Source organism: Agelaius tricolor, unplaced genomic scaffold, assembly GCF_023055355.1.
Source record: "Agelaius tricolor isolate 1412-34295 unplaced genomic scaffold, bAgeTri1.0.p SCAF_49, whole genome shotgun sequence".
NCBI lineage: Eukaryota > Metazoa > Chordata > Aves > Passeriformes > Icteridae > Agelaius > Agelaius tricolor.
In genome coordinates, this window is record NW_027269309.1 from 886116 (window position 1) to 955745 (window position 69630).

The 69630-nt window shown below is 54.8% G+C and overlaps 1 protein-coding gene across 1 annotated transcript; it reads right to left on the reverse strand.

Moving 5' to 3' along the window:
• Positions 1 to 11827: 11827 nt before the first annotated feature.
• LOC139604305 (centrosome-associated protein CEP250-like) lies at positions 11828 to 38954 on the reverse strand. Its single transcript, XM_071455430.1, has 21 exons — positions 38940 to 38954; positions 37962 to 38009; positions 37582 to 37814; positions 36965 to 37118; positions 36224 to 36414; positions 34700 to 34919; positions 33957 to 34237; positions 32604 to 32763; positions 31732 to 32035; positions 31209 to 31306; positions 24782 to 25723; positions 20952 to 20999; positions 20572 to 20804; positions 19955 to 20108; positions 19214 to 19404; positions 17690 to 17909; positions 16947 to 17227; positions 15602 to 15761; positions 14731 to 15034; positions 14151 to 14305; positions 11828 to 11980 (listed from the first exon to the last, which is right to left on the reverse strand). Exons 1-21 carry the CDS (start codon positions 38952 to 38954, stop codon positions 11828 to 11830), a joined length of 4545 nt encoding a protein of 1514 aa, XP_071311531.1.
• Positions 38955 to 69630: the final 30676 nt, after the last annotated feature.

Below are 69630 nucleotides of genomic sequence, written 5' to 3' on the forward strand. Positions count from 1 at the left end.
AACCTTCCAGTGGTGGCTTCTACCATTGGGAGCATGTAGCACTTGCCTTGGCAGGCTTGAGGCAGCGTGATGTAGTCAATCTGCCAGGCCTCGCCATATTCTGTTTGAACCATGGCCCCCATACCAGAGGGGCTTCATCTGCTTAGCTTGCTTGATGGCAGCTTACGTCTCACAATCGTGGATAACCCGGGAGATGCTGCCCATGGTTACATCCAGCCCTGGCTCTCGTGCCCACCTAGAGGTGGCATCTCAGCCCCGATGGCCTGAGGCACCATGGGCCCATCGAGCTGGGAACAACTGTCCCTTGTGTTGCCAATCCAAACCTATCTGTAACACCTCGATTTTTGCAGCCTGATGCACCTCTTCATTCTTTCAGTGCTCCTCATTAGCTCAACTCTGGGGCACGTGGGCACCCACATGACAGACTTTCACAGGCAGCTTCTCTACCCGCCTGGCAATGTCTTGCCATTCGTCTGCAGCCCAGATTGCTTTTCCCCTATGCTGCCAATTGGCCTTTTTCCACCTTTCCAGCCAGGAAAGGCCTCCACAGAGCAGTCTACCATCCATGAGTCAGTGTTTTCTTCTTGTTGGTCGGTGGAGACATTGCTGTGATCTTGTTGATTACCTCAGGGGTATCTGGCATTGTCTGTCCTGCCACTTTACTCCCAGGAACTGGACCTCTTGGACAGGTCTCTTGACTTTGCTCTTTTTGATGGAGAAGCTGGCTTCCAGCAGAATCTGGATGATTTTTTCTCCTTTCTCAAATACTTCCATTTCCCAGTTCCCCACACAATGATGTCACTGATGTACTGCAGATGTTCTGGAGCTTCACCCTTTTCCAGTGCAGCCTGGATCAGTCCATGGCAGACGGTGGGGCTCTGTTTCCACTCCTGGGGCAGTTGGTTCCAGGTGTACTGCATGATTCTCCAGGAGAAGGCAAACTGAGGCCTGCATTCAGCTGCCAGAGGAATGGACAAAAATGCATTGGCAATGTCAGTAGTGGCACACCACTTTGCTGCCTTGGACTCCAGCTCGTACTGGAGCTCCAGCATGTCTGGCCCAGCAGCGCCCAGCAGTGGAGTCACTTCATTCAAGGCACAATTGTCCACAGTCAATCTCCATTCTCCATCAGACTTGTGCACAGGCCAAATGGGGCTGTTGAAGGGTGAGTGGACCTTGCTGACCACCCCTTGGCTCTCCAGCTCTTGGATCATTTTGTGGATGTGGATCATGGCATCTCAATTTCTCTGATATTGCCAGTGATGCACCTCTGAGGTAGCAATTGGTACTTGTTGCTCTCCTGCCTTCAAGAGTCCAACAGCAGCAGGATTTTCGGACATCCCAGGCAAGAACTTTCCTTTGCCTAACGCCCTCTGCCTCCACAGCAGCTGTTCCAAAAGCCCACCTGAGTCCTTTTGCATCTTGGAAATAACCACTCTGGAGGAAATCTATGCCCAGAATAGACGGGGCCTCTGGGCCAGTCACAATAGGATGTTTCTTCCACTCTTTCCCAGTCTAACTCACCTCAGCTTCCAGCAGGGTCAACTGCTCTGATCCCCCGTCACCCCAGCAATAGAAACGGGTTCTGGCCCCACATGTCCTGATGGGATTGGAGTACACTGTGCACCAATGTCAACAAAAGCCTCGGATTTCTATGGCTCTGATGTGCCAGCGATCCACAAAGCCCAAAAGACACAATTTTCCCTGGCCTCTACCTGGCTAGAGACAGGGCCTATCTAGTCCTGGCTACCATTCCCTCCCTGGGCATATATTCTGGATGTTCCTTCAAGGGGATCTGACGTATCATCCTCCCTCCTGTTATACCTGGCAGCTTGGTCACAGGAAGCTGGGGCTGCATTCATGTGGGTGGAAATCCCTCTGTTAGTAGTTTCCTCCTTTAGCTTGCATACCCATGCTGCTAGGACAGACATGGGTTTTCCATTCCACCCTCTCATGTCTTCCCCATGTTCATACAGGAAGAGCCACAGGTCAATTTGTGGGGTGTACTCCCTCTCCCTAGCTGGGGGATGTTGGGCACTGACACTGGGGCCTCTGGTTTTGTTACAGATGGATAATGAGATGATTGGCTCTGGCAATTCAGGGATCACTATTGTGTGAATATTAAGAAAAGCTTTAATGATGTATAGTTATGTTATTGTAGTTTAGATGTCCTCTGCTCTCCCCATAGTTCCCTTTTCCCCCCCTGTATTGTTACCATCAGACAGCCGGGGTTGTCTAGGACAGGTACAAAGAAGGCTGCACATGTGCCCCTTGCATGGGGCAGTTGGGAATGGACAAGCTTGGTGCTTAAGGGGGGTGGCATGGCAACACCTGATCTCCAATCCAGTTACAAGAAAGCAGTCTCCAATGATAAATGGCAAAGAAGAGCTGGCTGACAGACCTTGGGAGGGGCCAGGGCTGGCTGATGCAACCCCCAGGGGTATAAAAGACTGAGCATCCATCTTGAAGATGAACCTGCCACCTGGTATGCATGAGGGGCAGTTCCCAGCACTGTGAATTTTTCTATATATAGTCCTTTTGTTGTATTTTTGTCAAGGTTTAATAAACCTTTTTTAAATTTTCAAAGCGAGCAGTTGTTTCTCACAGGTTTGCACCAGCGTCACATGGGAACTATTCTTGCTTAGCTCCTTTCTCATCTTCTCTCTGAATTTTTCCTGTTCATCCTTGAAACTCAACCACAGCAGAGACATGGGTGTGTATCAGGCCATGGACGATGATCTCATCATTCCTGAGCTTGCTTGCTGCAGAACTCAGTCTCTTGGTTGTCCACTAAATGCATTGTTCCCATGAAGCTGGAGTATTCCGATGGCCCATGCAGTGCAAGACTCCACCCCATTTGCACTGTGCATCCAACCTTGTCAGGGTCATTATGCTGTCCATCCCTTGCAAAAAGTTTCTCCATTACTGCCACTTGTCTCAGTGTTGGAGGTTAGGATTTTTCCTTTTTTCTTCTTTCTCTTAGGATATTTTCTCCCATTTGCTGCTAAGAGATTGATACTTAAGAGAACAAAAGATGTGGCTGAGAGGAGGAGGAGGCAGAAGTGGACTGTCTTACCTTAGGGGTTTTCTCTTGGGAAGGGCCAGGATAGCACAAGATTTTGGCCGGGGGGTGAGGGGCTAGGCTCTGCTCCTCTCACTCTCTCAGATCTGAGGAGGGACAGCCGGTCTGTGATCACTGCCTGGAGGATGTTATGAGTAAAAAAAGAGTTACTCATTCTTTAAAAAAAAAAGGTTGCAGAGTTACAAGTTGAGTTGGGAGCTGATTGCTGGCCAAGGAGAGTTCTTTGTTAGCTGCATTTTGTAACCACCTGTTAAGTGTCAGTCGTTAACCCTCTATTGTTGAGAATTCCCCTTTTTGTATCAGTACTGCCCTGTCTAAAGCCAGGGTGATGGCCCTTCTGGGACAGTGCAAGGAAGAGACATCAGAGTACATGCAGATAACCTCAGACCCAGAATTCAACAAGAGAGGATCCCCACCAAACTTACCAAAAGACCCCAAAACCAACAAGCCAACAGAGAATTAAGAGATCAAAGTGATGTCTGGACGTGAGGAACAAAGTACAGAGCCTGCAGAGACGCCGAGACCCTTTTTGCCCCTTGCCCTAGCTAAGGAAGGACCCCAGCTAGAGGCAAGACCCTGGGAGGCAAACCCAAAAGCTGTAACACGGGGTATATCCCCACTGCTCTCGTGAGGACACGACCCCCGAGCTCTGCCCCCTAGTGGACAAAGCTGCACATTCCTCCTCCTCCTCCGAGCCGCTCTTGGGAGCAACAACGGCAAAACCGTGCACCCATCAAGCCTCCCAACCTTGAGCTGATCACTTTTAATAAAGGCATTAAAAAGGAGAAAAGATCTCCTGCCCTGCCCTGTTTATTTCAGAGGATTCTTTGCCACTGTAGAGCTTTTGTCCTGCCACTGCTTCTCCTACCACAGCTTGCTGCTTCCAAGGTTCCTGCTGCAGTCCATTTCACCAGCCAGAGATGCAGCGGGACTGGCTGTCCCTGAGGATTCCAAAGGCTGCCCCTTCTGCATCCCTTCTGCCAGCCTGCCGCCATTGCCGTGCACAGAGAGGCGGCCGAGCTCGCGCCACAGCGCCCCCTGCAGACCCGGGAGAGTCATTGCCCTGCCCTGCCCGGCCGGGAGCCAGCAGCGCCCCTGCTGGCTGTGCCCGGAACTGCACTGCAGGGGAAGGTGCCTGCAGCCGGGACAAGGCTGGCCCTGGGGCTCTGCGTCTGCTCGTCGGTGCTGCCGGGCTTGGTGTTTGTTTGCCTTGTTATACACACACACGCTAGTAAGGACCTGCTATTCCTTTTCTCCTATCTTTGCCTGAAAGCCCCGTCATTTCAAAGTTAGAAGAATTTAGAGGGAAAGGGGTCATATTTTCCATTCTAAGGGAGCTTCCTGCCTTCCTTGGCAGACACCTGTCTTTCAGACTGACACACTCAGGCACTGGATCCTTTCCTTCCTCGTCTTCTGGGGCTTTTTATGATGGTGTTTCTACAGGCTGTCCCTGTAAACAAAAATCTCTCCTTCATTTGTTATAAGCCACTCCCAGAGAGAAAGGGGCCCTGCCTCCCTCACAAACACCTGCTCAATATCCACATCTTGGGCCAAGGAGCCCAGAACCCTTACTTTGGTATCTTCAAGTTGCAAGTCTGTACCCATAAGGTCCCACACTTGAATCAACCCGGTTGGAAAAGCCTCGTACCCCTGTTGTGCAATGTCTTTCCACAGACTGTGGAGACTGTCAAACAACAGGGACTCAGTGATGATCTTGGCCTCTGGCTCCTCTGCGGTTGTGAGGGCCTTCACATTACCTGGCTGCATCAATTTGGTTTAGACTTCCTCCTCTGCAGAGGGGCGACTGCTGCTGGCTGTAGCTGGCCTTGTGGTTGAGCAGGAACCCAGATGGTTGTAACATCCATGGCTTCTACTGCTGCACCATCATCTTTTCCCTCTGATTGCAGCTGGTGCTGCTGGACCATGTCCCTGACCTCTGTGTCAGGTTTTGAGGTAGCTACCCAAGGTAACCACACCCTGTCTCGGAATGGTGAATGGACCTTGCTGAATAAACACAGCAAAAACGTAAGTAGATGATCCCTTTAGCTTCTAGGTGAAATTAAATCACTTCAAAAGCTGTTTGGTGAGGCCCAAAGAAGTGAGTGAAGGGCTGGGAGAAAACTCCCCCCTGTGTTGCTTCATCATAACAGGTACCATGAGTAAGGAAACCCCAAAAACGTGAACTTAGCCCATGAGAGTTTATGTAGCCATGTGCCCACATTCCAGAAGAAGTTTAAAAGCACTGAATTTCTCACCTTGTTGACCCCTTCTACAACGTGGATAACAGCCACTATGCTCTTAGTCACAAGACCCATGTATTGATAAGAAGCTGCAAATTGGAAAAATGTAGCCACAATCATGTGCCAACCACAGGAGGGTAAGCCAGACCACATGGTGCCACTTAAGGAGGTTCTTTATCCTGTACACAATTGGGTTACCCAGGAGCTGTTATTCTCTTTTCACCCTTCTTCTCAATACTTTTGTGCCATACACTGGGCATCAATATTTGTCTTGGTTTAAAAGACAGATGTCTGCCAAGCAAAGGGAGAACCTTTCTGGGCAGGAAAAGATGACCCCTTCCTGCCACATTATTACAACTTCAAAATTACAGGGTTTCCAGGCAAAAAGAAAGGAAAAGGAATAACAGTTCTCTGCTATATATAAAAAGAACGAACAACAAACAACAAGAGAAAACAATAACAGGAGTTTTCCACCCGTCAAGCACCACTTTCCCCTTTGGTGTAGTTACAAGCACAGCCGGCAGAGGGCGCTGGCAGGCCCCAGGGAGGCCGGGCAGGTGCGATGATTCCCCCCAGCCAGCAGGGGGCGCTCCAACGGGAGCGCGGCACCATTCCCAGCTGTGATGGAGTCTCGGGTGAGGGGGAAGAGGGGAAATTGCTCCTTTGGGGAGCAATTGCTTCCACGGGCAGCAAGCAGTCTCAGCACCATCAGCAGCAGCAGGCAGAAAACAAAGAGGGCAGGCAGATCAGATCAAGCAGCAGTGGATCTCAGGATCAGCCAGCAGAAACCTTGAAGGCAGGCAGATCAGATTCTAGTGCCAAGTTAAAATGCAGCCATACCCCCGGCTAGATAAACATGAACACCCCAACACCCCCACAGCCACCCCTCCCATTCCTGCCCTGGAATGGAAGAGGCAGCCCGGGCCCCACCCTCGGCAGGATCCCAGGTGGGGCTTACACCTGTCCTGATGTCCCCCAAGCTGTGGAAGTCCCAGGGCGGGAAACAGGGACAGTTCCTGGCACAAATGACCATGAGATTTCCCCCCTCACCACAAGCCACCCTTCAAGACTATGTGAAAGTAACCCTCTGAAAGCCCAGAACAAAGGGTCTGTCACATGGAAATCTACTCCAACAATGACCCTGAATCCATCCTCGTATGGATAAGGCAGGGATGTCTGTGTTTCAGAACCCCCTGTGACAACTTAACAGTAGGTAACACACTCAGCTTGCCAAGCACTCAGAAGTCGGTATTTGTAACTTTACTAACAGAGCAGGATGTGATTTCAACTATTACCTACCAGAAGCTGTGTTACAGAGCCTACACGTCAACTTTTCTCCACCACCAATTGAAATGAACATTACCATGGTCAAAAAATTGTTGGAACACCGTGGCCTGCACAAACTGCTACAACAGCGGAAGAAGAAAAGTCAGAAGTCATTGATCAGCGGGCATCACAATATAGAAAAGGCACATCATGTCCTAGAACAAATGAAGAGGCATGGAGAGAATCACTGATGGGAAAACTCACTTGGATGGTCCCCAACTGCCACAGGCTTTTCCAGCCTAAGCTACATCCTGCAGTTGTGATACTGGCACTGACTGGGATGGGCTTTGTCTTCATCATTGCAGTGTATGTAAGAGTGTGTACCTAATCCAGCAATCAAGAAAACAAACCTGTCCACAAATACAAAGGTTGAAGGAAGGACAAGCAATGTGTTTGTTTTGCCACAACCAGATGCTGTGTTTTCGTTCATAGATACTACTTGGTTTTAACATTTTATAAAAAGAACTGATTGGCTCCAACACTGAGCTGAGAGCCACCAAAGAGACTGACTCAGTGAGGTGGGCATTTGCTTTATTTGGCACTGGCTACGTGGGGATTGCTCCTCTGTGAGAAATGGATTTGTAAAGGATTCTCAAAACCTGACTGAAAGCTCACAGGCTCTTGTACATCTGTATGCAAACTCTGAGATAAGGTGTGCTGTCTTAGGAAGGCCATGGAATAAAGATGACATTGTTGAGAGAGAGATTGAACTAGAAACAAGTTTCAAAAGACGGCCTTGCAAAAAGACCTGATATTTTGGACAACTAGAACTGTGAAAGATGCAAAGTAGCAAGACCATGTAGGGTAAAATAATAGGTGGTTGGTGTTAGAACTATTGGCAGCACTGTGTGGCAAAAGCTAGTAGGCTGATAAACATTTATAAGGAATTGTAACTGCGAAATAGGGTGGCTTCTGGTGGAATGGTGTTAGGTTTTCCATCTCCTATGTCTCACCCTTCTGTGAGACTGGTAATGGAATAAAATCTTTTAAAATGCCTCTCAGTGGCCCCATCTCTGTAAGGCTGGGATTTTCCAGCATTCCTCCTAACAGGCACACTCAGCACTTTGCACAGCACAATATATGGTTCCATTTCAAGCATGTTCATTCCATTCCTTGGTTAGGAGAGGTTATACAAATTACTTCCCAAAAGACATTAATATCATTAGCATACGTGACAGCAAGTTCAGTGTACTCTGGTGGTGCCACTGAGGAAGGCTCCGAGTCTTAAACTGGGGTCATTCCAATGAAGGCCAACAGTCTTATTCAGTCTGCACTTATCAGCTTTCTTTCTGAAGCATGCACAGTCCATCGTTGGCAGTTTCAGTGGTTTCAACACATTCTGTTCCTCTTAGCTTGGTGCATTCTCTTTCTCTTATCATAAAATGGCAAAAGCACATCTTGCTTCTTTGGCAGCTGCTTAATATTGCTGACCATTAATACTGAAATCATGTACACATGAGTTACCTCTTCATCAGCTCCTTTCACTGTGGGCTCTGCTCCAGGCTCCTGTGCCCTGAGCTGGGTGCCAATGGAGCCTGGCCCAGCTGGGCTGTGGGGAGGGTGGCATCGCAGCTCCCCGGGCAGCAGCCGCCCCGCTGCCCCCTCCAGAGCCCAGTGCCCGCGGCTGCTGACTGCCTGGCAGGGCTGTGAAGGGAGGGAAAGCCAGTGCTGACCACACGGAGCCCTTAGAAAAGGGGCTGAGCCTGCACCAAGCACACCCTCCTGGAGCTCTCTCCAGCTAGCAGGGGACAGGAGCTGAGCAGCCGTGCGACACCTGTGCCACAACCTGCTGTGGCTGGAAAGCCCACAGGTGTCTCTGTGACAGGTGGCAATAGGTTCATTGGTGAGCAACGGGCCTTGGCTTCCCTCCACAACCTTCCCCACCCGGCCCCTTCCCACCACACCCTGCTCCGCCCTGCCCCACCCACCCCTTCCCCACCTTGCCCTGCCCTGCCTGGTGAGGCCAGGGCACATACCCTGATTTCAGGCCCAGGTGGGGCAATAGTGTCCGCTAGCTTCAGGCTCATCCCTTGCTCCCTGCTCCCTCCTGGCCATGGCCAGAGCCGGCTGGCATGGCCCTGCCTCGAGGGTCTCCTCGGCTCCCCAAAGATCGGGGATCTGACCGTGCCTCTGTTCCTCTCTCCCACAGCCCTTGAAGACAAGGCAGAGGACATCAGCCCTGCCACCAGAAGCCTGGCTCTCAAAACAGTCTTTGTCCTCTGGGACAACTTCGCAGGGCCCGCAAGAAACGGCCTTGTCCCTGGGGCCACAGCTGGATGTGCTGCTGGAGCTCTGAGGAGAGCTGATTTGAGAGGCTCTCTGTCTGCTGAGGCCTTCTGAGCCGGGGGGATTTTTCTTTTCTTTAAGATTGTTTTATTCCTTCTTTTCTTTGTTTATTAGGATATAAATGTAGAATGTGTTCTAATAGCCAGACTCCCAGGAGCACTCTTTGGTGCCCAGGGTCCACAGGGCACGGGGGAAGAGGGGAAAAGGGGTCCTTGTGCCAAGCGAGCAGCCCTGGTTTGTGGAGTGGGGAAGGAGAAATGGCCAGAAGCCCCTTGGCCTTGGGTGGTTCTGCTGAAGCCTTTGTGCTGGCGACAGAGCGGCCGGGCAGGGGCCGGAGCTGCAGGGATCCCTGCTGGACCGGTGCCTGGAGATGGCCACAAGCCCTCCTGCCCAGCCAGGAAGGGCCATGTGTGTCCTCCTGCCCGTGTCTTGCTGGCTGCACAGCCGGGCAATGCGTAGATGCAATGATTTCTGTTGTACATCCTGGCCAGAGCAACATCCTGGCAGTATAAATATGGAATGTTAATCCCAATATTTCCGGGTGGGATGTGCCTGGCCTCGTCTGACCCTTGCTGCTGGGCCAAAGGTGGCAGCTGTGGTGTTTCACCTCAGAGACACCTTTGGCCGGCTGGATGCTGCAGCTAGGCACTTGGAACAAATCTAGGCATAGTAGAAACTCAGTTTACCTCTGGTGGAAAAGGTTCAGGGGACAGTGATGAGAAAAAGGAGAGGATTCTGCCGTAGAGTTTTAATCCAGAGTTTTATTCCAGGATGACAGACCCCTGAATCTTGTAACAGCTCCCAACAGAATCCAGACCGCATGGTCCTGTCTCCTTTTAAGCCTGGGGACAGGGGGAGGGGAAAGGAGAGGTTGGCACACCTGAGGGGTTGGGATAGGTGAAACAGGAAATGGCATCACACTGCAACAAGGAACTGTCCCTGTTTCCTGCTCTGTGTCTTCCACAGCTTGGGGGACATCAGGGCAGGTGTAAGCCCCACCTGGGATCCTGCCGAGGGTGGGGCCGAGGCTGCCTCTTCCCTTCTGGGGGGGAAAGGAAGGAGTGGCTGTGGAGGTGTTGGGGTGCTCCTGTTTATCTAGCCGGGGGTATGGCTGCGTTTTAACTTGGCACTAGAATCTGATCTCCCTGCCTTCAAGGTTTCTGCTGGCTGCCGGTGGGTGACCCTGAGATCCACTGCTGCTTGATCTGATCTGCCTGCCCTCTCAGTTTTCTGCCTGCTGCCCCTGATGGTGCTGAGAGTGCTTGCTGCCCGTGAATTTACCAAAGGAGAAATTTCCCCTTCTTCCCACAGTATGTCACACCAGTCTGGCACAGTTCCTGTGCTGGTGACATCCACTGCCACCAACAACAGGACCACTTTACCCACCACCACTGAAAGGGAGCGTCGATCATTCCATTTTTTCCCACATAAGATATGGAGCAGAAATCTCTGTTGTAAATCCTGCCAAATCTTTCTGAATAAGTACATACAAGCCAAGATGCCTTGTGCAGACTCTACCTTCTTGGATCCCTGGTGATCAGTGGCACAGAGTGGACCCTGGAAGGACAATGCTGAGCCCAGTCCTTCCTGAGTCCTTTGTCAGTAAACTGGGTGAGGGGGCCAGGCTGTGCCCTCCCACAAACCAGGAGCAGTGGCTGATCTGCCAGAGACAAGTGCTGCCATGCAGAGGGACAGTTCAGCAAGGGGGACGGTCCAATGACAAGTGCTGAGTCCTGTCCTTGGCAAGGAACAACCACAGGCAGCGGTGACTGCTGGGGGCCACCCAGTTGGAAAACTGAAGTTTGTCCGGGTTCTGCTGGACACCAGGATGCCCATGGGCCAGCAATGTGCTCCTGCAGCAATGCAGAACAGCGTCCTGGGCTGCACTGGGAGCTGTGTCACAGCTGGCAGAGGGAGCTTTCCCTCTGCTCCACACCAGTGAGGCCAGCCCTGGAGTGCTGGGCCCAGAGCTGGGCTGCCCAGGACGGGACACAGGGACAGACTGGACAGAGTCCAGCACAGGGCCATGAAGCTGATGGAGGGACTGGAGCGTCTCTGCCATGAGCAGAGGCTGAGAGAGCTGGCACTGCCCAGCCTGGAGCAGAGCAGGCTCAGGGCATCTCATCCCTGTGGATGAAAAGCCAGGGGAAGGCTGCAGAGGGGACAGGGCCAGGGACAGCCCCGGGGGCCTCGGGCACAAAGTGACCCACAGGAGGGGCCCTCCGAGCTCAGGAGACACTTCTGCACTGGGAGGGTGGCCGAGCACTGCCGCAGGTGCCCGGGGAGCTGGGGGAGTCTCCATCCCTGCAGAGACTCAAAAGCCACCTGGACACATCCTGGGCAGCCGGCTCTGGGTGGCCCTGATGGAGCAGGGCCTGGACAAGGTGACCTCCAGAGGTGCCTCCAGCCTCCCCCAGCCTGAGATTCTGTGACTCTGAGAACAAACAGGCTGCAGCTTCCTAAGGACAAATGAAAAAGCTCCACACATGGCAGGTTTCTCCTGCCCTCACCAAAGTGGTTCATGGCACATGTCTCCCTTCTGCAGATTCCTCCCTGGAGTCAGGATGCTCCTCAAGGTCACGCCTTGAGGCTGAGAGAAATGTTTGCCTATGGTCATTGGTTTGGGTGAGTAGCATCAATCTTTAATTAAGACTTGGTTTTTGCTGGCTGGACTGGGATTGCTTCAATGCTACTTCAGATATAATGCACTATACTGGAAGTTATCAGTCTCTGCACTGGGGAGTAAATAACCCTGATAAAGATCTTTTAGTTTAATCATGATCATAATAAACTCTTTATTTTCCTATAAATATATCCTTTATCCTATGGAACACAATTGTATAAAGTTTAATTACACCTATACTATCCTTTAAACATAAACTACTGACTAAGTCTAAGAGTGCATCCAGCTGGAGCCTGGCTCCTCTCTGAGACGTTCAGGAAGCAAGGAGGTCCCTTCTGCACCTTGTGTCTCCTGCCTGCTCCCTGCACAGCTCTCCAGGTGGTGCTGTCGCTCTTGGGCCAGCTGTGACTGCAGCAGGGCCACCTGAAAGAGGCACAAGGCCCGGCTCAGACAAGCCCACGCTGGCAGGAGCACCTGCAGCCCCACGGTACCGGCTCTCGGGGCAGACACAGCCTCCAACTCCAGCCCTCACCAACACTCTGCCCTTGGGCAAGGGCAAAGGAACAGGCTCCCAGACACAACAGAGCTCAGAGCACCAACAAGTCCACTTCAAGGCTGCCAATCCATTCCCACATACATCCCTCAGCCACCACAGGTCTATTACAAAGACTTCCAGAGGGATTTAGGAACCCAGCTCTGATTTCCAGAGCACACATTTGGGCCACTGACCCCTTTCTCCCCAGGCTGTGCCTCAGTATGAGGGCTGCTGCTCCTCTGAGATACTGGAGGACTTTTCTATTTCAAAAGTTGACAAATACTGATGGGCAGATATGGGGACAGGCAAGGTAAAGTAGTCTGGGGGGAACACTCTCCTAAAAGTTCTGATTCTTCTCCTTTCAGGATTTACCTGCACATTGGATGGGAGAGAGGGTCACAGAAACCTGTCAGCAAACATGGAGCAAAAGGACCTCTGGACATCAAGGCAAGGAGATCCCTGCTCTGAGACCCTGAAGTGCACCAGACTACACTGGGGGCAAAAAGCTCTCGCTGGAGGCTGTGCAAGAGAGGCCAGTGTGTGTGTGCAGGGACACGGGGCCAGGGAGGGAGGCAGCACAGTGAAGGTGCCCTTGTGAAAGCCATGGGCTGCCACAAGAGAGAGAACAAACAAAGGGGTGTGCTGCAGCAGGGACAGGGAGAGGCAAGGCAACAAGCAGAGGTCTCCAAAGCACTGCCTGAGCTAAGGTGCAGAGTTCCAGAGGAGCCTGAGGCTCTGCAGAGGCAGCCAAAGCCCAATTTACCTGCTCACCACTTCTCCGCGCACGGTGGATAATTCAGGCCTCTTTCTCTTCTCCTCCTGAAGATCAATGCCAGTGCCTGCCTGGATACATGTCTATTCCTTGAGGAAGTCCAAGCGTTTCTGCGGAGCCCCTGTGGCAATTTTACCCTTGGTCAGTGCAGCAATCAGAGTGCTTCCTCTTCCATCTTTCAAAGCAGCAGCCCCATGCTTCAACTCTTCCTGCTTGGTTTCCTTCTTACTGTCCAAGGGTTGCAATCATCCCTACTGACTTTGCATGTTGAGTGCATGCAATTCATTCTTCTTCTCCAAATGTATCATCTGCTGCTGGTAGAATTCCCGTTCATGCTGCCAAAACAGGGAGGAAAAGGCTCCCTGATTCTCTCCCTCACTTTGCTTTTCAAACCAGATCTGCACTCCTGCTGCAGGGGCAGGCACAGGCTGCCCCTCTCTGTAAGCCTCTCAGGATGCTGCAGAGCTTTGCTGGGCTCCCCTTGATGCTGCATCTTTCCCAGCTCACTCAGCCAGTCCCAGCTTCCCTTCTGCCCTTGCCTGACCTCCTGCAGCTCCACTCCAGGGCTCCTTTGGGGAGGAGCTGCCAGAACTGCAGCCAGGATTTCAAGTGCCCGCTAAGCAGGATTCAGGCAGTGCCACGAGGATGTGCTCTCCATCAGGGAGGAAGGAAAGAGCAAACAGCCACAGCCTTTCATTCCCTGGGGCTGGGCTGACAGCAGTGCTTTTCCACCTCTCCTGTGTAGAGTTCCCATGGCTCCATGCCCCAGAGCCCCACTGCCCTCTCTGGGAGCAGCAATGGCCAGATCAGTCTGTCATTCTCTGCTGCCACTCAGGACCAGTTCTCCCCTTGCAGGCACACGTCCTGCTGGGGATCAGCACTTGGCTTTCCTCTCCTCTCTCCCCACTGGCTGCTCTCCCATGGCCAAGGCCAAACACCTTTCTATTAACAGCAAACTTGGGACTCTCCCCTGTCCTTCCAGATCCAGATAGTTAGAAATCTGAACATGGGTTTGGACACCAGGAATTCCCCAAACCATGCAATGTCAGTAGGGACACTGAGGACCTTGAGAAGTAAAGACATTTCTAGGGCACAGAAGCCCAGCATGGAGGAAAATCAGCAGCCTCAGCATTAACTGGCTTTGCCATGACTACAACATCTTCTCCTCCTTATTCAGAAGATTGCAATTAGAAAAGTTAAACTGGGAAAAGCTGCTCCTTAGAACTATGAACACAAGGACGAAACATAGCTAGGAAATGGCCCTTTGTGGCATCTGCCAATCTCACCAGCACATCCTTCCTTTCCTTCTCCAGCTTTTCCAATTTTCTCCTCAGAGATGCCACCTCCTGTCGAAGAGCCACAGCCTCTTCCTGCCTTTCAGTGGCCTCTTTCTCCAGGGCAATTTGGAGACAGATGTGCTTGGCTTCTGCCTCCACACAATCTGCAGCAGGGGAGGGCAAAGGAAAGGGAAAACGGGAAGGGGAAAAGCAAAGCAAACTGATGTGCATCCTGCAGAGACAAGAGCACTGTCTTCTCTACCTGCCTGTGATTGCCAGGCCTAAGCCCACAAAGGCTCCAAAGCTGACAGAAATGAAGGAAACTTCCAGGCACAGAAAAAGGCAGGAATGAAAGGAGCAAGTGTTCAGAGGGATAGGAGAGTGTGTTTGTTCTTGGCCTTGTGCAGAGTGAGCAACTCAAGAGAGACAAAGCACAGGGGATGCCTGTGCAGCCCTGCTCCAGAGAGGCCAATAGCCTGGAGGCTCTGGCAGGGCCTGGAGTTTGGGGGAATGGAGCTGAGGCATCCAGCTACAGCTCCTCAGCTGGTGAGATAGCATGGGGCAGTGAGTGGGAGAGGAGAAGCTGTACCTTGCTCAATTTCCTCCCACTCCTTCTGCAGCTCCAGGTTGCGGGCTCTGAGGTTGTCTCTCTGAGTTTGTGTCTTCCTCAGCTCCAGCTCCACAGCCTCACACTGTATGGCCAAGGCAAGAGCTTTGTCATCAGAGCTCTGGAGCCTCACACGCAGCTCAGACACCTCAGCCTGCAGCACGTGCACAGAGTCCCTCAAAGAGCGTTCTCCTGCTCGAGACTCCTCCAGCTCCTTCAGCAGCTGCTTCTGTTGAGTTGCCTGGGAAGCCTCCATCTGCAGCACTGCGTCCTGCAGGGCCCGGATCTGGAAGATGGATGCACAGAGCCTCAGGGACAGGGCTGCTCCTGAGGCAGCAGAGTGGGCCGCAGGGAGTGCAACAAAGAAGAAATTATATCAAGCAAAACCAGAAGGCACAGAAGCAAGGATTGCAATGGAGGCAAATGGAGAGAAAACAGGGAAAGGGAGGCAATGGGCATCCTTGGGCTGCAGCTCTGAACAGCGGCTGAACTGGCTGTGCTGGAAGTGCCCTGCCCAGCCTGCCACAGCCACCTCTGTGTCCCCACATTGCTCAGTGCCTGGCACAGGCACCAACTCTGTCTGGGACAACACTGCCAACAGAGGGACAGAGAAGCTCCAGAGGAGTCTGCTGCTGCTTCTCCTCCCAAATTGCCTGCTGGGACCCGGGAGAGGATGGGGGGGGAAAACTTCTGCAGCAGAGACCAGATCCAGGCTCAGCCTCAGGGTGCAGCAGCAGCCCTGGGCAGAACACGGCAGCTGTGGATGCTGCTGGCAGGGGAAAGAGGCTGGGGCCTTCAAGGCAAAGGTGCTGTTGTGTGTCCCTGGAGAAGAGGATGCCACTGCACAGCTTACCTGTGTGTTGAGCTCCCGCAGTTGTCCAGCGCGGTTTGAGGAGATCTGTTTGGCCTGCTGAAGAGCAGATTGACACTGAGACACCTGATGGTTCAGTGCCAGGTTCTGTTCTTCCAGCATTCTGAGGCACACATCCTTTTCCTCCAGAGACAGAATCAGCCTAGAAGGGAAGCAACAAACTCATTACTAAAGGATAGCACATTTTAGCAACTCTCAGGACTTGCACCACCTCAGGGAAAAACTGCTCTGCCTGATGAGGTTTCTCTCAACAACTTGGCTGTTTGTTCCCCCTGCAGTCCCAGCCCAGCATGTGCCTGCTCTGCTTTTGTCCCAGAAGGAACAGCGAGTTCCTGCCTCCATGCCCTACCTTCTTTCTGAGATGGGAATGTGAATACAAACCTAACAAAGTCTTGCAATGAAGACATTAGGGGAGAGGAACAATTTTCTTCTGATTAACCAGGCTCCAAAGCAGGGAGGTTTGGTCAGCATGGAAGAGACATTTCCTTCCCCCATCTTACACATCCAGGTAGGAGGAGCAGCACCCTAGAGCCAGGGAATCTCTGGCAAGTTCCCAAAGATTTACCAGCACCCATCCTACTTTCAGCTGGAGAAACAAAGGCCAAAGGGGCAACTGAGACTTGGAGCACAACCTGATGGAAGATGCAGAAGGCTCCAGGAGAGCAGGAGTGCCCTGCCTTTGCTTTGTCTTCTTCTTGGAGGAATAATCCTGTGGCACTGAAGCCTGGCAGGACTTGATTGGCTGCAGGAGCCCCCCATAAGTTGTCCTGTTTCTTGCATTCTTTGCACAGTCAGAAATGCCTGTGACTGTGCAGGGTGGCAGGGACCCTGCTTGACCCCCTGCAGGCAGCGGGGGACATTTGATGAGGAACCATGCAACAGAGACATTCTTGTTTCTGGGCTGCCTCCAAGGCCAAGCTGGCCTAGAGCAGCACTCAGGGCCTTAAGATGGTTCTGCCCAGAAAAAGCATCAGATGCCAGGCTGATCCAGACCCCAAAGGCTTCAAGTTACAGGCCCCAAGGTGGAGCTGATGGATGTATGCAGCTCCTTACAGTGCACCTCGGGCAGTGTCAACACACCCACCTAACAACACAATGACCCCTAGAGGGAAAGGGCTACCCCCAAAGCCTTTATCTTCAGAAAAACTCTATCGGAAAGCTTTAAAGGAAAGAAAATGAAACTCAACATCCAGACAATGAGAAGTGTCTGCACGGAGAGTTCAGAATCTGCCACTTAGGAACTGCTGCCAGAGCCCCTGGCAGGTGCAATGATGGCAAAGAGGGAATCCATTCACCACAATGCAGAGTCTCACAGGCTTTCATTTACCTGGCCTTTTCCTTCTCTAGGGCATTGACAGAAGCCTGCAAGTCTGAATTTTGCTCTGCCATTTCTTCACATTGAATCCATCCCCTCTCCAGATAGTCCAGATGCATTTGAAGCTCCTTGTTCTGATGTTCTGCCTCCTCCAGCATCTTCTGGATCTGCTCAATCTCCAACAGCTTCTGCCTGGACTCTTCCTGGGCCTCCCTCCCCTCTTGCTGGGCTCTCTGCGCAGTCCTTTCCTGGCACTCTCGCGAGGCTGCCAGCTGAGATGTCAACTCTGCCACCTCCAGTCAAACAGAACAAAGCAGTCAGAGGCTACAGCCACAGCTTCTCACACTCAGCCACAGCACAGGCTGTGAGCAAAGGTAAAGGACAACTTTCCACTCCTCCCTGTCCTGAGAGCACCAGATTCACAAAGGATATGGGCAACTTGTTTCAGTCTCTAAGTGGCCCACCCGCAAGGGCACCTGAGGAAGCACCTGCCAAAGCAAGGCTAGCAAGAAGAGGCCAGCAGGAATCCATGCTGCTGCTTGCTGGCCAGCAGCACAGAGGACTAGCCCAGCTGTCCAGAGCAGCAGCTGACATTCAGCAGAGCACTGAGTGTCCTTCAGAGCAGCTGCCATGGAGCCCCCAGAGCACAAGACAGCCCCAGGGCTCACCCCAGCAGCTGCTGCTCTGCCATGGAAAAGCAAGAAGGCCACAGACCCCTCGCTGCATGACTGCAGAGCCACTGCTCTTTCACTCACCTGCTTTTGTAGAGCCTCCCTCTGCTCAAGGAGGAGATGCATTTCCTCTTTGAGGCCTTGTAGCTCTTCCTTGTGCCTCCTCTGCGCTGCCTGGGCTTCTCTGCGAGCTCCCTGCAGCTCCCCTTGCAGCTCTGCCTCCACACGCTTCCAGGTCATCTGCAGCTGAGCCATCTGCTGCTGAGCAGCAAACAGCCTGGATTGCAGGCTCTCCTTTGCTGACCTACAAGTTGCAAAGATGGACAGACATGAGTTGCTTGCTCCAGACACCCACAGCCGGTTATTCCAGGACGACGTGGCTCAAGATCCCCATGCCTGAGGATGGAAAATGGGTCAGCCGGAAACTCGTCCAGAGAAGGCACATCTGGGCCATTTCCAGAGCAGAGCAGGGCCTCTGAGGGACTGCCCAGGCCTTCCTTATGGCCTGCCCTAGCACAGGCAGCCCAGCCCAACTTGGCCTCAACAGCCAAACCTTCACTTGCTGCTCCTGACCTATGACTCTGGGTAGCTGTTCCCAAACAGGCTGGAGCAACAAGCAAAAGCCCAGCCCCTGCTCACAGCCCTTCTCTCATCAGCACTTCCAAGCTGCTCTGCAGGGGGACAGAACAGACTCTTGTCCTGGCTGACTCCTGACGTTTTAATGCTCTTGATAATGGACATAAAGGTACATCATCTTCCAGACACCCGGTATTTAACGAGGCTTCAGAACTACTTTGCAGATACAGTAAAATCTCATGGTCATGGCAGCACTTGTAAATAATCAGAACAGCCTTTGGTCCAAATTGCAACTACCTGAATGCAGAGACTGCAGTTTCAACTCTTGCAAGGTCCAGGAGTAGACTTGCTGCCTTTATTTGAGTGTTGCTGAACAAGCAGGCAGTAGCCCAAGGGACTTGTCCTTCCTTGCACAGTGAGAGGGACCATCCAAAGGGACCTTGGCAGGTTTGGCAGCTGGGTGCCCATCAACCATCAGCAAGAATGTCCAGAGGCTGTTGAGAATTCCAGAGAGCTTTCCCTGCTGCTCTCTAACCAGCTCTACATCCTGTCCCACACTTCTCAAGGGTGTGCTTGGAAGCAGAAATGCCTCAAGATGGTCAGCAGGAGTCTCTGGCTTCACCCTGAATGGCAGCGTGCTACTCCCAACATGCCAAGGTAGGAGCCTGGAATGCTGAAGATGAAGCTTCCTGGTCTGAAGGTCAGGATCATGTCAAGTGACTCGGAAAGGAAGGAGGGATGTTCAATGCCCAGAAGGAGGAACCAAACCCAAGAGAAACTTGAGGTTTCACTCAGCATCTGCATGGTTTAACTACTCCTCAGTTCAGGGCTGGCTGGATTGCTTTTGACATCCCACAGGAGTGTGCTCGGTGGCACAAACAGGAGCCCAAGGCTCACAAGAGCTTTGCTGGCTTTTGGTGCCAGAAAAATGACCCTCACATGGTGGCTTTTTTTTTTTTTTCCTTGAGACTCTTCCTTATTGTGTCCATGGAATGTAAAAATATCTGAAAAGTTTCAACTCCCTGCCTTTACCTGGTCTCCTCCAGCTGCCTGGCAAGGTCTTGTCGGAGCCACTCGGTGGCTGCCAGTCGGCCCTCAAGGTCAGCCTTCTGGGCCAGCAGCTCCTCCTCTCGCCACACCTGGGCCACTTCATGCCCTTGGCCAGAGGATTCCTGGCTCAGCTGCTCCAGACACCAGCTCGATGACTCTTGCTCCTGGGAAACCTGCAAGTGGGACAAGGTACAGCTGGAGCCCTTCCTCAGGAGTCCTGTGCAGAGCCAGCCAGTGCCACCTCACAGGCAGCCAGAGGACAAGGAGCACCTGTGCTCTGGCCTCAAAGTTTCCCCAGCTCCCTTCCCTCTTTTAGAGGCTCTGTGGCTGCCCAAAGCAACACATTTTGCAGAAGCATGCCACACTTTGCTGATGAACATGCATATCCCTGACTAAGAAATGCGTGTGCCCTCTTGAGCCAGGTGTGCACAGCAGTGTGCCTGTCTTCTAGTGCCAGAAAGAGCATGTGGCTGATCTGGCTGCCACAACTCCCACTGCCACAGGTGCTGCCTAGCAATAAGGTGTTCAGAGCCCTGCTACCATCATCCCTCCCTTGCTCCAGCACATCCCTCTGAAGCTGCAATTCCTCCAAAGTCTGCCTCTTGACTTCCAGCTGCCTCTGCAAGGATGGCCCTTCTCCCTCGAGTGCAGCCAAGTCCTCCACTGTACAAGAAGGGGCAAGACGACTTTTCAAGGGAAAACCATCTCATTTCCAAAACCAACCTCCATCCAGTCCTGCTGCTCTGCCTCTTCTGCCTGGGCTGACGCTTCCTTCTGCTGCTTGGTGTTCTGCTGCTGCAGACAAAAGGCTCCTGTCTCCAGGATTCCAGTGCATTGCAGCAGCATTTCCTTGGGCTTCTCAAACTTTGCACAGTCACTGCGGAGACAAGGCCCAGTCAGAAGAAGCAAGAGGCCTGTAGAGTCAGCAATGCCATTTTCAGCACTCCAGGATGGAGCTGGGGGCAGTGGGCTAAGGAAGACCTTGCTCTTTCCCTCCCAAGGAAACCTCCAGAGGCAAAGGGAAAGGCAGGCAGGATTTTGCCTTCCTTCAGTGACAAGCAGTGGCTGGGCAGGGGCACGCAAAGAACAGAATTCAAGGAAGCAGCACGGTGAGAAGAAGGAGTCTTCTATTCCAACGTGGCTCTGCATCTTGCAGACAGCCTTGGGAGTCCCAGTAGAGCATGAAAAACCCAGACAGGACAATGCTCGAGAGCCACACTGAGGCCTACACATGGTAGGCAGGTGATTTCTTCACCCAGGACACCTCTGACCTCCCAGACCTGGAAGCAGATTGCCTCTGGAATGCAGGAGGAGGAGGAGGAGGAGGAGGAAATGCTCACCTTCTGATTTCTGCTAACAGAGAGTCTATGAGCTGGTATTGGCTTCTGATCCTCTGGGTTCTCTCCTCTACTTGATCAAACTGTTGCCACATGCGCTCACAATTCTCTGTAGCTTCCCGAGCCAGTTCAAAGGGATGCTGTTCATCAGTGGATGTCAGAGTTGAGAGGATGTTCCCAGGATTGTCGGTGCAGATGATGGAATTGGCCATGCTGTCACCGCCGTCTACCAGCACCTGAAAGGCCACATCCAGCTGTTAGTCAGGTATTCTGTTCCTGTTCCAAAGTAGCACTGAGATGCCTCCTCTGATCCCACAAGAACCAATGTCCATTCATGGAGAACCAGTTTCAAAAGGCCAGCCAGCTCAGCACAGTTTACTCACCTGAGGGGCTCTGGAGGAACGTCCCTGGTGAGAAAGCCCTCGAGCTCCCTGCAAGTGCACAGGCAAGAGCACACTCAGACTGCATGGCTGCCCCTGAGGCAGTTGCCTCTAAGTGCTTCCCAGCCTGTCCCAGAGCACAGCACTTCCAGCTGAGCTCCTCCTCCCCTTCTTGGCAATATTTTCAGCCCAGGAGTTTGAGAGCAGTGCAAACCAACATGCTGCAAGGTGTCTGATCACTTCTAAGAACACCAGAAGGGGAGCTGCCCAGAGCCCAATCCAACCTGGCCATGAACATTCCCAGGGATCCAGGGGCAGCCACAGCTTCTCTGGGCAACCTGTGCCACGGCCTCAGCACCCTCAGAGGGCAGAATCCCCTCCCAATATCCCATCCATCCTTGCCATGTCTGGCTGGGAAGCCTTGTCTTGTCCCTGCAGGCCCCTGGCTTAAGTCCCTCTCCAGCTCTCTTGCAGCCCTTTCATGCATTGGAAGGGACTCTAAGGTCACCCTGGAACCTTCTCTAGCCAGGACAACCCCAACTCTTGCATCCTTTTCCCTTGGCACAGGTGCTCCAGCCCTTGCAGCATCTTCCTATCATCCTTGTGACCTCCTCTGGGCTACTGGGGATCATTTTGGAGATGTCAGGGAGAAACTCATTCTTGACTCTGGGAAGTGCTGAGGCTGCGCTGTAATTTGGGTGAGGGGAAGGCAATGAAAAGCTGCTCCCTTGTTTGTGCCCACGGCCTCCAGTGGGACAAGGAGAGTGGAGGAGATGTGGCTGCGCTCTGGGATAGCCAGGAGCCCCCCATTCCCTCCCAGGCCTGTCCCCAGGGCAAGCACCCCAGCTGCTGCCAGCTCTGGAACAGCCAACAGTTAATCCCTTGCAAATCCCAAAGGGAACTGTTCCCCGAGGCACAGCCCAGGCCCACCCAGGTCGCTGCTGGGCTTGGCACAAGGAGAGCAGCGGCTTTGTCACTCACCCTCCCGGTCTCCATCTGCCCCTTGGCACCAGCAGTGAGGAAACAGCAGTGACCAAAGGCCCTTGGCCTTTGCAGGGTCTACACCCAGATATCCAAAGGCCCTTGGCCTTTGCAGGATGTAAACACCAATTTCCAAAGGTTCTTGGCCTTTGCAGGGTCACTAGCACCCAATCAAAGTGCCGTTGGCCTTTGCAAGGTCCAAGCCCCAAAGTTCACGAGCTGTTGACAGCTCCAGGGTCCAAACCCCAATAGCCAGGAGCTGTTGATTGTTGCCAGGATCCAACCCCCAGCATTCCATGGCCTTTGTGACACTTGCCAGGGTCATACCCCCAACGTTCCACGGCCTTTGTGATGGCTTCCAGGGCCCAAAGCCCAGCATTCCAGGGGCTGTTGGAGAGGCCCTCCCTGGCTCAACTCCCATCCAAGCTCCTGAAAGAGGCACAAGGCCCGGCTCAGACAAGCCCACGCTGGCAGGAGCACCTGCAGCCCCACGGTACCGGCTCTCGGGGCAGACACAGCCTCCAACTCCAGCCCTCACCAACACTCTGCCCTTGGGCAAGGGCAAAGGAACAGGCTCCCAGACACAACAGAGCTCAGAGCACCAACAAGTCCACTTCCAGACTGCCAAACCCTTCCCACGTACATCCCTCAGCCACCACAGGTCTATTACAGACACTTCCAATAGGATTTAGGAACCCAGCTCTGATTTCCAGAGCACACATTTGGGCCACTGACCCCTTTCTCCACAGGCTGTGCCTCAGCACGAGGGCTGCTGCTTCCCTGAGCTCCTGGAGGACTCTTCTACTTGAGCTGCTGGACCAGCAGCCCAGGCATGAGGGGAATGTGGTGTTGCCTTCTTGTGAAGGCCACGGCGACCTGGTTTCAGGGGTCCAGCACTTCGATCTCCTTTGTGGGATCCCTTGTGGCCAATAACGGACGCTGACACCAATGTGGTGGACGGTTAAAGGCGTTTATTGAGGGGTCTTAAGGGTATTTATGGACTAAGGGGTCTCTCTACGTCAGACAGGGGTTTGGCTATACTTTCTAGGGTTAGTATGGAGTGGAAAGTTACTGGCATGCATAGGTTAGGGGGGCTACACGTCTGGCTACATTCCAAGGGTGATCCTTATCTATGGGGAGGGGGGTAGAAGGATTCCTGTAACTTTCCGTTACAGCCCGAAATCTTCCGAGCGCCTGTCCCTGGCCTACCACACTTCCCCCCCTCTTTCACAAATGAACGAGGTAGTCTTATACATAGGCACTAAAATGAGGTAGGAAGTTGAGATCTGATTAGGGAAAAGGGTCTTGGGAAACCTGAGTAAGTTTCTGCCAGGCAAGTCTCTCGTGACTGGCAGCGTCTCCTGTTGAGTTCACAGGAATTGTGGCTGTCCCAGGAACAGGATGTTAGCCCGTTCCAGGCGGGCCTGAACGAATGAGACTAGCTTGTTCAGCAGACATGGCCCGAAGGTAATAGCTAAAAGCAGCATTGCCAATGGACCTATTAGGGTAGAAATCAGGGTGGTTAGCCATGGTGATTGGTTGAACCAGGATTCGAACCAGTTCTGTTGGGCTTCCCTGTCTTTCTGTCTCTGAGCCAGTCTGTTTCGGAGTTCTGCCATGGAGTCTCTAACGACTCCTGTGTGGTCAGCGTAAAAACAGCATTCTTCTTTCAAGGCAGCACACAGGCCCCCTTGCTGCATGAACAGGAGATCCAGTCCTCGCCTGTTCTGCAGGACCACTTCTGAGAGTGAAGAGACTGACTTTTCTAGAAATGAAATGGATTTCTCGATCCTCTGCAGGTCCTCATCGATGGTCATCTGCAGCTGGGACAGTCCTTGGTGTTGAGTTGCTAGGGCTGAGACACCTGTTGCCGTTCCAGCCGCTCCTAGGCCGAGCAGCATTGCGATAGTTATACCTGTTAATATTTCTCTCTTGTGGAGCCGGTTGTTATTTTCGGAAAGGTGGTACACCTCTTCGTCTGAGTGGTACAGGATCCTAGGGATGATCAGAACTTGAACACAAAAGTCGTTAGAGTTATCGAATTTGGCAAGAGACACACAGGGGCTCACTCCAGATCTCTGGCAAACCCACATCCCAGATGTGGATGGGACTACCCACTTGTTATTCTTCCTGTCGGGCTCAACTACTTCGGTGCAGACATCGCCTTTCCGCTTAGCTAGGGTTGCATTGCCGAAGCATCTGCCCTGACCTGTGACTTGACTCAGGGTAATTCCTTTGCGGGGTGTGTCCCATCTGCACTGGCGAGGGGCATCGGCTGTGGAATAGCTAAAGGGGGTATCTAAAGCGACTCCTTCGTAAAAGGGGGGTTTAACATCGTAGCAAAGCCAGCAGGAATCGGTTAGGTTAGGGTTAGATTCATTCAGGGATAAAAAGGTAGCTTCTAACATGCGAAGGATTGGGTTCGAGCCTGAGCTGGCTGATTGGCCTATCTGGAAGGCTTCCTCATCGCCAGTCAGGACGTCGGTGACCCTTGTGGGTAAGGGTTTTGGGGTAGGTCATGTTTCTCCCTTTCTGTGTGCTTTTGCCTGTGGAAGCATAGGGTATGAAGATCCCCTGCCCCACTATGGGTTGGCATAGATGGGCCGTCTCGCATCCATAGCGGGAGGGGGCTGAATCCCGCACGTCCCCTCCCTCTCAAAAAGCATACGGCTTATTTGCACTATATGAAAAGGGAGTAAATCATCATTGCTAAAAAGACCATCCACGAGAGTGGAAACCACCCCTGAGTTAATTCCTTTTTCTGAGATAGCTTTTACTATTGTCTGAACGTCTTTGGAATTAACGGGAGTATACGTTCTTTGCTGGTTCCCCTGGGGTCCCGTAATTCTCACCGGGAAGGCATGCACCGATGCTGCGGGTGCCCATTCCGCGCATTCGATTTTGATTTTACCCCAGTCGGTGAGTTCGTATTGGGGCTGGTTCCCGGTTGTGTTAAAATTTTTAATTGGTTTCGTCCGAAACCGCATTGATTCTGTTTTTTCTGCTTCCGAGTCGCTGCTGGACTCGGTGGGCTCCACAGAGCGATCTGGGGAGCTGTGGCTCCCTTCAGAGTCGGAAGTCGACTGCCAATATACTTCCGGTCTCTGCTGCCGTTTTGTCCGGCTACGGCCCCGCTCCTCCCCTCGGGGGCGGTGCTGATGTTGCTGGCGGTGCCGCCCCCTGGGCTCGCCCTGCCTCCCGCAGGGAGGGATCTCTCCCATATATGGTGGCAGCAGTGGGCGCGGCTCCCGAGTGAGTGCCTGCCCTCTGTCGCACCCCCACGCATGCGCGTCTGCTGGGACCCCCGGCTCTCGGCCGGGCATGGGCTCAGCGCTGGTTTCCCGCGCATGCGTGTTCGCGGCTGGCCGCGGTTCTGGGTTCTTCCCGCCACGAGCCGGCGGGCTCCACCCCTCTCCCCGGCCACCCGCGCCATATTCAAACGGGTAGGGCGGCGGATCCCCTCCGCCGCTCGCCCGCGCGCTTGCCCTCTCGATATTTCGGGCTTCTGCCGCCAGCCCCTCCCAAAAGGACCGTGCGAGTCCCTCCGCTTCTTGCGCTGAGTCGGCTAGCGGCGGGGAAGGGTTGGGCGAGGGGTCCGCGGGCACCCCGGGGGGCTCCGGAGGTGGTCTGGGCCCCGGCGGGTCCCCCGAAGGGGTCAGGGGGTCCCCCGGGGGCTCCGAGGGCTCCGGGGGCTTTGGGCTGGAGGAGGGATGAGATGCGCCCGGCCCCCCCGTCTCCCCGCTCTCAATCGAGTCGCCACCAGGGGGGTTTCGCGTTACCGCCCCCTCCCCCGGCTGTGGCGCGATTAACAAACAGGAGCGCGCAACGTTCCACGTCTCCTGTTCTTCTAATGCTTTGCGTAGGGCGGCTTCTGCCTTCCCCCACGCTTTCAGGCTTTTGCTGCTGCCTGTGGCTTTTGTGTCCTCTGCTAGCGCGACAGTACATTTCTGCCACACCCCAGAGTGTAATATATCTATGGGTCGAGAAATGACCCCAATCTCTAGGAGTCTCGTCAATGCGAGATTAAAATTCCTGAGTTCACATTTGATTCCCCATTGCATATGTATCAAACTTACGACCTTCGCTATCGCTTCCATACGAATCGCGGGTCTCTGGGGCGTCCCCCTTCTTCGCTATGGCCGTTCCGGCGTTGAGTGCTGTCCCCTGGCCAGGAGTACTCCCGTCGCCCGGACTCGGCGCTTCGTCCCGATCCCGGGTTTCGACACCACTATGTTGCCTTCTTGTGAAGGCCACGGCGACCTGGTTTCAGGGGTCCAGCACTTCGATCTCCTTTGTGGGATCCCTTGTGGCCAATAACGGACGCTGACACCAATGTGGTGGACGGTTAAAGGCGTTTATTGAGGGGTCTTAAGGGTATTTATGGACTAAGGGGTCTCTCTACATCAGACAGGGGTTTGGCTATACTTTCTAGGGTTAGTATGGAGTGGAAAGTTACTGGCATGCATAGGTTAGGGGGGCTACACGTCTGGCTACATTCCAAGGGTGATCCTTATCTATGGGGAGGGGGGTAGAAGGATTCCTGTAACTTTCCGTTACAGCCTGAAATCTTCCGAGCGCCTGTCCCTGGCCTACCACAATGTGGTGCTTGGGTTTTTTTGGTGCTTTCTTGAGGCATTTGAGCACCCCAAGCCCCATTTTACACATCCCCACTGTGAAAAATGAGGTTCAGTCTCCAGTAAAAATTTAAAAGTTGAATAAAGGACAATAAGAGACAAAGAGACTATAGCCAAGTTTTTTCATCCAGATGCTTGGCCTTCAGCCCAGAGCACACCTGCTATTTCAGAGATGTCCTTTCCATACCCTTTCGATTGCATCAGTCTACTGCATAGTCTTAACCAATCATGCATATTTAAACTTTTCCCCAAACTAGTTTACATGTTCCAAGAATTGTTTAGCATGGCTCCTCCTCGGATCCACCTTTTCAGAGCATGTGCATTTCATGGCTGTGGTTTTAGTCCCCCCCTATTATCACCTCCTGTTTGGCCTTTGGTCCATTTTTCTATAGACAGAGGGTGCTGATAATTGGCATGTCAGCAGCAGGGGTCTCCATCATATGTTCATTGAATGTTATCCCAACCAAGCAGGCAGTTTAACACAAGCATCCTATATCACCTATTTCTCTACTATGTCAAGGTACAGAAAAACTCCTATATTTTTATAGCAAAGTTACTCTAATATACATATAGAATCCATCTTAATATTTGCAAAAAGCCAATATTATAATATGTATTTATAACAATACTTTCCCCATCTGCACCCCTGATAGGTGAACAGAGGGGTGGGGGTTTGGTTCCACAGGGGTCCGGCAGAAATTTTGGAAACAATGTATTACATATCAGTGCCCCACATGCCAATGCAAAGTGACTCTGAAAGGCAAAGACATCGTCTGAACAGGACTCAGTGACACTGGTGATAAGTGTGACCGTGTGACAGAGACAAGGAATGTGTGTGCCAGGACACAAATGCTGCTCTGAGCCTTGGGGCCCAGGGAGCCCTGATATCAGCAGGTGTGGCAGAGTCCCTGCCAAAGCAGAGTCCCCCTGAGCCCCTGGCAGCGCTGGTGCCCATCTCCTGCCCCAGGGACCTGTGCCTCCAGAGGGCTTCTCTGCCAGAGGGCAGCCAAAGCCGACTTTGTGCACTGGGGCCTGGGCTCCACCCTACAGGGGCTCTTGGTAGGAGCACCTGGAGCAACTGGTGGCAACACTTGGTACGTGTCAGATGATGTTGCTCCATCCTGGAATGATCTTTTCAAGGAAGGGATTAGCAGTACACAGAAAGACCAGTAGCTACAGAATTTCACAGGAGAAAGAGACTCCACCAAAACACTGTCATGTTTCCGTGTGCTTTTCTGTCTTTCTTGCACTCAGAAAGAGAAAGAATTGGCCCAGCCTCTGCTATTCAATGCTCCACTTACTGTGTGTCTTCCTGTGGCAGCTCACATGCAAACACAACTGGCTGCCTGCTGAGCATGGCAAAGGACGGCCACAAACAGGGAGGTCCCTGGTGAACATCAAGACAGACACCTGGGGAAGTGCAGAGGATAGGGATAACTCTGGGCGGAGAAGCTGTTCTGTGTCTCTGATGATGCTGCCAGCCCCCTGAAGGACGGCCAAGACAAGTGCTGGAAGCAGCCATGTCCTGCTCTTTTCTGCTGTCAGATGCACTCGGGACAGACTTGTTGCCCACAGGTCCACCAGACTTGATCCGGGAACGATGGAAGCCCCTGCATTGGTAGGGAACGGGCTCCAGCAACAGCAAAGCAGGATCTTCCAGCAGCAAAGCCTGAGCTTGTGAAGCGAGCCATGTCCTCAGCAGACACCAAAGTTTTTCCCTTCAGACCTGAATGTTGGCCACAAGTGCCTGCCTTTCTTCAGCGCCTGCTGCTGCTTCCTTTGTTCCAGACCAGTCCAAGATTTGCTCTAGAAGTTCATGCGGGTGTTTTTAAGGTGCCTGCAAAAAGGAGAGGGACGGCAGCTTCTGTGCAGCCTCATTTCCCTCTCATGATGGCATCAATGCCGCTGCCTTGGGACGCCTGCCAGTGGAAGACGAGTCTGCCCTCAAGCACAGTCACTGTAGTCAGGGGCACAGGCTGCAGCAGCAGCTGCCAAGCATTGCCGTGAGGCTGGCAAGCCAAGGGAAATCCATTGTGGCCGGGTGCGTTGAAGCCTTTTGCTAAATCACACGCAATAGTGCCCAGAGTATGGCCCCTTTGGAATGGCGGCTGGTGCAGACGCCTCCTGGAGCAGGTGCCGGCGTTGGGGGTGCTGCTGTTCCTGTGTGCGCTCTGGTGCTGTTTCTGTGGTGTCCACAGCCGCTTTGGCAGCAGCGACTCAGCAGCCCTGCTTGAGGAGACATCGCCGCCCTGGCCACAGAGGCAGAAGCTCTGTGGGCCCAGAGCTCTGTGTCAGCAGGGCCTCATCCTCAGCACCATGGCCTGGGCAGCCGCGGGGGCCTGGGCTGGCCGCCAGCCCTGCTCTGCCCACTGCCCTGGCAGCAAGCAGTGACCGTGCCCCGGCAGGGCCCCCTTGCCCTCCTTGTCCCCAGCCAGGCCAGTCTGGACACCTCGGGGGGTCCCCACCCTCCTGCTGAGGCCCAGCCACCAGGGCTTCTGCCCCAGGCGTGGGAGCCTCTCTGGGGGAGCGCCCGGCTCTCAGGAACAAGGCTGACACCCAATTCCTCAGGGCTTCCCAGCAGCCCGGCCCCTCAGGGGCCTCCTGTCCCTTTGGAGCCTCCTGCCAGCCACTCCCTCCCACAGGGCCCTCGTGCCTTCCCAGCTCCTTGTCCCGTCAGGGCCTCCGCAGCACCTCATCCCTTCACGGCCTCCCAGTGCCCCATCGTCCCCTCAGGATCTCCCCCAGCCCGGCCAAGCTGCCCGGCAGCGGCGCAGGCCCGAGGGAGCTCCAGAGGAGCCGCATCGAGAGGCACCTCAGAGGCGTCAGCAATGCAGCCAGCAAGACACGGGCAGGAGGACACACATGGCCCTTCCTGGCTGGGCAGGAGGGCTTGTGGCCATCTCCAGGCACCGGTCCAGCAGGGACCCCTGCAGCTCCGGCCCCTGCCCGGCCGCTCTGTCACCAGCACAAAGGCTTCAGCAGAACCACCCAAGGCCAAGGGGCTTCTGGCCATTTCTCCTTCCCCACTCCACAAACCAGGGCTGCTCGCTTGGCACAAGGACCCCTTTTCCCCTCTTCCCCCGTGCCCTGTTGACCCTGGGCACCAAAGAGAGCTCCTGGGAGTCTGGCTATTAGAACACATTCTATATTTATATCCTAAAGAACAAAGAAAAAGAAGGAATAAAACAATCTTAAAGAAAAGAAAAATCCCCCCAGCTCAGAAGGCCCCAGCAGACAGAGAGCCTCTCAAATCAGCTCTCCTCAGAGCTCCAGCAGCACAGCCAGCTCTGGCCCCAGGGACAAGGCCGTTTCTTGCGGGCCCTGTGACGTTGATCTTGCAGCTTCTGCAAGATGGAGCCCGGAGCTCTCTCCACGGCCCAGAGGACAAAGGCTGTTTTGAGAGCCAGGCTTCTGGTGGCAGGGCTGATATCCTCTGCCTTGTCTTCAAGGGCTGTGAGAGAGAGGAACAGAGGCACGGTCAGATCCCGGATCTTTGGGGAGCCGAGGAGACCCCCGAGGCAGGGCCATGCCAGCCGGCTCTGGCCATGGCCAGGAGGGAGCAGGGAGCAAGGGGATGAGCCCGAAGCTAGCGGACACTATTGCCCCACGTGGGCCTGAAATGGGAGCGTGTGCTGTAGCCACGGCAGCCCTGCTGCGCACAGGGAGCAGAGCCATGGGCAGCGGGGCAGGGATTGCAGCTGCCCCCGGCAGCCGGGGCTGGCAGCCCGCTGGCCTCACTCACCCTGACAGATGTGGCGGAGCTGTCGCTTGCAGCCCCTGAGGTGCCGCCCGGCCATCCCTGAGAACACAGAGCCTGTCAGGGCGCCAGCGGCACAGCTCCCTGCCAGCCCAGCAGCGCTGCCAGCCCTGTGGCCACACGGCCTCCTGGCCCCGGCAGGGCTCGGGCCGGGCCCTTGCCGCACGCTGCCGCCCAAGGGCACGGCTGCCAGAGGGCGGCAGCAGCGCCGAGGCCAGGCGGGGCTCCACGGCGCCGGGCACGGATGGCGCTGCCGGGGCAGCAGCCGGGGCCGGGGCGGGGGCCGAGCTGCGGCGGGGTGAGGAGGAACAGGCTTGGGCGGAGCAGGGCAGAGCAGGGCAGGGTGGGACAGGGTTTGACAGGGCAGGGCACGGCTGGGGGAGGCAGAGCGGGGCATGGTAGGGCAGGCCTGGGATGGGCCGGAGTGGGGCTGGGATGGGGTGGGACAAGGTGGGGTAGGGAAGGGAGGAGTGGGGTTTGGTGTGGCAGGCCAGCGTTGGGTGGAGCTGGGTGCGGCAGGGAGGGGTTGGGTTGGGCAGGGCGGGGCAGGCTGGGGCAGGGGAAGCCCAGGCTCGTGGCTCCTAGATGAACCTGATGGCTGCCAGCCACAGGGACTCCTGTGGGCTGTCCAGGTACAGCAACACATGGCACAGGTGCAAATGGATTGCCCTCATCACACAGTACTCCAGTATTGGATACACAAATTGCTGTTGGGTCTTGGAGATAATTAGGAATTGGCCTGAAGGGGACAACTTTGATCTACTGGAAGAAGAGGGGCAGGAACAGGTGTCGTGTGCTGAGGAAGCTCCACCTTAGAACCAACTGCCAATCTCACCAGCAAATCCTTTCCTTCTCCAGCTTTTCCAATTTTCTCCTCAGAGATGCCACCTCCTGTCGAAGAGCCACAGCCTCTTCCTGCCTTTCAGTGGCCTCTTTCTCCAGGGCAATTTGGTGACAGATGTGCTTGGCTTCTGCCTGCATGCAATCTGCAGCAGGGGAGGGCAAAGGAAAGGGAAAATGGGAAGGGGAAAAGCAAAGCAAACTGATGTGCATCCTGCAGAGACAAGAGCACTGTCTTCTCTACCCGCCTGTGGTTGCCAGGCCTAAGCCCACAAAGGCTCCAAAGCTGACAGAAATGAAGGAAACTTCCAGGCACAGAAAAAGGCAGGAATGAAAGGGGCAAGGGTTCAGAGGGATAGGAGAGTGTGTTTGTTCTTGGCCTTGTGCAGAGTGAGCAACTCAAGAGAGACAAAGCACAGGGGATGCCTGTGCAGCCCTGCTCCAGAGAGGCCAATAGCCTGGAGGCTCTGGTAGGGCCTGGAGTTTGGGGGAATGGAGCTGAGGCATCCAGCTACAGCTCCTTAGCTGGTGAGACAGCATGGGGCAGTGAGTGGCAGAGGAGAAGCTGTACCTTGCTCAATTTCCTCCCACTCCTTCTGCAGCTCCAGGTTGCGGGCTCTGAGGTTGTCTCTCTGAGCCTGTGCCTTCCTCAGCTCCAGCTCCACAGCCTCACACTGTATGGCCAAGGCAAGAGCTTTGTCATCAGAGCTCTGGAGCCTCACACGCAGCTCAGACACCTCAGCCTGCAGCACGTGCACAGAGTCCCTCAAAGAGCGTTCTCCTGCTCGAGACTCCTCCAGCTCCTTCAGCAGCTGCTTCTGTTGAGTTGCCTGGGAAGCCTCCATCTGCAGCACTGCGTCCTGCAGGGCCCGGATCTGGAAGATGGATGCACAGAGCCTCAGGGACAGGGCTGCTCCTGAGGCAGCAGAGTGGGCCGCAGGGAGAGCCACAAAGAAGAAATTACTTCAAGCCAAAACCAGAAGGCACAGAAGGAAAGATTGCAATGGAGGCAAATGGAGAGAAAACAGGGAAAGGGAGGCAATGGGCATCCTTGGGCTGCAGCTCTGAACAGCGGCTGAACTGGCTGTGCTGGAAGTGTCCTGCCCAGCCTGCCACAGCCACCTCTGTGTCCCCACATTGCTCAGTGCCTGGCACAGGCACCAACTCTGTCTGCGACAACACTGCCAACAGAGGGACAGAGAAGCTCCAGAGGAGTCTGCTGCTGCTTCTCCTCCCAAATTGCCTGCTGGGACCCGGGAGAGGATGGGGGGGGAAAACTTCTGCAGCAGACACCAGATCCAGGCTCAGCCTCAGGGTGCAGCAGCAGCCCTGGGCAGAACACGGCAGCTGTGGATGCTGCTGGCAGGGGAAAGAGGCTGGGGCCTGCAAGGCAAAGGTGCTGTTGTGTGTCCCTGGAGAAGAGGATGCCACTGCACAGCTTACCTGTGTGTTGAGCTCCCGCAGTTGTCCAGCGCGGTTTGAGGAGAGCTGTTTGGCCTGCTGAAGAGCAGATTGACACTGAGACACCTGATTGTTCAGTGCCAGGTTCTGTTCTTCCAGCATTCTGAGGCACACATTCTTTTCCTCCAGAGACAGAATCAGCCTAGAAGGGAAGCAAGCAACTCATTACTAAAGGATAGCACATTTTAGCAACTCTCAGGACTTGCACCACCTCAGGGAAAAACTGCTCTGCCTGATGAGGTTTCTCTCAACAACTTGGCTGTTTGTTCCCTCTGCAGTCCCAGCCCAGCATGTGCCTGCTCTGCTTTTGTCCCAGAAGGAACAGCGAGTTCCTGCCTCCATGCCCTACCTTCTTCTTGAGATGGGAATGTGAATACAAACCTAACAAAGTCTTGCAATGAAGACATTAGGGGAGAGGAACAATTTTCTTCTGACTAACCAGGCTCCAAAGCAGGGAGGTTTGGTCAGCATGGAAGAGACATTTCCTTCCCCCATCTTACACATCCAGGTAGGAGGAGGAGCAGCACCCTAGAGCCAGGGCATCTCTGGCAAGTTCCCAAAGATTTACCAGCACCCATCCTACTTTCAGCTGGAGAAACAAAGGCCAAAGGGGCAACTGAGGCTTACAGCACAACCTGATGGAAGATGCAGAAGGCTCCAGGAGAGCAGGAGTGCCCTGCCTTTGCTTTGTCTTCTTCTTGGAGGAAGAATCCTGTGGCACTGAAGCCTGGCAGGACTTGATTGGCTTCAGGAGCCCCCCATAGCTTGGTCCTGTTTCTTGCATTCTTTGCACAGTCAGAAATGCCTGTGACTGTGCAGGGTGGCAGGGACCCTGCTTGACCCCCTGCAGGCAGTGGGGGACATTTGATGAGGAACCATGCAACAGAGACATTCTTGTTTCTGGGCTGCCTCCAAGGCCAAGCTGGCCTAGAGCAGCACTCAGGGCCTTAAGATGGTTCTGCCCAGAAAAAGCATCAGATGCCAGGCTGATCCAGACCCCAAAGGCTTCAAGTTACAGGCCCCAAGGTGGAGCTGATGGATGTATGCAGCTCCTTCCTTACAGTGCACCTCGGGCAGTGTCAACACATCCACCTAACAACACCATGACCCCTAGAGGGAAAGGGCTACCCCCAAAGCCTTTATCTTCAGAAAAACTCTATCGGAAGGCTTTAAAGGAAAGAAAATGAAACTCAACATCCAGACAATGAGAAGTGTCTACATGGAGAGTTCAGAATCTGCCACTTAGGAACTGCTGCCAGAGCCCCTGGCAGGTGCAATGATGGCAAAGAGGGAATCCATTCACCACAATGCAGAGTCTCACAGGCTTTCATTTACCTGGCCTTTTCCCTCTCTAGGGCATTGACGGAAGCCTGCAAGTCTGAATTTTGCTCTGCCATTTCTTCACATTGAATCCATCCCCTCTCCAGATAGTCCAGATGCATTTGAAGCTCCTTGTTCTGATGTTCTGCCTCCTCCAGCATCTTCTGGATCTGCTCAATCTCCAACAGCTTCTGCCTGGACTCTTCCTGGGCCTCCATCCCCTCTTGCTGGGCTCTCTGCGCAGTCCTTTCCTGGCACTCTCGGGAGGCTGCCAGCTGAGATGTCAACTCTGCCACCTCCAGTCAAACAGAACAAAGCAGTCAGAGGCTACAGCCACAGCTTCTCACACTCAGCCACAGCACAGGCTGTGAGCAAAGGTAAAGGACAACTTTCCACTCCTCCCTGTCCTGAGAGCACCAGATGCACAAAGGACATGGACAACTTGTTTCAGTCTCTAAGTGGCCCACCAGCAAGGGCACCTGAGAAAGCACCTGCCAAAGCAAGGCTAGCAAGAAGAGGCCAGCAGGAATCCATGCTGCTGCTTGCTGGCCAGCAGCACAGAGGACTAGCCCAGCTGTCCAGAGCAGCAGCTGACATTCAGCAGAGCCCTGAGTGTCCTTCAGAGCAGCTGCCATGGAGCCCCCAGAGCACGAGACAGCCCCAGGGCTCACCCCAGCAGCTGCTGCTCTGCCATGGAAAAGCACGAAGGCCACAGACCCCTCGCTGCATGACTGCAGTGCCACTGCTCTTTCACTCACCTGCTTTTGTAGAGCCTCCCTCTGCTCAAGGAGGAGATGCATTTCCTCTTTGAGGCCTTGTAGCTCTTCCTTGTGCCTCCTCTGCGCTGCCTGGGCTTCTCTGCGAGCTCCCTGCAGCTCCCCTTGCAGCTCTGCCTCCACACGCTTCCAGGTCATCTGCAGCTGAGCCATCTGCAGCTGAGCAGCAAACAGCCTGGATTGCAGGCTCTCCTTTGCTGACCTACAAGTTGCAAAGATGGACAGACATGAGTTGCTTGCTCCAGACACCCACAGCCGGTTATTCCAGGACGACGTGGCTCAAGATCCCCATGCCTGAGGATGGAAAATGGGTCAGCCGGAAACTCGTCCAGAGAAGGCACATCTGGGCCATTTCCAGAGCAGAGCAGGGCCTCTGAGGGACTGCCCAGGCCTTCCTTATGGCCTGCCCTAGCACAGGCAGCCCAGCCCAACTTGGCCTCAACAGCCAAACCTTCACTTGCTGCTCCTGACCTATGACTCTGGGTAGCTGTGCCCAAACAGGCTGGAGCAACAAGCAAAAGCCCAGCCCCTGCTCACAGCCCTTCTCTCATCAGCACTTCCAAGCTGCTCTGCAGGGGGACAGAACAGACTCTTGTCCTGGCTGACTCCTGACGTTTTAATGCTCTTGATAATGGACATAAAGGTACATCATCTTCCAGACACCCGGTATTTAACGAGGCTTCAGAACTACTTTGCAGATACAGTAAAATCTCATGGTCATGGCAGCACTTGTAAATAATCAGAACAGCCTTTGGTCCAAATTGCAACTACCTGAATGCAGAGACTGCAGTTTCAACTCTTGCAAGGTCCAGGAGTAGACTTGCTGCCTTTATTTGAGTGTTGCTGAACAAGCAGGCAGTAGCCCAAGGGACTTGTCCTTCCTTGCACAGTGAGAGGGACCATCCAAAGGAACCTTGGCAGGTTTGGCAGCTGGGTGCCCATCAACCATCAGCAAGAATGTCCAGAGGCTGTTGAGAATTCCAGAGAGCTTTCCCTGCTGCTCTCTGACCAGCTCTACATCCTGTCCCACACTTCTCAAGGGTGTGCTTGGAAGCAGAAATGCCTCAAGATGGTCAGCAGGAGCCTCTGGCTTCACCCTGAATGGCAGCGTGCTATTCCCAACATGCCAAGGTAAGAGCCTGGAATGCTGAAGATGAAGCCTCCTGGTCTGAAGGTCAGGATCATGTCAAGTGACTCGGAAAGGAAGGAGGGATGTTCAATGCCCAGAAGGAGGAAGCAAACCCAAGAGAAACTTGAGGTTTCACTCAGCATCTGCATGGTTCAACTACTCCTCAGTTCAGGGCTGGCTGGATTGCTTTTGACATCCCACAGGAGTGTGCTCGGTGGCACAAACAGGAGCCCAATGCTCACGAGAGCTTTGCTGGTTTTGGTGCCAGAAAAATGACCCTCACATGGTGGCTTTTTTTTTTTTTTTCCTTGAGACTCTTCCATTTTGTGTCCATGGAATGTAAAATCATCTGAAAAGTTTCAACTCCCTGCCTTTACCTGGTCTCCTCCAGCTGCCTGGCAAGGTCTTGTCGGAGCCACTCGGTGGCTGCCAGTCGGCCCTCAAGGTCAGCCTTCTGGGCCAGCAGCTCCTCCTCTCGCCACGCCTGGGCCACTTCATGCCCTTGGCCAGAGGATTCCTGGCTCAGCTGCTCCAGACACCAGCTCGATGACTCTTGCTCCTGGGAAACCTGCAAGTGGGACAAGGTACAGCTGGAGCCCTTCCTCAGGAGTCCTGTGCAGAGCCAGCCAGTGCCACCTCACAGGCAGCCAGAGGACAAGGAGCACCTGTGCTCTGGCCTCAAAGTTTCCCCAGCTCCCTTCCCTCTTTTAGAGGCTCTGTGGCTGCCCAAAGCAACACATTTTGCAGAAGCATGCCACACTTTGCTGATGAACATGCATATCCCTGACTAAGAAATGCGTGTGCCCTCTTGAGCCAGGTGTGCACAGCAGTGTGCCTGTCTTCTAGTGCCAGAAAGAGCATGTGGCTGATCTGGCTGCCACAACTCCCACTGCCACAGGTGCTGCCTAGCAATAAGGTGTTCAGAGCCCTGCTACCATCATCCCTCCCTTGCTCCAGCACATCCCTCTGAAGCTGCAATTCCTCCAAAGTCTGCCTCTTGACTTCCAGCTGCCTCTGCAAGGATGGCCCTTCTCCCTCGAGTGCAGCCAAGTCCTCCACTGTACAAGAAGGGGCAAGACGAGTTTTCAAGGGAAAACCATCTCATTTCCAAAACCAACCTCCATCCAGTCCTGCTGCTCTGCCTCTTCTGCCTGGGCTGACGCTTCCTTCTGCTGCTTGGTGTTCTGCTGCTGCAGACAAAAGGCTCCTGTCTCCAGGATTCCAGTGCATTGCAGCAGCATTTCCTTGGGCTTCTCAAACTTTGCACAGTCACTGCGGAGACAAGGCCCAGTCAGAAGAAGCAAGAGGTCTGTAGAGTCAGCAATGCCATTTTCAGCACTCCAGGATGGAGCTGGGGGCAGTAGGCTAAGGAAGACCTTGCTCTTTCCCTCCCAAGGAAACCTCCAGAGGCAAAGGGAAAGGAAGGCAGGATTTTTCCTTCCTTCAGTGACAAGCAGTGGCTGGGCAGGGGCACGCAAAGAACAGAATTCAAGGAAGCAGCACGGCGAGAAGAAGGAGTCTTCTATTCCAACATGTCTCTGCATCTTGCAGACAGCCTTGGGAGTCCCAGTAGAGCATGAAAAACCCAGACAGGACAATGCTCGAGAGCCACACTGAGGCCTACACATGGTAGGCAGGTGATTTCTTCACCCAGGACACCTCTGACCTCCCAGACCTGGAAGCAGATTGCCTCTGGAATGCAGGAGGAGGAGGAGGAGGAGGAGGAAATGCTCACCTTCTGATTTCTGCTAACAGAGAGTCTATGAGCTGGTATTGGCTTCTGATCCTCTGGGTTCTCTCCTCTACTTGATCAAACTGTTGCCACATGCGCTCACAATTCTCTGTAGCTTCCCGAGCCAATTCAAAGGGATGCTGTTCATCAGTGGATGTCAGAGTTGAGAGGATGTTCCCAGGATTGTCGGTGCAGATGATGGAATTGGCCATGCTGTCACCGCCGTCTACCAGCACCTGAAAGGCCACATCCAGCTGTTAGTCAGGTATTCTGTTCCTGTTCCAAAGTAGCACTGAGATGCCTCCTCTGATCCCACAAGAACCAGTGTCCATTCATGGAGAACCAGTTTCAAAAGGCCAGCCAGCTCAGCACAGTTTACTCACCTGAGGGGCTCTGGAGGAACGTCCCTGGTGAGAAAGCCCTCGAGCTCCCTGCAAGTGCACAGGCAAGAGCACACTCAGACTGCATGGCTGCCCCTGAGGCAGTTGCCTCTAAGTGCTTCCCAGCCTGTCCCAGAGCACAGCACTTCCAGCTGAGCTCCTCCTCCCCTTCTTGGCAATATTTTCAGCCCAGTAATTTGAGAGCAGTGCAAACCAACATGCTGCAAGGTGTCTGATCACTTCTAAGAACACCAGAAGGGGAGCTGCCCAGAGCCCAATCCAACCTGGCCATGAACATTGCCAGGGATCCAGGGGCAGCCACAGCTTCTCTGGGCAACCTGTGCCAGGGCCTCAGCACCCTCAGAGGGCAGAATCCCCTCCCAATATCCCATCCATCCTTGCCATGTCTGGCTGGGAAGCCTTGTCTTGTCCCTGCAGGCCCCTGGCTTAAGTCTCTCTCCAGCTCTCTTGCAGCCCTTTCATGCATTGGAAGGGACTCTAAGGTCACCCTGGAACCTTCTCTAGCCAGGACAACCCCAACTCTTGCATCCTTTTCCCTTGGCACAGGTGCTCCAGCCCTTGCAGCATCTTCCTATCATCCTTGTGACCTCCTCTGGGCTACTGGGGATCATTTTGGAGATGTCAGGGAGAAACTCATTCTTGACTCTGGGAAGCGCTGAGGCTGCGCTGTAATTTGGGTGAGGGGAAGGCAATGAAAAGCTGCTCCCTTGTTTGTGCCCACGGCCTCCAGTGGGACAAGGAGAGTGGAGGAGATGTGGCTGCGCTCTGGGATAGCCAGGAGCCCCCCATTCCCTCCCAGGCCTGTTCCCAGGGCAAGCACCACAGCTGCTGCCAGCTCTGGAACAGCCAACAGTTAATCCCTTGCAGATCCCAAAGGGAACTGTTCCCCGAGGCACAGCCCAGGCCCACCCAGGTCGCTGCTGGGCTTGGCACAAGGAGAGCAGCGGCTTTGTCACTCACCCTCCGGGTCTCCATCTGCCCCTTGGCACCAGCAGTGAGGAAACAGCAGTGACCAAAGGCCCTTGGCCTTTGCAGGGTCTACACCCAGATATCCAAAGGCCCTTGGCCTTTGCAGGATGTAAACACCAATTTCCAAAGGTTCTTGGCCTTTGCAGGGTCAATAGCACACAATCAAAGTGCCGTTGGCCTTTGCAAGGTCCAAGCCCCAAAGTTCACGAGCTGTTGACAGCTCCAGGGTCCAAACCCCAATAGCCAGGAGCTGTTGATTGTTGCCAGGATCCAACCCCCAGCATTCCATGGCCTTTGTGACACTTGCCAGGGTCATACCCCCAACGTTCCACGGCCTTTGTGATGGCTTCCAGGGCCCAAAGCCCAGCATTCCAGGGGCTGTTGGAGAGGCCCTCCCTGGCTCAACTCCCATCCAAGCTCCTGAAAGAGGCACAAGGCCCGGCTCAGACAAGCCCACGCTGGCAGGAGCACCTGCAGCCCCACGGTACCGGCTCTCGGGGCAGACACAGCCTCCAACTCCAGCCCTCACCAACACTCTGCCCTTGGGCAAGGGCAAAGGAACAGGCTCCCAGACACAACAGAGCTCAGAGCACCAACAAGTCCACTTCCAGACTGCCAAACCCTTCCCACGTACATCCCTCAGCCACCACAGGTCTATTACAGACACTTCCAATAGGATTTAGGAACCCAGCTCTGATTTCCAGAGCACACATTTGGGCCACTGACCCCTTTCTCCACAGGCTGTGCCTCAGCACGAGGGCTGCTGCTTCCCTGAGCTCCTGGAGGACTCTTCTACTTGAGCTGCTGGACCAGCAGCCCAGGCATGAGGGGAATGTGGTGCTTGGGTTTTTTTGGTGCTTTCTTGAGGCATTTGAGCACCCCAAGCCCCATTTTACACATCCCCACTGTGAAAAATGAGGTTCAGTCTCCAGTAAAAATTTAAAAGTTGAATAAAGGACAATAAGAGACAAAGAGACTATAGCCAAGTTTTTTCATCCAGATGCTTGGCATTCAGCCCAGAGCACACCTGCTATTTCAGAGATGTCCTTTCCATACCCTTTCGATTGCATCAGTCTACTGCAGAGTCATAACCAATCATGCATATTTAAACTTTTCCCCAAACTAGTTTACATGTTCCAAGAATTGTTTAGCATGGCTCCTCCTCGGATCCACCTTTTCAGAGCATGTGCATTTCATGGCTGTGGTTTTAGTCCCCCCCTATTATCACCTCCTGTTTGGCCTTTGGTCCATTTTTCTATAGACAGAGGGTGCTGATAATTGGCATGTCAGCAGCAGGGGTCTCCATCATATGTTCATTGAATGTTATCCCAACCAAGCAGGCAGTTTAACACAAGCATCCTATATCACCTATTTCTCTACTATGTCAAGGTACAGAAAAACTCCTATATTTTTATAGCAAAGTTACTCTAATATACATATAGAATCCATCTTAATATTTGCAAAAAGCCAATATTATAATATGTATTTATAACAATACTTTCCCCATCTGCACCCCTGATAGGTGAACAGAGGGGTGGGGGTTTGGTTCCACAGGGGTCCGGCAGAAATTTTGGAAACAATGTATTACATATCAGTGCCCCACATGCCAATGCAAAGTGACTCTGAAAGGCAAAGACATCGTCTGAACAGGACTCAGTGACACTGGTGATAAGTGTGACCGTGTGACAGAGACAAGGAATGTGTGTGCCAGGACACAAATGCTGCTCTGAGCCTTGGGGCCCAGGGAGCCCTGATATCAGCAGGTGTGGCAGAGTCCCTGCCAAAGCAGAGTCCCCCTGAGCCCCTGGCAGCGCTGGTGCCCATCTCCTGCCCCAGGGACCTGTGCCTCCAGAGGGCTTCTCTGCCAGAGGGCAGCCAAAGCCGACTTTGTGCACTGGGGCCTGGGCTCCACCCTACAGGGGCTCTTGGTAGGAGCACCTGGAGCAACTGGTGGCAACACTTGGTACGTGTCAGATGATGTTGCTCCATCCTGGAATGATCTTTTCAAGGAAGGGATTAGCAGTACACAGAAAGACCAGTAGCTACAGAATTTCACAGGAGAAAGAGACTCCACCAAAACACTGTCATGTTTCCGTGTGCTTTTCTGTCTTTCTTGCACTCAGAAAGAGAAAGAATTGGCCCAGCCTCTGCTATTCAATGCTCCACTTACTGTGTGTCTTCCTGTGGCAGCTCACATGCAAACACAACTGGCTGCCTGCTGAGCATGGCAAAGGACGGCCACAAACAGGGAGGTCCCTGGTGAACATCAAGACAGACACCTGGGGAAGTGCAGAGGATAGGGATAACTCTGGGCGGAGAAGCTGTTCTGTGTCTCTGATGATGCTGCCAGCCCCCTGAAGGACGGCCAAGACAAGTGCTGGAAGCAGCCATGTCCTGCTCTTTTCTGCTGTCAGATGCACTCGGGACAGACTTGTTGCCCACAGGTCCACCAGACTTGATCCGGGAACGATGGAAGCCCCTGCATTGGTAGGGAACGGGCTCCAGCAAGAGCAAAGCAGGATCTTCCAGCAGCAAAGCCTGAGCTTGTGAAGCGAGCCATGTCCTCAGCAGACACCAAAGTTTTTCCCTTCAGACCTGAATGTTGGCCACAAGTGCCTGCCTTTCTTCAGCGCCTGCTGCTGCTTCCTTTGTTCCAGACCAGTCCAGGATTTGCTCTAGAAGTTCATGCGGGTGTTTTTAAGGTGCCTGCAAAAAGGAGAGGGACAGCAGCTTCTGTGCAGCCTCATTTCCCTCTCATGATGGCATCAATGCCGCTGCCTTGGGACGCCTGCCAGTGGAAGACGAGTCTGCCCTCAAGCACAGTCACTGTAGTCAGGGGCACAGGCTGCAGCAGCAGCTGCCAAGCATTGCCGTGAGGCTGGCAAGCCAAGGGAAATCCATTGTGGCCGGGTGCGTTGAAGCCTTTTGCTAAATCACACGCAATAGTGCCCAGAGTATGGCCCCTTTGGAATGGCGGCTGGTGCAGACGCCTCCTGGAGCAGGTGCCGGCGTTGGGGGTGCTGCTGTTCCTGTGTGCGCTCTGGTGCTGTTTCTGTGGCGTCCAGAGCCGCTTTGGCCGCAGCGACTCAGAAGCCCTGCTTGAGGAGACATCGCCGCCCTGGCCACAGAGGCAGAAGCTCTGTGGGCCCAGAGCTCTGTGTCAGCAGGGCCTCATCCTCAGCACCATGGCCTGGGCAGCCGCGGGGGCCTGGGCTGGCCGCCAGCCCTGCTCTGCCCACTGCCCTGGCAGCAAGCAGTGACCGTGCCCCGGCAGGGCCCCCTTGCCCTCCTTGTCCCCAGCCAGGCCAGTCTGGACACCTCGGGGGGTCCCCACCCTCCTGCTGAGGCCCAGCCACCAGGGCTTCTGCCCCAGGCGTGGGAGCCTCTCTGGGGGAGCGCCCGGCTGTCAGGAACAAGGCTGACACCCAATTCCTCAGGGCTTCCCAGCAGCCCGGCCCCTCAGGGGCCTCCTGTCCCTTTGGAGCCTCCTGCCAGCCACTCCCTCCCACAGGGCCCTCGTGCCTTCCCAGCTCCTTGTCCCGTCAGGGCCTCCGCAGCACCTCATCCCTTCACGGCCTCCCAGTGCCCCATCGTCCCCTCAGGATCTCCCCCAGCCCGGCCAAGCTGCCCGGCAGCGGCGCAGGCCCGAGGGAGCTCCAGAGGAGCCGCATCGAGAGGCACCTCAGAGGCGTCAGCAATGCAGCCAGCAAGACACGGGCAGGAGGACACACATGGCCCTTCCTGGCTGGGCAGGAGGGCTTGTGGCCATCTCCAGGCACCGGTCCAGCAGGGACCCCTGCAGCTCCGGCCCCTGCCCGGCCGCTCTGTCACCAGCACAAAGGCTTCAGCAGAACCACCCAAGGCCAAGGGGCTTCTGGCCATTTCTCCTTCCCCACTCCACAAACCAGGGCTGCTCGCTTGGCACAAGGACCCCTTTTCCCCTCTTCCCCCGTGCCCTGTTGACCCTGGGCACCAAAGAGAGCTCCTGGGAGTCTGGCTATTAGAACACATTCTATATTTATATCCTAAAGAACAAAGAAAAAGAAGGAATAAAACAATCTTAAAGAAAAGAAAAATCCCCCCAGCTCAGAAGGCCCCAGCAGACAGAGAGCCTCTCAAATCAGCTCTCCTCAGAGCTCCAGCAGCACAGCCAGCTCTGGCCCCAGGGACAAGGCCGTTTCTTGCGGGCCCTGTGACGTTGATCTTGCAGCTTCTGCAAGATGGAGCCCGGAGCTCTCTCCACGGCCCAGAGGACAAAGGCTGTTTTGAGAGCCAGGCTTCTGGTGGCAGGGCTGATATCCTCTGCCTTGTCTTCAAGGGCTGTGAGAGAGAGGAACAGAGGCACGGTCAGATCCCGGATCTTTGGGGAGCCGAGGAGACCCCCGAGGCAGGGCCATGCCAGCCGGCTCTGGCCATGGCCAGGAGGGAGCAGGGAGCAAGGGGATGAGCCCGAAGCTAGCGGACACTATTGCCCCACGTGGGCCTGAAATGGGAGCGTGTGCTGTAGCCACGGCAGCCCTGCTGCGCACAGGGAGCAGAGCCATGGGCAGCGGGGCAGGGATTGCAGCTGCCCCCGGCAGCCGGGGCTGGCAGCCCGCTGGCCTCACTCACCCTGACAGATGTGGCGGAGCTGTCGCTTGCAGCCCCTGAGGTGCCGCCCGGCCATCCCTGAGAACACAGAGCCTGTCAGGGCGCCAGCGGCACAGCTCCCTGCCAGCCCAGCAGCGCTGCCAGCCCTGTGGCCACACGGCCTCCTGGCCCCGGCAGGGCTCGGGCCGGGCCCTTGCCGCACGCTGCCGCCCAAGGGCACGGCTGCCAGAGGGCGGCAGCAGCGCCGAGGCCAGGCGGGGCTCCACGGCGCCGGGCACGGATGGCGCTGCCGGGGCAGCAGCCGGGGCCGGGGCGGGGGCCGAGCTGCGGCGGGGTGAGGAGGAACAGGCTTGGGCGGAGCAGGGCGGAGCAGGGCAGGGTGGGACAGGGTTTGACAGGGCAGGGCACGGCTGGGGGAGGCAGAGCGGGGCATGGTAGGGCAGGCCTGGGATGGGCCGGAGTGGGGCTGGGATGGGGTGGGACAAGGTGGGGTAGGGAAGGGAGGAGTGGGGTTTGGTGTGGCAGGCCAGCGTTGGGTGGAGCTGGGTGCGGCAGGGAGGGGTTGGGTTGGGCAGGGCGGGGCAGGCTGGGGCAGGGGAAGCCCAGGCTCGTGGCTCCTAGATGAACCTGATGGCTGCCAGCCACAGGGACTCCTGTGGGCTGTCCAGGTACAGCAACACATGGCACAGGTGCAAATGGATTGCCCTCATCACACAGTACTCCAGTATTGGATACACAAATTGCTGTTGGGTCTTGGAGATAATTAGGAATTGGCCTGAAGGGGACAACTTTGATCTACTGGAAGAAGAGGGGCAGGAACAGGTGTCGTGTGCTGAGGAAGCTCCACCTTAGAACCAACTGCCAATCTCACCAGCAAATCCTTTCCTTCTCCAGCTTTTCCAATTTTCTCCTCAGAGATGCCACCTCCTGTCGAAGAGCCACAGCCTCTTCCTGCCTTTCAGTGGCCTCTTTCTCCAGGGCAATTTGGTGACAGATGTGCTTGGCTTCTGCCTGCACGCAATCTGCAGCAGGGGAGGGCAAAGGAAAGGGAAAATGGGAAGGGGAAAAGCAAAGCAAACTGATGTGCATCCTGCAGAGACAAGAGCACTGTCTTCTCTACCCGCCTGTGGTTGCCAGGCCTAAGCCCACAAAGGCTCCAAAGCTGACAGAAATGAAGGAAACTTCCAGGCACAGAAAAAGGCAGGAATGAAAGGGGCAAGGGTTCAGAGGGATAGGAGAGTGTGTTTGTTCTTGGCCTTGTGCAGAGTGAGCAACTCAAGAGAGACAAAGCACAGGGGATGCCTGTGCAGCCCTGCTCCAGAGAGGCCAATAGCCTGGAGGCTCTGGTAGGGCCTGGAGTTTGGGGGAATGGAGCTGAGGCATCCAGCTACAGCTCCTTAGCTGGTGAGACAGCATGGGGCAGTGAGTGGCAGAGGAGAAGCTGTACCTTGCTCAATTTCCTCCCACTCCTTCTGCAGCTCCAGGTTGCGGGCTCTGAGGTTGTCTCTCTGAGCCTGTGCCTTCCTCAGCTCCAGCTCCACAGCCTCACACTGTATGGCCAAGGCAAGAGCTTTGTCATCAGAGCTCTGGAGCCTCACACGCAGCTCAGACACCTCAGCCTGCAGCACGTGCACAGAGTCCCTCAAAGAGCGTTCTCCTGCTCGAGACTCCTCCAGCTCCTTCAGCAGCTGCTTCTGTTGAGTTGCCTGGGAAGCCTCCATCTGCAGCACTGCGTCCTGCAGGGCCCGGATCTGGAAGATGGATGCACAGAGCCTCAGGGACAGGGCTGCTCCTGAGGCAGCAGAGTGGGCCGCAGGGAGAGCCACAAAGAAGAAATTACTTCAAGCCAAAACCAGAAGGCACAGAAGGAAAGATTGCAATGGAGGCAAATGGAGAGAAAACAGGGAAAGGGAGGCAATGGGCATCCTTGGGCTGCAGCTCTGAACAGCGGCTGAACTGGCTGTGCTGGAAGTGTCCTGCCCAGCCTGCCACAGCCACCTCTGTGTCCCCACATTGCTCAGTGCCTGGCACAGGCACCAACTCTGTCTGCGACAACACTGCCAACAGAGGGACAGAGAAGCTCCAGAGGAGTCTGCTGCTGCTTCTCCTCCCAAATTGCCTGCTGGGACCCGGGAGAGGATGGGGGGGGAAAACTTCTGCAGCAGACACCAGATCCAGGCTCAGCCTCAGGGTGCAGCAGCAGCCCTGGGCAGAACACGGCAGCTGTGGATGCTGCTGGCAGGGGAAAGAGGCTGGGGCCTGCAAGGCAAAGGTGCTGTTGTGTGTCCCTGGAGAAGAGGATGCCACTGCACAGCTTACCTGTGTGTTGAGCTCCCGCAGTTGTCCAGCGCGGTTTGAGGAGAGCTGTTTGGCCTGCTGAAGAGCAGATTGACACTGAGACACCTGATTGTTCAGTGCCAGGTTCTGTTCTTCCAGCATTCTGAGGCACACATTCTTTTCCTCCAGAGACAGAATCAGCCTAGAAGGGAAGCAAGCAACTCATTACTAAAGGATAGCACATTTTAGCAACTCTCAGGACTTGCACCACCTCAGGGAAAAACTGCTCTGCCTGATGAGGTTTCTCTCAACAACTTGGCTGTTTGTTCCCTCTGCAGTCCCAGCCCAGCATGTGCCTGCTCTGCTTTTGTCCCAGAAGGAACAGCGAGTTCCTGCCTCCATGCCCTACCTTCTTCTTGAGATGGGAATGTGAATACAAACCTAACAAAGTCTTGCAATGAAGACATTAGGGGAGAGGAACAATTTTCTTCTGACTAACCAGGCTCCAAAGCAGGGAGGTTTGGTCAGCATGGAAGAGACATTTCCTTCCCCCATCTTACACATCCAGGTAGGAGGAGGAGCAGCACCCTAGAGCCAGGGCATCTCTGGCAAGTTCCCAAAGATTTACCAGCACCCATCCTACTTTCAGCTGGAGAAACAAAGGCCAAAGGGGCAACTGAGGCTTACAGCACAACCTGATGGAAGATGCAGAAGGCTCCAGGAGAGCAGGAGTGCCCTGCCTTTGCTTTGTCTTCTTCTTGGAGGAAGAATCCTGTGGCACTGAAGCCTGGCAGGACTTGATTGGCTTCAGGAGCCCCCCATAGCTTGGTCCTGTTTCTTGCATTCTTTGCACAGTCAGAAATGCCTGTGACTGTGCAGGGTGGCAGGGACCCTGCTTGACCCCCTGCAGGCAGTGGGGGACATTTGATGAGGAACCATGCAACAGAGACATTCTTGTTTCTGGGCTGCCTCCAAGGCCAAGCTGGCCTAGAGCAGCACTCAGGGCCTTAAGATGGTTCTGCCCAGAAAAAGCATCAGATGCCAGGCTGATCCAGACCCCAAAGGCTTCAAGTTACAGGCCCCAAGGTGGAGCTGATGGATGTATGCAGCTCCTTCCTTACAGTGCACCTCGGGCAGTGTCAACACATCCACCTAACAACACCATGACCCCTAGAGGGAAAGGGCTACCCCCAAAGCCTTTATCTTCAGAAAAACTCTATCGGAAGGCTTTAAAGGAAAGAAAATGAAACTCAACATCCAGACAATGAGAAGTGTCTACATGGAGAGTTCAGAATCTGCCACTTAGGAACTGCTGCCAGAGCCCCTGGCAGGTGCAATGATGGCAAAGAGGGAATCCATTCACCACAATGCAGAGTCTCACAGGCTTTCATTTACCTGGCCTTTTCCCTCTCTAGGGCATTGACGGAAGCCTGCAAGTCTGAATTTTGCTCTGCCATTTCTTCACATTGAATCCATCCCCTCTCCAGATAGTCCAGATGCATTTGAAGCTCCTTGTTCTGATGTTCTGCCTCCTCCAGCATCTTCTGGATCTGCTCAATCTCCAACAGCTTCTGCCTGGACTCTTCCTGGGCCTCCATCCCCTCTTGCTGGGCTCTCTGCGCAGTCCTTTCCTGGCACTCTCGGGAGGCTGCCAGCTGAGATGTCAACTCTGCCACCTCCAGTCAAACAGAACAAAGCAGTCAGAGGCTACAGCCACAGCTTCTCACACTCAGCCACAGCACAGGCTGTGAGCAAAGGTAAAGGACAACTTTCCACTCCTCCCTGTCCTGAGAGCACCAGATGCACAAAGGACATGGACAACTTGTTTCAGTCTCTAAGTGGCCCACCAGCAAGGGCACCTGAGAAAGCACCTGCCAAAGCAAGGCTAGCAAGAAGAGGCCAGCAGGAATCCATGCTGCTGCTTGCTGGCCAGCAGCACAGAGGACTAGCCCAGCTGTCCAGAGCAGCAGCTGACATTCAGCAGAGCCCTGAGTGTCCTTCAGAGCAGCTGCCATGGAGCCCCCAGAGCACGAGACAGCCCCAGGGCTCACCCCAGCAGCTGCTGCTCTGCCATGGAAAAGCACGAAGGCCACAGACCCCTCGCTGCATGACTGCAGTGCCACTGCTCTTTCACTCACCTGCTTTTGTAGAGCCTCCCTCTGCTCAAGGAGGAGATGCATTTCCTCTTTGAGGCCTTGTAGCTCTTCCTTGTGCCTCCTCTGCGCTGCCTGGGCTTCTCTGCGAGCTCCCTGCAGCTCCCCTTGCAGCTCTGCCTCCACACACTTCCAGGTCATCTGCAGCTGAGCCATCTGCAGCTGAGCAGCAAACAGCCTGGATTGCAGGCTCTCCTTTGCTGACCTACAAGTTGCAAAGATGGACAGACATGAGTTGCTTGCTCCAGACACCCACAGCCGGTTATTCCAGGACGACGTGGCTCAAGATCCCCACGCCTGAGGATGGAAAATGGGTCAGCCGGAAACTCGTCCAGAGAAGGCACATCTGGGCCATTTCCAGAGCAGAGCAGGGCCTCTGAGGGACTGCCCAGGCCTTCCTTATGGCCTGCCCTAGCACAGGCAGCCCAGCCCAACTTGGCCTCAACAGCCAAACCTTCACTTGCTGCTCCTGACCTATGACTCTGGGTAGCTGTGCCCAAACAGGCTGGAGCAACAAGCAAAAGCCCAGCCCCTGCTCACAGCCCTTCTCTCATCAGCACTTCCAAGCTGCTCTGCAGGGGGACAGAACAGACTCTTGTCCTGGCTGACTCCTGACGTTTTAATGCTCTTGATAATGGACATAAAGGTACATCATCTTCCAGACACCCGGTATTTAACGAGGCTTCAGAACTACTTTGCAGATACAGTAAAATCTCATGGTCATGGCAGCACTTGTAAATAATCAGAACAGCCTTTGGTCCAAATTGCAACTACCTGAATGCAGAGACTGCAGTTTCAACTCTTGCAAGGTCCAGGAGTAGACTTGCTGCCTTTATTTGAGTGTTGCTGAACAAGCAGGCAGTAGCCCAAGGGACTTGTCCTTCCTTGCACAGTGAGAGGGACCATCCAAAGGAACCTTGGCAGGTTTGGCAGCTGGGTGCCCATCAACCATCAGCAAGAATGTCCAGAGGCTGTTGAGAATTCCAGAGAGCTTTCCCTGCTGCTCTCTGACCAGCTCTACATCCTGTCCCACACTTCTCAAGGGTGTGCTTGGAAGCAGAAATGCCTCAAGATGGTCAGCAGGAGCCTCTGGCTTCACCCTGAATGGCAGCGTGCTATTCCCAACATGCCAAGGTAAGAGCCTGGAATGCTGAAGATGAAGCCTCCTGGTCTGAAGGTCAGGATCATGTCAAGTGACTCGGAAAGGAAGGAGGGATGTTCAATGCCCAGAAGGAGGAAGCAAACCCAAGAGAAACTTGAGGTTTCACTCAGCATCTGCATGGTTCAACTACTCCTCAGTTCAGGGCTGGCTGGATTGCTTTTGACATCCCACAGGAGTGTGCTCGGTGGCACAAACAGGAGCCCAATGCTCACGAGAGCTTTGCTGGTTTTGGTGCCAGAAAAATGACCCTCACATGGTGGCTTTTTTTTTTTTTTTCCTTGAGACTCTTCCATTTTGTGTCCATGGAATGTAAAATCATCTGAAAAGTTTCAACTCCCTGCCTTTACCTGGTCTCCTCCAGCTGCCTGGCAAGGTCTTGTCGGAGCCACTCGGTGGCTGCCAGTCGGCCCTCAAGGTCAGCCTTCTGGGCCAGCAGCTCCTCCTCTCGCCACGCCTGGGCCACTTCATGCCCTTGGCCAGAGGATTCCTGGCTCAGCTGCTCCAGACACCAGCTCGATGACTCTTGCTCCTGGGAAACCTGCAAGTGGGACAAGGTACAGCTGGAGCCCTTCCTCAGGAGTCCTGTGCAGAGCCAGCCAGTGCCACCTCACAGGCAGCCAGAGGACAAGGAGCACCTGTGCTCTGGCCTCAAAGTTTCCCCAGCTCCCTTCCCTCTTTTAGAGGCTCTGTGGCTGCCCAAAGCAACACATTTTGCAGAAGCATGCCACACTTTGCTGATGAACATGCATATCCCTGACTAAGAAATGCGTGTGCCCTCTTGAGCCAGGTGTGCACAGCACTGTGCCTGTCTTCTAGTGCCAGAAAGAGCATGTGGCTGATCTGGCTGCCACAACTCCCACTGCCACAGGTGCTGCCTAGCAATAAGGTGTTCAGAGCCCTGCTACCATCATCCCTCCCTTGCTCCAGCACATCCCTCTGAAGCTGCAATTCCTCCAAAGTCTGCCTCTTGACTTCCAGCTGCCTCTGCAAGGATGGCCCTTCTCCCTCGAGTGCAGCCAAGTCCTCCACTGTACAAGAAGGGGCAAGACGAGTTTTCAAGGGAAAACCATCTCATTTCCAAAACCAACCTCCATCCAGTCCTGCTGCTCTGCCTCTTCTGCCTGGGCTGACGCTTCCTTCTGCTGCTTGGTGTTCTGCTGCTGCAGACAAAAGGCTCCTGTCTCCAGGATTCCAGTGCATTGCAGCAGCATTTCCTTGGGCTTCTCAAACTTTGCACAGTCACTGCGGAGACAAGGCCCAGTCAGAAGAAGCAAGAGGTCTGTAGAGTCAGCAATGCCATTTTCAGCACTCCAGGATGGAGCTGGGGGCAGTAGGCTAAGGAAGACCTTGCTCTTTCCCTCCCAAGGAAACCTCCAGAGGCAAAGGGAAAGGAAGGCAGGATTTTTCCTTCCTTCAGTGACAAGCAGTGGCTGGGCAGGGGCACGCAAAGAACAGAATTCAAGGAAGCAGCACGGCGAGAAGAAGGAGTCTTCTATTCCAACATGTCTCTGCATCTTGCAGACAGCCTTGGGAGTCCCAGTAGAGCATGAAAAACCCAGACAGGACAATGCTCGAGAGCCACACTGAGGCCTACACATGGTAGGCAGGTGATTTCTTCACCCAGGACACCTCTGACCTCCCAGACCTGGAAGCAGATTGCCTCTGGAATGCAGGAGGAGGAGGAGGAGGAGGAGGAAATGCTCACCTTCTGATTTCTGCTAACAGAGAGTCTATGAGCTGGTATTGGCTTCTGATCCTCTGGGTTCTCTCCTCTACTTGATCAAACTGTTGCCACATGCGCTCACAATTCTCTGTAGCTTCCCAAGCCAATTCAAAGGGATGCTGTTCATCAGTGGATGTCAGAGTTGAGAGGATGTTCCCAGGATTGTCGGTGCAGATGATGGAATTGGCCATGCTGTCACCGCCGTCTACCAGCACCTGAAAGGCCACATCCAGCTGTTAGTCAGGTATTCTGTTCCTGTTCCAAAGTAGCACTGAGATGCCTCCTCTGATCCCACAAGAACCGGTGTCCATTCATGGAGAACCAGTTTCAAAAGGCCAGCCAGCTCAGCACAGTTTACTCACCTGAGGGGCTCTGGAGGAACATCCCTGGTGAGAAAGCCCTCGAGCTCCCTGCAAGTGCACAGGCAAGAGCACACTCAGACTGCATGGCTGCCCCTGAGGCAGTTGCCTCTAAGTGCTTCCCAGCCTGTCCCAGAGCACAGCACTTCCAGCTGAGCTCCTCCTCCCCTTCTTGGCAATATTTTCAGCCCAGGAGTTTGACAGCAGTGCAAACCAACATGCTGCAAGGTGTCTGATCACTTCTAAGAACACCAGAAGGGGAGCTGCCCAGAGCCCAATCCAACCTGGCCATGAACATTGCCAGGGATCCAGGGGCAGCCACAGCTTCTCTGGGCAACCTGTGCCAGGGCCTCAGCACCCTCAGAGGGCAGAATCCCCTCCCAATATCCCATCCATCCTTGCCATGTCTGGCTGGGAAGCCTTGTCTTGTCCCTGCAGGCCCCTGGCTTAAGTCTCTCTACAGATCTCTTGCAGCCCTTTCATGCATTGGAAGGGACTCTAAGGTCACCCTGGAACCTTCTCTAGCCAGGACAACCCCAACTCTTGCATCCTTTTCCCTTGGCACAGGTGCTCCAGCCCTTGCAGCATCTTCCTATCATCCTTGTGACCTCCTCTGGGCTACTGGGGATCATTTTGGAGATGTCAGGGAGAAACTCATTCTTGACTCTGGGAAGCGCTGAGGCTGCGCTGTAATTTGGGTGAGGGGAAGGCAATGAAAAGCTGCTCCCTTGTTTGTGCCCACGGCCTCCAGTGGGACAAGGAGAGTGGAGGAGATGTGGCTGCGCTCTGGGATAGCCAGGAGCCCCCCATTCCCTCCCAGGCCTGTTCCCAGGGCAAGCACCACAGCTGCTGCCAGCTCTGGAACAGCCAACAGTTAATCCCTTGCAGATCCCAAAGGGAACTGTTCCCCGAGGCACAGCCCAGGCCCACCCAGGTCGCTGCTGGGCTTGGCACAAGGAGAGCAGTGGCTTTGTCACTCACCCTCCGGGTCTCCATCTGCCCCTTGGCACCAGCAGTGAGGAAACAGCAGTGACCAAAGGCCCTTGGCCTTTGCAGGGTCTACACCCAGATATCCAAAGGCCCTTGGCCTTTGCAGGATGTAAACACCAATTTCCAAAGGTTCTTGGCCTTTGCAGGGTCAATAGCACACAATCAAAGTGCCGTTGGCCTTTGCAAGGTCCAAGCCCCAAAGTTCACGAGCTGTTGACAGCTCCAGGGTCCAAACCCCAATAGCCAGGAGCTGTTGATTGTTGCCAGGATCCAACCCCCAGCATTCCATGGCCTTTGTGACACTTGCCAGGGTCATACCCCCAACGTTCCACGGCCTTTGTGATGGCTTCCAGGGCCCAAAGCCCAGCATTCCAGGGGCTGTTGGAGAGGCCCTCCCTGGCTCAACTCCCATCCAAGCTCCTGAAAGAGGCACAAGGCCCGGCTCAGACAAGCCCACGCTGGCAGGAGCACCTGCAGCCCCACGGTACCGGCTCTCGGGGCAGACACAGCCTCCAACTCCAGCCCTCACCAACACTCTGCCCTTGGGCAAGGGCAAAGGAACAGGCTCCCAGACACAACAGAGCTCAGAGCACCAACAAGTCCACTTCCAGACTGCCAAACCCTTCCCACGTACATCCCTCAGCCACCACAGGTCTATTACAGACACTTCCAATAGGATTTAGGAACCCAGCTCTGATTTCCAGAGCACACATTTGGGCCACTGACCCCTTTCTCCACAGGCTGTGCCTCAGCACGAGGGCTGCTGCTTCCCTGAGCTCCTGGAGGACTCTTCTACTTGAGCTGCTGGACCAGCAGCCCAGGCATGAGGGGAATGTGGTGCTTGGGTTTTTTTGGTGCTTTCTTGAGGCATTTGAGCACCCCAAGCCCCATTTTACACATCCCCACTGTGAAAAATGAGGTTCAGTCTCCAGTAAAAATTTAAAAGTTGAATAAAGGACAATAAGAGACAAAGAGACTATAGCCAAGTTTTTTCATCCAGATGCTTGGCATTCAGCCCAGAGCACACCTGCTATTTCAGAGATGTCCTTTCCATACCCTTTCGATTGCATCAGTCTACTGCAGAGTCATAACCAATCATGCATATTTAAACTTTTCCCCAAACTAGTTTACATGTTCCAAGAATTGTTTAGCATGGCTCCTCCTCGGATCCACCTTTTCAGAGCATGTGCATTTCATGGCTGTGGTTTTAGTCCCCCCCTATTATCACCTCCTGTTTGGCCTTTGGTCCATTTTTCTATAGACAGAGGGTGCTGATAATTGGCATGTCAGCAGCAGGGGTCTCCATCATATGTTCATTGAATGTTATCCCAACCAAGCAGGCAGTTTAACACAAGCATCCTATATCACCTATTTCTCTACTATGTCAAGGTACAGAAAAACTCCTATATTTTTATAGCAAAGTTACTCTAATATACATATAGAATCCATCTTAATATTTGCAAAAAGCCAATATTATAATATGTATTTATAACAATACTTTCCCCATCTGCACCCCTGATAGGTGAACAGAGGGGTGGGGGTTTGGTTCCACAGGGGTCCGGCAGAAATTTTGGAAACAATGTATTACATATCAGTGCCCCACATGCCAATGCAAAGTGACTCTGAAAGGCAAAGACATCGTCTGAACAGGACTCAGTGACACTGGTGATAAGTGTGACCGTGTGACAGAGACAAGGAATGTGTGTGCCAGGACACAAATGCTGCTCTGAGCCTTGGGGCCCAGGGAGCCCTGATATCAGCAGGTGTGGCAGAGTCCCTGCCAAAGCAGAGTCCCCCTGAGCCCCTGGCAGCGCTGGTGCCCATCTCCTGCCCCAGGGACCTGTGCCTCCAGAGGGCTTCTCTGCCAGAGGGCAGCCAAAGCCGACTTTGTGCACTGGGGCCTGGGCTCCACCCTACAGGGGCTCTTGGTAGGAGCACCTGGAGCAACTGGTGGCAACACTTGGTACGTGTCAGATGATGTTGCTCCATCCTGGAATGATCTTTTCAAGGAAGGGATTAGCAGTACACAGAAAGACCAGTAGCTACAGAATTTCACAGGAGAAAGAGACTCCACCAAAACACTGTCATGTTTCCGTGTGCTTTTCTGTCTTTCTTGCACTCAGAAAGAGAAAGAATTGGCCCAGCCTCTGCTATTCAATGCTCCACTTACTGTGTGTCTTCCTGTGGCAGCTCACATGCAAACACAACTGGCTGCCTGCTGAGCATGGCAAAGGACGGCCACAAACAGGGAGGTCCCTGGTGAACATCAAGACAGACACCTGGGGAAGTGCAGAGGATAGGGATAACTCTGGGCGGAGAAGCTGTTCTGTGTCTCTGATGATGCTGCCAGCCCCCTGAAGGACGGCCAAGACAAGTGCTGGAAGCAGCCATGTCCTGCTCTTTTCTGCTGTCAGATGCACTCGGGACAGACTTGTTGCCCACAGGTCCACCAGACTTGATCCGGGAACGATGGAAGCCCCTGCATTGGTAGGGAACGGGCTCCAGCAAGAGCAAAGCAGGATCTTCCAGCAGCAAAGCCTGAGCTTGTGAAGCGAGCCATGTCCTCAGCAGACACCAAAGTTTTTCCCTTCAGACCTGAATGTTGGCCACAAGTGCCTGCCTTTCTTCAGCGCCTGCTGCTGCTTCCTTTGTTCCAGACCAGTCCAGGATTTGCTCTAGAAGTTCATGCGGGTGTTTTTAAGGTGCCTGCAAAAAGGAGAGGGACAGCAGCTTCTGTGCAGCCTCATTTCCCTCTCATGATGGCATCAATGCCGCTGCCTTGGGACGCCTGCCAGTGGAAGACGAGTCTGCCCTCAAGCACAGTCACTGTAGTCAGGGGCACAGGCTGCAGCAGCAGCTGCCAAGCATTGCCGTGAGGCTGGCAAGCCAAGGGAAATCCATTGTGGCCGGGTGCGTTGAAGCCTTTTGCTAAATCACACGCAATAGTGCCCAGAGTATGGCCCCTTTGGAATGGCGGCTGGTGCAGACGCCTCCTGGAGCAGGTGCCGGCGTTGGGGGTGCTGCTGTTCCTGTGTGCGCTCTGGTGCTGTTTCTGTGGCGTCCAGAGCCGCTTTGGCAGCAGCGACTCAGAAGCCCTGCTTGAGGAGACATCGCCGCCCTGGCCACAGAGGCAGAAGCTCTGTGGGCCCAGAGCTCTGTGTCAGCAGGGCCTCATCCTCAGCACCATGGCCTGGGCAGCCGCGGGGGCCTGGGCTGGCCGCCAGCCCTGCTCTGCCCACTGCCCTGGCAGCAAGCAGTGACCGTGCCCCGGCAGGGCCCCCTTGCCCTCCTTGTCCCCAGCCAGGCCAGTCTGGACACCTCGGGGGGTCCCCACCCTCCTGCTGAGGCCCAGCCACCAGGGCTTCTGCCCCAGGCGTGGGAGCCTCTCTGGGGGAGCGCCCGGCTGTCAGGAACAAGGCTGACACCCAATTCCTCAGGGCTTCCCAGCAGCCCGGCCCCTCAGGGGCCTCCTGTCCCTTTGGAGCCTCCTGCCAGCCACTCCCTCCCACAGGGCCCTCGTGCCTTCCCAGCTCCTTGTCCCGTCAGGGCCTCCGCAGCACCTCATCCCTTCACGGCCTCCCAGTGCCCCATCGTCCCCTCAGGATCTCCCCCAGCCCGGCCAAGCTGCCCGGCAGCGGCGCAGGCCCGAGGGAGCTCCAGAGGAGCCGCATCGAGAGGCACCTCAGAGGCGTCAGCAATGCAGCCAGCAAGACACGGGCAGGAGGACACACATGGCCCTTCCTGGCTGGGCAGGAGGGCTTGTGGCCATCTCCAGGCACCGGTCCAGCAGGGACCCCTGCAGCTCCAGCCCCTGCCCGGCCGCTCTGTCACCAGCACAAAGGCTTCAGCAGAACCACCCAAGGCCAAGGGGCTTCTGGCCATTTCTCCTTCCCCACTCCACAAACCAGGGCTGCTCGCTTGGCACAAGGACCCCTTTTCCCCTCTTCCCCCGTGCCCTGTTGACCCTGGGCACCAAAGAGAGCTCCTGGGAGTCTGGCTATTAGAACACATTCTATATTTATATCCTAAAGAACAAAGAAAAAGAAGGAATAAAACAATCTTAAAGAAAAGAAAAATCCCCCCAGCTCAGAAGGCCCCAGCAGACAGAGAGCCTCTCAAATCAGCTCTCCTCAGAGCTCCAGCAGCACAGCCAGCTCTGGCCCCAGGGACAAGGCCGTTTCTTGCGGGCCCTGTGACGTTGATCTTGCAGCTTCTGCAAGATGGAGCCCGGAGCTCTCTCCACGGCCCAGAGGACAAAGGCTGTTTTGAGAGCCAGGCTTCTGGTGGCAGGGCTGATATCCTCTGCCTTGTCTTCAAGGGCTGTGAGAGAGAGGAACAGAGGCACGGTCAGATCCCGGATCTTTGGGGAGCCGAGGAGACCCCCGAGGCAGGGCCATGCCAGCCGGCTCTGGCCATGGCCAGGAGGGAGCAGGGAGCAAGGGGATGAGCCCGAAGCTAGCGGACACTATTGCCCCACGTGGGCCTGAAATGGGAGCGTGTGCTGTAGCCACGGCAGCCCTGCTGCGCACAGGGAGCAGAGCCATGGGCAGCGGGGCAGGGATTGCAGCTGCCCCCGGCAGCCGGGGCTGGCAGCCCGCTGGCCTCACTCACCCTGACAGATGTGGCGGAGCTGTCGCTTGCAGCCCCTGAGGTGCCGCCCGGCCATCCCTGAGAACACAGAGCCTGTCAGGGCGCCAGCGGCACAGCTCCCTGCCAGCCCAGCAGCGCTGCCAGCCCTGTGGCCACACGGCCTCCTGGCCCCGGCAGGGCTCGGGCCGGGCCCTTGCCGCACGCTGCCGCCCAAGGGCACGGCTGCCAGAGGGCGGCAGCAGCGCCGAGGCCAGGCGGGGCTCCACGGCGCCGGGCACGGATGGCGCTGCCGGGGCAGCAGCCGGGGCCGGGGCGGGGGCCGAGCTGCGGCGGGGTGAGGAGGAACAGGCTTGGGCGGAGCAGGGCAGAGCAGGGCAGGGTGGGACAGGGTTTGACAGGGCAGGGCACGGCTGGGGGAGGCAGAGCGGGGCATGGTAGGGCAGGCCTGGGATGGGCCGGAGTGGGGCTGGGATGGGGTGGGACAAGGTGGGGTAGGGAAGGGAGGAGTGGGGTTTGGTGTGGCAGGCCAGCGTTGGGTGGAGCTGGGTGCGGCAGGGAGGGGTTGGGTTGGGCAGGGCGGGGCAGGCTGGGGCAGGGGAAGCCCAGGCTCGTGGCTCCTAGATGAACCTGATGGCTGCCAGCCACAGGGACTCCTGTGGGCTGTCCAGGTACAGCAACACATGGCACAGGTGCAAATGGATTGCCCTCATCACACAGTACTCCAGTATTGGATACACAAATTGCTGTTGGGTCTTGGAGATAATTAGGAATTGGCCTGAAGGGGACAACTTTGATCTACTGGAAGAAGAGGGGCAGGAACAGGTGTCGTGTGCTGAGGAAGCTCCACCTTAGAACCAACTGCCAATCTCACCAGCAAATCCTTTCCTTCTCCAGCTTTTCCAATTTTCTCCTCAGAGATGCCACCTCCTGTCGAAGAGCCACAGCCTCTTCCTGCCTTTCAGTGGCCTCTTTCTCCAGGGCAATTTGGTGACAGATGTGCTTGGCTTCTGCCTGCATGCAATCTGCAGCAGGGGAGGGCAAAGGAAAGGGAAAATGGGAAGGGGAAAAGCAAAGCAAACTGATGTGCATCCTGCAGAGACAAGAGCACTGTCTTCTCTACCCGCCTGTGGTTGCCAGGCCTAAGCCCACAAAGGCTCCAAAGCTGACAGAAATGAAGGAAACTTCCAGGCACAGAAAAAGGCAGGAATGAAAGGGGCAAGGGTTCAGAGGGATAGGAGAGTGTGTTTGTTCTTGGCCTTGTGCAGAGTGAGCAACTCAAGAGAGACAAAGCACAGGGGATGCCTGTGCAGCCCTGCTCCAGAGAGGCCAATAGCCTGGAGGCTCTGGTAGGGCCTGGAGTTTGGGGGAATGGAGCTGAGGCATCCAGCTACAGCTCCTTAGCTGGTGAGACAGCATGGGGCAGTGAGTGGCAGAGGAGAAGCTGTACCTTGCTCAATTTCCTCCCACTCCTTCTGCAGCTCCAGGTTGCGGGCTCTGAGGTTGTCTCTCTGAGCCTGTGCCTTCCTCAGCTCCAGCTCCACAGCCTCACACTGTATGGCCAAGGCAAGAGCTTTGTCATCAGAGCTCTGGAGCCTCACACGCAGCTCAGACACCTCAGCCTGCAGCACGTGCACAGAGTCCCTCAAAGAGCGTTCTCCTGCTCGAGACTCCTCCAGCTCCTTCAGCAGCTGCTTCTGTTGAGTTGCCTGGGAAGCCTCCATCTGCAGCACTGCGTCCTGCAGGGCCCGGATCTGGAAGATGGATGCACAGAGCCTCAGGGACAGGGCTGCTCCTGAGGCAGCAGAGTGGGCCGCAGGGAGAGCCACAAAGAAGAAATTACTTCAAGCCAAAACCAGAAGGCACAGAAGGAAAGATTGCAATGGAGGCAAATGGAGAGAAAACAGGGAAAGGGAGGCAATGGGCATCCTTGGGCTGCAGCTCTGAACAGCGGCTGAACTGGCTGTGCTGGAAGTGTCCTGCCCAGCCTGCCACAGCCACCTCTGTGTCCCCACATTGCTCAGTGCCTGGCACAGGCACCAACTCTGTCTGCGACAACACTGCCAACAGAGGGACAGAGAAGCTCCAGAGGAGTCTGCTGCTGCTTCTCCTCCCAAATTGCCTGCTGGGACCCGGGAGAGGATGGGGGGGGAAAACTTCTGCAGCAGACACCAGATCCAGGCTCAGCCTCAGGGTGCAGCAGCAGCCCTGGGCAGAACACGGCAGCTGTGGATGCTGCTGGCAGGGGAAAGAGGCTGGGGCCTGCAAGGCAAAGGTGCTGTTGTGTGTCCCTGGAGAAGAGGATGCCACTGCACAGCTTACCTGTGTGTTGAGCTCCCGCAGTTGTCCAGCGCGGTTTGAGGAGAGCTGTTTGGCCTGCTGAAGAGCAGATTGACACTGAGACACCTGATTGTTCAGTGCCAGGTTCTGTTCTTCCAGCATTCTGAGGCACACATTCTTTTCCTCCAGAGACAGAATCAGCCTAGAAGGGAAGCAAGCAACTCATTACTAAAGGATAGCACATTTTAGCAACTCTCAGGACTTGCACCACCTCAGGGAAAAACTGCTCTGCCTGATGAGGTTTCTCTCAACAACTTGGCTGTTTGTTCCCTCTGCAGTCCCAGCCCAGCATGTGCCTGCTCTGCTTTTGTCCCAGAAGGAACAGCGAGTTCCTGCCTCCATGCCCTACCTTCTTCTTGAGATGGGAATGTGAATACAAACCTAACAAAGTCTTGCAATGAAGACATTAGGGGAGAGGAACAATTTTCTTCTGACTAACCAGGCTCCAAAGCAGGGAGGTTTGGTCAGCATGGAAGAGACATTTCCTTCCCCCATCTTACACATCCAGGTAGGAGGAGGAGCAGCACCCTAGAGCCAGGGCATCTCTGGCAAGTTCCCAAAGATTTACCAGCACCCATCCTACTTTCAGCTGGAGAAACAAAGGCCAAAGGGGCAACTGAGGCTTACAGCACAACCTGATGGAAGATGCAGAAGGCTCCAGGAGAGCAGGAGTGCCCTGCCTTTGCTTTGTCTTCTTCTTGGAGGAAGAATCCTGTGGCACTGAAGCCTGGCAGGACTTGATTGGCTTCAGGAGCCCCCCATAGCTTGGTCCTGTTTCTTGCATTCTTTGCACAGTCAGAAATGCCTGTGACTGTGCAGGGTGGCAGGGACCCTGCTTGACCCCCTGCAGGCAGTGGGGGACATTTGATGAGGAACCATGCAACAGAGACATTCTTGTTTCTGGGCTGCCTCCAAGGCCAAGCTGGCCTAGAGCAGCACTCAGGGCCTTAAGATGGTTCTGCCCAGAAAAAGCATCAGATGCCAGGCTGATCCAGACCCCAAAGGCTTCAAGTTACAGGCCCCAAGGTGGAGCTGATGGATGTATGCAGCTCCTTCCTTACAGTGCACCTCGGGCAGTGTCAACACATCCACCTAACAACACCATGACCCCTAGAGGGAAAGGGCTACCCCCAAAGCCTTTATCTTCAGAAAAACTCTATCGGAAGGCTTTAAAGGAAAGAAAATGAAACTCAACATCCAGACAATGAGAAGTGTCTACATGGAGAGTTCAGAATCTGCCACTTAGGAACTGCTGCCAGAGCCCCTGGCAGGTGCAATGATGGCAAAGAGGGAATCCATTCACCACAATGCAGAGTCTCACAGGCTTTCATTTACCTGGCCTTTTCCCTCTCTAGGGCATTGACGGAAGCCTGCAAGTCTGAATTTTGCTCTGCCATTTCTTCACATTGAATCCATCCCCTCTCCAGATAGTCCAGATGCATTTGAAGCTCCTTGTTCTGATGTTCTGCCTCCTCCAGCATCTTCTGGATCTGCTCAATCTCCAACAGCTTCTGCCTGGACTCTTCCTGGGCCTCCATCCCCTCTTGCTGGGCTCTCTGCGCAGTCCTTTCCTGGCACTCTCGGGAGGCTGCCAGCTGAGATGTCAACTCTGCCACCTCCAGTCAAACAGAACAAAGCAGTCAGAGGCTACAGCCACAGCTTCTCACACTCAGCCACAGCACAGGCTGTGAGCAAAGGTAAAGGACAACTTTCCACTCCTCCCTGTCCTGAGAGCACCAGATGCACAAAGGACATGGACAACTTGTTTCAGTCTCTAAGTGGCCCACCAGCAAGGGCACCTGAGAAAGCACCTGCCAAAGCAAGGCTAGCAAGAAGAGGCCAGCAGGAATCCATGCTGCTGCTTGCTGGCCAGCAGCACAGAGGACTAGCCCAGCTGTCCAGAGCAGCAGCTGACATTCAGCAGAGCCCTGAGTGTCCTTCAGAGCAGCTGCCATGGAGCCCCCAGAGCACGAGACAGCCCCAGGGCTCACCCCAGCAGCTGCTGCTCTGCCATGGAAAAGCACGAAGGCCACAGACCCCTCGCTGCATGACTGCAGTGCCACTGCTCTTTCACTCACCTGCTTTTGTAGAGCCTCCCTCTGCTCAAGGAGGAGATGCATTTCCTCTTTGAGGCCTTGTAGCTCTTCCTTGTGCCTCCTCTGCGCTGCCTGGGCTTCTCTGCGAGCTCCCTGCAGCTCCCCTTGCAGCTCTGCCTCCACACGCTTCCAGGTCATCTGCAGCTGAGCCATCTGCAGCTGAGCAGCAAACAGCCTGGATTGCAGGCTCTCCTTTGCTGACCTACAAGTTGCAAAGATGGACAGACATGAGTTGCTTGCTCCAGACACCCACAGCCGGTTATTCCAGGACGACGTGGCTCAAGATCCCCACGCCTGAGGATGGAAAATGGGTCAGCCGGAAACTCGTCCAGAGAAGGCACATCTGGGCCATTTCCAGAGCAGAGCAGGGCCTCTGAGGGACTGCCCAGGCCTTCCTTATGGCCTGCCCTAGCACAGGCAGCCCAGCCCAACTTGGCCTCAACAGCCAAACCTTCACTTGCTGCTCCTGACCTATGACTCTGGGTAGCTGTGCCCAAACAGGCTGGAGCAACAAGCAAAAGCCCAGCCCCTGCTCACAGCCCTTCTCTCATCAGCACTTCCAAGCTGCTCTGCAGGGGGACAGAACAGACTCTTGTCCTGGCTGACTCCTGACGTTTTAATGCTCTTGATAATGGACATAAAGGTACATCATCTTCCAGACACCCGGTATTTAACGAGGCTTCAGAACTACTTTGCAGATACAGTAAAATCTCATGGTCATGGCAGCACTTGTAAATAATCAGAACAGCCTTTGGTCCAAATTGCAACTACCTGAATGCAGAGACTGCAGTTTCAACTCTTGCAAGGTCCAGGAGTAGACTTGCTGCCTTTATTTGAGTGTTGCTGAACAAGCAGGCAGTAGCCCAAGGGACTTGTCCTTCCTTGCACAGTGAGAGGGACCATCCAAAGGAACCTTGGCAGGTTTGGCAGCTGGGTGCCCATCAACCATCAGCAAGAATGTCCAGAGGCTGTTGAGAATTCCAGAGAGCTTTCCCTGCTGCTCTCTGACCAGCTCTACATCCTGTCCCACACTTCTCAAGGGTGTGCTTGGAAGCAGAAATGCCTCAAGATGGTCAGCAGGAGCCTCTGGCTTCACCCTGAATGGCAGCGTGCTATTCCCAACATGCCAAGGTAAGAGCCTGGAATGCTGAAGATGAAGCCTCCTGGTCTGAAGGTCAGGATCATGTCAAGTGACTCGGAAAGGAAGGAGGGATGTTCAATGCCCAGAAGGAGGAAGCAAACCCAAGAGAAACTTGAGGTTTCACTCAGCATCTGCATGGTTCAACTACTCCTCAGTTCAGGGCTGGCTGGATTGCTTTTGACATCCCACAGGAGTGTGCTCGGTGGCACAAACAGGAGCCCAATGCTCACGAGAGCTTTGCTGGTTTTGGTGCCAGAAAAATGACCCTCACATGGTGGCTTTTTTTTTTTTTTTCCTTGAGACTCTTCCATTTTGTGTCCATGGAATGTAAAATCATCTGAAAAGTTTCAACTCCCTGCCTTTACCTGGTCTCCTCCAGCTGCCTGGCAAGGTCTTGTCGGAGCCACTCGGTGGCTGCCAGTCGGCCCTCAAGGTCAGCCTTCTGGGCCAGCAGCTCCTCCTCTCGCCACGCCTGGGCCACTTCATGCCCTTGGCCAGAGGATTCCTGGCTCAGCTGCTCCAGACACCAGCTCGATGACTCTTGCTCCTGGGAAACCTGCAAGTGGGACAAGGTACAGCTGGAGCCCTTCCTCAGGAGTCCTGTGCAGAGCCAGCCAGTGCCACCTCACAGGCAGCCAGAGGACAAGGAGCACCTGTGCTCTGGCCTCAAAGTTTCCCCAGCTCCCTTCCCTCTTTTAGAGGCTCTGTGGCTGCCCAAAGCAACACATTTTGCAGAAGCATGCCACACTTTGCTGATGAACATGCATATCCCTGACTAAGAAATGCGTGTGCCCTCTTGAGCCAGGTGTGCACAGCACTGTGCCTGTCTTCTAGTGCCAGAAAGAGCATGTGGCTGATCTGGCTGCCACAACTCCCACTGCCACAGGTGCTGCCTAGCAATAAGGTGTTCAGAGCCCTGCTACCATCATCCCTCCCTTGCTCCAGCACATCCCTCTGAAGCTGCAATTCCTCCAAAGTCTGCCTCTTGACTTCCAGCTGCCTCTGCAAGGATGGCCCTTCTCCCTCGAGTGCAGCCAAGTCCTCCACTGTACAAGAAGGGGCAAGACGAGTTTTCAAGGGAAAACCATCTCATTTCCAAAACCAACCTCCATCCAGTCCTGCTGCTCTGCCTCTTCTGCCTGGGCTGACGCTTCCTTCTGCTGCTTGGTGTTCTGCTGCTGCAGACAAAAGGCTCCTGTCTCCAGGATTCCAGTGCATTGCAGCAGCATTTCCTTGGGCTTCTCAAACTTTGCACAGTCACTGCGGAGACAAGGCCCAGTCAGAAGAAGCAAGAGGTCTGTAGAGTCAGCAATGCCATTTTCAGCACTCCAGGATGGAGCTGGGGGCAGTAGGCTAAGGAAGACCTTGCTCTTTCCCTCCCAAGGAAACCTCCAGAGGCAAAGGGAAAGGAAGGCAGGATTTTTCCTTCCTTCAGTGACAAGCAGTGGCTGGGCAGGGGCACGCAAAGAACAGAATTCAAGGAAGCAGCACGGCGAGAAGAAGGAGTCTTCTATTCCAACATGTCTCTGCATCTTGCAGACAGCCTTGGGAGTCCCAGTAGAGCATGAAAAACCCAGACAGGACAATGCTCGAGAGCCACACTGAGGCCTACACATGGTAGGCAGGTGATTTCTTCACCCAGGACACCTCTGACCTCCCAGACCTGGAAGCAGATTGCCTCTGGAATGCAGGAGGAGGAGGAGGAGGAGGAGGAAATGCTCACCTTCTGATTTCTGCTAACAGAGAGTCTATGAGCTGGTATTGGCTTCTGATCCTCTGGGTTCTCTCCTCTACTTGATCAAACTGTTGCCACATGCGCTCACAATTCTCTGTAGCTTCCCAAGCCAATTCAAAGGGATGCTGTTCATCAGTGGATGTCAGAGTTGAGAGGATGTTCCCAGGATTGTCGGTGCAGATGATGGAATTGGCCATGCTGTCACCGCCGTCTACCAGCACCTGAAAGGCCACATCCAGCTGTTAGTCAGGTATTCTGTTCCTGTTCCAAAGTAGCACTGAGATGCCTCCTCTGATCCCACAAGAACCGGTGTCCATTCATGGAGAACCAGTTTCAAAAGGCCAGCCAGCTCAGCACAGTTTACTCACCTGAGGGGCTCTGGAGGAACATCCCTGGTGAGAAAGCCCTCGAGCTCCCTGCAAGTGCACAGGCAAGAGCACACTCAGACTGCATGGCTGCCCCTGAGGCAGTTGCCTCTAAGTGCTTCCCAGCCTGTCCCAGAGCACAGCACTTCCAGCTGAGCTCCTCCTCCCCTTCTTGGCAATATTTTCAGCCCAGGAGTTTGACAGCAGTGCAAACCAACATGCTGCAAGGTGTCTGATCACTTCTAAGAACACCAGAAGGGGAGCTGCCCAGAGCCCAATCCAACCTGGCCATGAACATTGCCAGGGATCCAGGGGCAGCCACAGCTTCTCTGGGCAACCTGTGCCAGGGCCTCAGCACCCTCAGAGGGCAGAATCCCCTCCCAATATCCCATCCATCCTTGCCATGTCTGGCTGGGAAGCCTTGTCTTGTCCCTGCAGGCCCCTGGCTTAAGTCTCTCTACAGATCTCTTGCAGCCCTTTCATGCATTGGAAGGGACTCTAAGGTCACCCTGGAACCTTCTCTAGCCAGGACAACCCCAACTCTTGCATCCTTTTCCCTTGGCACAGGTGCTCCAGCCCTTGCAGCATCTTCCTATCATCCTTGTGACCTCCTCTGGGCTACTGGGGATCATTTTGGAGATGTCAGGGAGAAACTCATTCTTGACTCTGGGAAGCGCTGAGGCTGCGCTGTAATTTGGGTGAGGGGAAGGCAATGAAAAGCTGCTCCCTTGTTTGTGCCCACGGCCTCCAGTGGGACAAGGAGAGTGGAGGAGATGTGGCTGCGCTCTGGGATAGCCAGGAGCCCCCCATTCCCTCCCAGGCCTGTTCCCAGGGCAAGCACCACAGCTGCTGCCAGCTCTGGAACAGCCAACAGTTAATCCCTTGCAGATCCCAAAGGGAACTGTTCCCCGAGGCACAGCCCAGGCCCACCCAGGTCGCTGCTGGGCTTGGCACAAGGAGAGCAGTGGCTTTGTCACTCACCCTCCGGGTCTCCATCTGCCCCTTGGCACCAGCAGTGAGGAAACAGCAGTGACCAAAGGCCCTTGGCCTTTGCAGGGTCTACACCCAGATATCCAAAGGCCCTTGGCCTTTGCAGGATGTAAACACCAATTTCCAAAGGTTCTTGGCCTTTGCAGGGTCAATAGCACACAATCAAAGTGCCGTTGGCCTTTGCAAGGTCCAAGCCCCAAAGTTCACGAGCTGTTGACAGCTCCAGGGTCCAAACCCCAATAGCCAGGAGCTGTTGATTGTTGCCAGGATCCAACCCCCAGCATTCCATGGCCTTTGTGACACTTGCCAGGGTCATACCCCCAACGTTCCACGGCCTTTGTGATGGCTTCCAGGGCCCAAAGCCCAGCATTCCAGGGGCTGTTGGAGAGGCCCTCCCTGGCTCAACTCCCATCCAAGCTCCTGAAAGAGGCACAAGGCCCGGCTCAGACAAGCCCACGCTGGCAGGAGCACCTGCAGCCCCACGGTACCGGCTCTCGGGGCAGACACAGCCTCCAACTCCAGCCCTCACCAACACTCTGCCCTTGGGCAAGGGCAAAGGAACAGGCTCCCAGACACAACAGAGCTCAGAGCACCAACAAGTCCACTTCCAGACTGCCAAACCCTTCCCACGTACATCCCTCAGCCACCACAGGTCTATTACAGACACTTCCAATAGGATTTAGGAACCCAGCTCTGATTTCCAGAGCACACATTTGGGCCACTGACCCCTTTCTCCACAGGCTGTGCCTCAGCACGAGGGCTGCTGCTTCCCTGAGCTCCTGGAGGACTCTTCTACTTGAGCTGCTGGACCAGCAGCCCAGGCATGAGGGGAATGTGGTGCTTGGGTTTTTTTGGTGCTTTCTTGAGGCATTTGAGCACCCCAAGCCCCATTTTACACATCCCCACTGTGAAAAATGAGGTTCAGTCTCCAGTAAAAATTTAAAAGTTGAATAAAGGACAATAAGAGACAAAGAGACTATAGCCAAGTTTTTTCATCCAGATGCTTGGCATTCAGCCCAGAGCACACCTGCTATTTCAGAGATGTCCTTTCCATACCCTTTCGATTGCATCAGTCTACTGCAGAGTCATAACCAATCATGCATATTTAAACTTTTCCCCAAACTAGTTTACATGTTCCAAGAATTGTTTAGCATGGCTCCTCCTCGGATCCACCTTTTCAGAGCATGTGCATTTCATGGCTGTGGTTTTAGTCCCCCCCTATTATCACCTCCTGTTTGGCCTTTGGTCCATTTTTCTATAGACAGAGGGTGCTGATAATTGGCATGTCAGCAGCAGGGGTCTCCATCATATGTTCATTGAATGTTATCCCAACCAAGCAGGCAGTTTAACACAAGCATCCTATATCACCTATTTCTCTACTATGTCAAGGTACAGAAAAACTCCTATATTTTTATAGCAAAGTTACTCTAATATACATATAGAATCCATCTTAATATTTGCAAAAAGCCAATATTATAATATGTATTTATAACAATACTTTCCCCATCTGCACCCCTGATAGGTGAACAGAGGGGTGGGGGTTTGGTTCCACAGGGGTCCGGCAGAAATTTTGGAAACAATGTATTACATATCAGTGCCCCACATGCCAATGCAAAGTGACTCTGAAAGGCAAAGACATCGTCTGAACAGGACTCAGTGACACTGGTGATAAGTGTGACCGTGTGACAGAGACAAGGAATGTGTGTGCCAGGACACAAATGCTGCTCTGAGCCTTGGGGCCCAGGGAGCCCTGATATCAGCAGGTGTGGCAGAGTCCCTGCCAAAGCAGAGTCCCCCTGAGCCCCTGGCAGCGCTGGTGCCCATCTCCTGCCCCAGGGACCTGTGCCTCCAGAGGGCTTCTCTGCCAGAGGGCAGCCAAAGCCGACTTTGTGCACTGGGGCCTGGGCTCCACCCTACAGGGGCTCTTGGTAGGAGCACCTGGAGCAACTGGTGGCAACACTTGGTACGTGTCAGATGATGTTGCTCCATCCTGGAATGATCTTTTCAAGGAAGGGATTAGCAGTACACAGAAAGACCAGTAGCTACAGAATTTCACAGGAGAAAGAGACTCCACCAAAACACTGTCATGTTTCCGTGTGCTTTTCTGTCTTTCTTGCACTCAGAAAGAGAAAGAATTGGCCCAGCCTCTGCTATTCAATGCTCCACTTACTGTGTGTCTTCCTGTGGCAGCTCACATGCAAACACAACTGGCTGCCTGCTGAGCATGGCAAAGGACGGCCACAAACAGGGAGGTCCCTGGTGAACATCAAGACAGACACCTGGGGAAGTGCAGAGGATAGGGATAACTCTGGGCGGAGAAGCTGTTCTGTGTCTCTGATGATGCTGCCAGCCCCCTGAAGGACGGCCAAGACAAGTGCTGGAAGCAGCCATGTCCTGCTCTTTTCTGCTGTCAGATGCACTCGGGACAGACTTGTTGCCCACAGGTCCACCAGACTTGATCCGGGAACGATGGAAGCCCCTGCATTGGTAGGGAACGGGCTCCAGCAAGAGCAAAGCAGGATCTTCCAGCAGCAAAGCCTGAGCTTGTGAAGCGAGCCATGTCCTCAGCAGACACCAAAGTTTTTCCCTTCAGACCTGAATGTTGGCCACAAGTGCCTGCCTTTCTTCAGCGCCTGCTGCTGCTTCCTTTGTTCCAGACCAGTCCAGGATTTGCTCTAGAAGTTCATGCGGGTGTTTTTAAGGTGCCTGCAAAAAGGAGAGGGACAGCAGCTTCTGTGCAGCCTCATTTCCCTCTCATGATGGCATCAATGCCGCTGCCTTGGGACGCCTGCCAGTGGAAGACGAGTCTGCCCTCAAGCACAGTCACTGTAGTCAGGGGCACAGGCTGCAGCAGCAGCTGCCAAGCATTGCCGTGAGGCTGGCAAGCCAAGGGAAATCCATTGTGGCCGGGTGCGTTGAAGCCTTTTGCTAAATCACACGCAATAGTGCCCAGAGTATGGCCCCTTTGGAATGGCGGCTGGTGCAGACGCCTCCTGGAGCAGGTGCCGGCGTTGGGGGTGCTGCTGTTCCTGTGTGCGCTCTGGTGCTGTTTCTGTGGCGTCCAGAGCCGCTTTGGCAGCAGCGACTCAGAAGCCCTGCTTGAGGAGACATCGCCGCCCTGGCCACAGAGGCAGAAGCTCTGTGGGCCCAGAGCTCTGTGTCAGCAGGGCCTCATCCTCAGCACCATGGCCTGGGCAGCCGCGGGGGCCTGGGCTGGCCGCCAGCCCTGCTCTGCCCACTGCCCTGGCAGCAAGCAGTGACCGTGCCCCGGCAGGGCCCCCTTGCCCTCCTTGTCCCCAGCCAGGCCAGTCTGGACACCTCGGGGGGTCCCCACCCTCCTGCTGAGGCCCAGCCACCAGGGCTTCTGCCCCAGGCGTGGGAGCCTCTCTGGGGGAGCGCCCGGCTCTCAGGAACAAGGCTGACACCCAATTCCTCAGGGCTTCCCAGCAGCCCGGCCCCTCAGGGGCCTCCTGTCCCTTTGGAGCCTCCTGCCAGCCACTCCCTCCCACAGGGCCCTCGTGCCTTCCCAGCTCCTTGTCCCGTCAGGGCCTCCGCAGCACCTCATCCCTTCACGGCCTCCCAGTGCCCCATCGTCCCCTCAGGATCTCCCCCAGCCCGGCCAAGCTGCCCGGCAGCGGCGCAGGCCCGAGGGAGCTCCAGAGGAGCCGCATCGAGAGGCACCTCAGAGGCGTCAGCAATGCAGCCAGCAAGACACGGGCAGGAGGACACACATGGCCCTTCCTGGCTGGGCAGGAGGGCTTGTGGCCATCTCCAGGCACCGGTCCAGCAGGGACCCCTGCAGCTCCAGCCCCTGCCCGGCCGCTCTGTCACCAGCACAAAGGCTTCAGCAGAACCACCCAAGGCCAAGGGGCTTCTGGCCATTTCTCCTTCCCCACTCCACAAACCAGGGCTGCTCGCTTGGCACAAGGACCCCTTTTCCCCTCTTCCCCCGTGCCCTGTTGACCCTGGGCACCAAAGAGAGCTCCTGGGAGTCTGGCTATTAGAACACATTCTATATTTATATCCTAAAGAACAAAGAAAAAGAAGGAATAAAACAATCTTAAAGAAAAGAAAAATCCCCCCAGCTCAGAAGGCCCCAGCAGACAGAGAGCCTCTCAAATCAGCTCTCCTCAGAGCTCCAGCAGCACAGCCAGCTCTGGCCCCAGGGACAAGG

Excerpts from the sequence above, each read along its gene's own strand:
- LOC139604305 (XM_071455430.1), bottom strand. Across the intron at positions 17,910-19,213 it reads AGGCAGCTGGAGGAGACCAG|GTCAGCAAAGGAGAGCCTGC; the intron begins GTAAAGGCAGGG and ends TGCAACTTGTAG. Across the intron at positions 15,035-15,601 it reads TGCGGGAGCTCAACACACAG|ATCCGGGCCCTGCAGGACGC; the intron begins GTAAGCTGTGCA and ends TCCATCTTCCAG.